The following is a 70,882-nucleotide window of genomic DNA, read 5'->3' on the forward strand; positions in this document are numbered from 1 at the left end:
TGTTGGTCCAGTTTTAGTTCTAGCGATCACCGAACAATCACATTCAGCATCAATATGAAAGAAAGTAAAGTAACCCTAGTAAAGAAAAGGTGCCTGATTATCAGAGAGCGAATTTCGAAGACTCTGATCAATTCTAAATAATTCTGACTGGACTGAAATCACGGCGGAAACAGATATTGATAAATCTTGGGGGGCCTTCACCACAATATTGAACAATGCCATAAGCATATGCGTACCCTATCGTAACAGACGTTCAGCTTCTAAGAAGAAACCCAAATGGTGGAATAACGAAATTCAAAATAGCCTATCTCTAAAAAACGCGTATACAGTAGGCATATCATCTCAGAGCGAGGCTGACAAACTAGAGTTGGACAGAATTCGCCGTGAAACCAAGAAATTAATAAAACGAAGCAAGAAAAATCTTGAAGAATATATAGCGGAAACAAGTAAATCTAATCCTAAAGAATTTTTCAGCTATGTAAATAATAAAAAGTCACTCACTTGTGGTATCGGACCGCTTGCTAATGAAAATGGTAACCACACGAACGATGAAAATGAAATGGCTACAATCCTAAATAACTTTTTCGCATCCGTATTTACCGACGAAGATTGTTTATCACCTCAACCGCCGGAGGTTAGAAGGACCGAAAGATATTAAGTGGCGTGCTCATCGTAGAAAGTGACATTTTACGCACAATTGAAAAGATTAAAGTAAGCAAAGCTCCTGGTCCAGACAAAATTACCCTAGGGTCTTAAAGAAATCAAACATCAAATTTGTAAACCGCTCTCCATCATATTCAATAAATCTTTAACAGCTGGAAAAGTTCCGTCGGATTGAAACTTGCAAATGTCACACCAATTTTCAAAAGGGGACAAGTCTCATCCAGGAAACTATCGACCAATTAGCCTGACATCTATTGTTTGTAAGTTAATGGAGACTATCATTCGCGACAATATGGTGAAATTCTTCGAAGAAAATAATATAATAAATAATTCGCAACATGGCTTCCGTAGTAAACGTTCGTGTTTGACTAACTTACTTGATTTTTATCACTATATTTTTGAGGTGTTCGATGAAAGCAGATCAGTATATATCATATATCTGGATTTTCAAAAGGCATTTGATAAGGTCACCCACCAACGATTGCTCAGCAAACTACTGGCGCACGGTATCTCGGGTAACATTCACAATTGGCTTGCGGACTGGCTCTCTGAGCGGAAACAGAGAGTAGTTCTAAACGGTGTTACATCTAACTGGCTCGATGTCAAAAGCGGCGTACCTCAAGGATCAGTGCTTGGCCCCATGCTCTTCTTAATTTATGTTAATGATATCGATGATGGGCTCATTTGCAAAGTATCAAAATTTGCTGATGACACAAAATTGCTAGTAAAGTAACTGCGATACTCGACGAAGAAGCCTTACAATCAGATATATCTCGACTGGCACGGTGGGCCAACACATGGCAAATGAAATTTAACGTTGAGAAATGTAAAGTGTTGCACATCGGAAAAATAACAATTGCGTTCGGTACGTAATGAATGGCCAACAACTTTCTGCAGTAAGTAAAGAAAAGGATCTTGGAATCACTATATCAAGCGATTTAAAGCCCGGTCAGCATTGTTCAGAGGTAGTTAAAACTGCAAACAAATTGGTTGGCTTCATCGGACGAGTCTTTAATAATAAATCGGAAAAGTAACATTAAAACTGTATAATTCGCTGGTTCGACCCGTCTAGAGTACTGTGTACAGTTTTGGTCTCCCTACTACAGAAAAGACATAGAAAAGTTGGAACGGGTCCAACGAAGAGTAACAAAGATGATTCCTAGGTTGAGAAATTTGTCATATGAACAAAGGCTTAAAGAAGTAAATTTATTCAGCCTATCAAAACGAAGAATGCGAGGCGATCTAATAGAAGTGTTTAAAATGTTCAAAGGATTCAGTGATATTAATGCGGAAGATTACTTTACAATTGATCGATCAAATAGAACAAGAAGAAATCACAATTTGAAGATAAGTGGTACAAGATTCTCGTCGCACGAAGCTAAACACTTCTTCTTCAATCGAGTTGTTAATGTTTGGAACTCTCTACCTTGTGATGTCGTTGATAGTACAACAGTTACGGCCTTCAAGAATAGATTAGACAAGTGTTTTGAATCCAACCAGCAACTAAGATATTACTCATTGTCGTAATAACGTTAAGTTCTTTCGAATACTGGTGTCCTTGTCCGCTTTTATTGCCCGGTTAGTGGTAGCAGTAATGGTAGTTCTTTCCTCTTTCCTACATAAATTCCATGCAGTTTTTCCATGCTGCATGGTTCTTTTTCCTTTCCTGCCAGCTTTGGCTGGAGGGATGGGGGGGTGGGGAGGAGCCTTCGCCTTTGCTGTCCTTCATCTTCCACCTTTGATTAGATAGTTAGTGTAGCTTGTCACAAACAACCTCGAAAGGACCAGCAGGTCTGCTGTTGTTTGTTCTTCCTTTGTGTTCCTTTGTGTTCTCCTCCTCGCCTTTATCCTCTCCCTTCCCCTCTTTACTCTCCTCTTTTTCGGCGCTGTTTCGGAAAGTTTAGAAGTTCAGTAAATGGAATGCGTGATGAAATTTTACTTGGTCAAATGTGTGTTCTAGGAAGTGTTTTCGAGAGAGAGAGAGAGAGAGAGAGAGAGAGAGAGAGAGAGAGGGAGAGGGAGAGAGAGAAATCAACTGTGAACGATGTCTAACGAAGTGAATTGTGTGGCGGACCGAAAAGGGAGTCTGATAAATATGTTTGGGTGGGTCCGTCATCATTAGAAAGGTATAGATGTGTGCGTGTGTGTTTATAATTGCCAGCCACACGTGACCAGTTCAAGAGGAAAAAAGAAGGGTGGACAATAGTAAGAAAAAGATCGAAACACTAGTAGGTTCAGATGAAGGGACACGAAGAAGCATTTTTGATGAGGGGAAACTGAAGAAAAGGATCGACGGATTGTACAAAAGGTTGTTTGCTTTGTTAGTTGATGTACAAGTATCAACCTTTCCGCATTTCCACACCAATTGGTCGCAGTAGTAAGGTAACCAAAGCATAGTACCTTCAATACTACCTTAAACTGAGGTCTTGGTTGAGCGAGTACACGGGTGACTTAAATGGTCAACTGCCGGGCTCCCTCCTCGCGCTGGTTTGCCGGGTCCTGATGGGCTTCCCTTTGATCACGGGACTGAGACATTGCCGCCGCCGCCCCGCTCCCCACGGATGGTCAGGCCCGGGTGGAGGGAACGGAGGCGGCGGCGTCTGTGCTGAGTAAGCTGTCGTGAGCTAGGTTTGAGACGCGAACACTCAAGTTAAGTTACTGAGCATACACACAGACCGTCTCTAAGGGGAGGAGGAGGGCTTTACTGTTCATTTCTGATTCCTGTCCGGACGAGCCGCGGGTGAAGCTTGTACGGGCGTCTTTGCGTGTAACGGACAGTAAGAGAGTCATATCATCTATACGAAATGTAGTCTCCCAATTAGTTCAAAGTAAACCTTAACCCAATTTTACTTGCCTTCATATGTATATAAGAAATATAGTTTTCCAATTAGTTCAAAGTAAACCTTAACCCAATTTTACTTGCCTTCATATGTAAGAAATATAGTCTTCCAATTAGTTCAAAGTAAACCTTGACCCTGTTTTACTTTTATTCATCTCACGCCGCACACAGTTATTCAGACCAGCGAACGAATAGGACGACTGCTCTGATAGTTTCGAATCCGTCACCAATGAACATAAATGCGATACCTGGTTACTACTAATATCGCGATGCACCAGTATACACGACGAGACGGGTGAACCATGCGATATATGTAAACATGTGAACAGTGATTAAGTTAGTGTAAGTTAGTGTGTGCTGGGAGTGGACGGATGGCGAGGTGCGACTGTGTCTGGTGTGGCAGGTGGGCGAGTGTTTGGCGTGAGCAGGCGGACCAGTGTTTGGTGTGGACAGGTGAACGTGGAGTTGTGTGTCCGTCGACTGGCTGGGCACGTGAGGGAGGGTCCGTGTGTCGTGTCAACAGTGAGGACGAGGAAGAGAGGGAGGGATTGAGACTCTGATCCGCCGCGGCCCCTAAGGAAAGGACTCTGAGTGGGCTATCCTCGGGGAACATCCATCAAAGGCATTAGTTGACCAGCGAGGTCACTTTTCCACCCTACACATACACCGGCGAGCTCTGAACCAGCCTCCCCCTCCTTTTTGTTCCCTACCTCTCCCTCTTTGTCTCCGCCTTCCTGCGACTGTCAAAGGAGAAGTTTCAGGAGCCTCGAGAACCCATATTGACAGTTAACTAGCACATCTTCATTCTTCCACCCCATACTCACACCGACGACCTCTGCACCAAACTCCACCTCCTCCTCCTCCTCCTTTTATCCTCTCCCTCTCCACCTTCCTGCGACTGTCAAAGGAGAAGTTCCATGAGCCTCGAGAACCCAAATTGACTTGTCTCTCCGGCTCTCCACTTGTGTCGTGCGTGGAGTGCTGTTAAAGGCCCTCTCCCCCCCCCTCCCCCCCCCCCTCGCGTTCCCTCCCAATGGTCTGGTTTGCCTCCTTTGTGTTCGAAAGCAGCCGAACCCGAAGTGCCCTGCTTTGTTGCTGCCGAAAGGAAATTAGACTTGAGAGACAAATCGCCGTATTATTAGTTTTCTTTCTATCATTGTGTTTTGTTTCGTTGATGTGTGCCGGGGTGGAGTGCTGGAAGTGGTGAATATGATGAAAGAGAGGACAGAAGTGGAGTGGGAGCATGAAAGTAAGTGCAGAAAAGATGGACCAGACAGAGGAAATGAGTTTGAGGAGAAAAACGAGAGGTAGAAGAGGATGATGGAAGCGGGGAAGGAGTAGGCTAATGGGTTCTGCTGTTGTTTGTTTGTTTGTTTATTTGTGTGTGTGTGTGTGTGTGTGTGTGTGTGTGTGTGTGTGTGTGTGTGTGTGTGTGTGTGTGTGTGTGTGTGTGTGTAGTTATCTGACTCTCTTCCTGGTTGTCTGTTTGGCTGTCTGTCTATCCCTCATTTTTCCTCCATCAGCCAAAGCAAAATACCTCAGACATCCACGAATCTGACTTCCTCTGACCTTCGTATATAACCAAGGTCGCGTGCTGACCCCTGATGGCAAACCTGTGCTTCCGCGGCGCTGCAACGGTAATGTGTTTTCTGTTGTGATATTATTGCGCTGTTGACGGGCGCGTAATGGTGGTGCCAGCAGCAGGAGGGGCTTCTGGCCGGGCCGCGGGGCGGAGAGACGAGGAGGAAGAGGAAGGAAACGGAGTGATGTGAGGAATGAAGAAGCGGGAGGGACACTTAGGGAACGAAGGAAGTATATGGTGAATTACGCAAGAGAGAGAGAGAGAGAGAGAGAGAGAGAGAGAGAGAGAGAGAGAGAGAGAGAGAGAGAGAGAGAGAGAGAGAGAGAGAGAGAGAGAGAGAGAGAGAGAGAGAGAGAGAGAGTATGGGATGGATACAGACCCTAAAGATTAAAATGAGCGCGTCTTAACCAAAAATAGAAATGAATGTCTCAGAACCGGGAAGAAAGGAATGTGTGTGTATGTGTGTGTGTGTGGGGGGGGGGGGGGGATTGTGTGCGTGTGTGTGTGTGTGTGTGTGTGTGTGTGTGTGTGTGTGTGTGTGTGTGTGTGTGTGTGTGTGTGTGTGTGTGTTCCCTTGAGATTGTGTCGGGGGGAGATGAAGCAATACCCCTTGGTAAATACGTAGAGGACGAAGAAAACGAGATGAGGCTGGCACTGACACTACGCCCGTAAAGACTGTGATAGGACCTGTTACATGGCACTGAGGACCTGGGAGGGAGTAGTAATAGTAGTGGTGGTGGTGGTGGTGGTGGTGGTGACGGGGTGGAGTTTTAAGGTGGGGGATGAGGGGTTGGGGAAACGGTGGTGAGAAGGGAATGGGATGCAGGGGTGTGATAGGGAGGTGGTGGTGGTGGACGTGGTAGTGGAGCCTAAGATGAAGGGAAACGAGAGTGTGGTATGATTCATGGGTTGGCGGTGGCTGAGTGGTTAGCGTGCGGCCTGAAGAAAGCCTACCGGCGCTATAGGCGAACGCGTAAAAAAAAATGGAATAACCCTGTGAAAACCTACCTGGGCCTCTGTGATGGGAGTTGCGGAATTTAAGGAGGAGGACGAAAGGTGGAAGGGTTTAGGGAATGGAGGGTGATAAAGATGCAAGAGAAGATATAAGTGAATAAGGGAAATGGATGGAAGTAAGTGCAGAAAGGATGGACCAGAGGAGGAGAGTTTAAGGAGAAGAACGAGAGTAAGAAGAGGATGGTAGAAGCGGGAGGTGGTTGATTGAAAGGAGGCAAAAAAGATGGAAGGGAAGAAAGAAGTACGTAGAATGTAGAAGCAGAAATGGAAGCAAGTGCAGAAACGAAGGACCAGAAAAAGGGATATTGATGAAAAAATCGATGATAAGAAGAAGTGGAGCTTACATAGATGAATGATAAAAGAAAAACGCAGCAGATATTGATAAGAGGAAAAGAAAGGTAAAAATAAAGGAGGGAAGGAGAAGGGAATTAAGGAGATGCAGGAAGATGAATAAAAGGATTAATGTTGACGAGGGGAAAGAAAAAGTACACAAATGAAAAAGATGATATGAAGAGGGATGGAATGAGCGAGAGGAGGAGGAGAAAGAGGAAGGAGGTTTTAAGAAGAATAAGGAAGAAGAAGCAGAAGAAACGAACAAGAGGAAGAAGGAAGAAGGGAAATGCTGAAGAGTAGATGATAGGAAAAGGAAGTAGTATGAAGAAAGAGGAGCAGGAGGAAAGAGGTTTGAAAGGGAGAATAAGGAAGAAGCAGAAGAAATGAACAAGAGGAAGAGGGAAGAAGGAAAATGCTGAAGAGTAGATGATAGGAAAATGAAATAGAAAGAAAGAGGATGGAAGTACTAGAGTTAAAAGATGACCGGAGACGAAGAAGCATTTTTAAGGGGAAACTGAAGCAGAGGATTGACATATTGCCCAAGAAGGAGCTTTAAGGTAGGGAATGAAGGTTGTTGAAACTAGGTGGGAGGGGGGAGGGGAGATGGGGAAGGGGAATAGCAGGTGGGGAATGAGGGGAAACAAGGGAGATGAAAGGACGTGAGGGAGAGAACGAGGAGAGGATAAAGAGCCATTGGGGAGCTGTGGTGTCTGTCTTGTAAGTAATTTGCATACGAACTCCGGACTGTGTGTGTGTGTGTGTGTGTGTGTGTGTGTGTGTGTGTGTGTGTGTTTGCTCTCTCCCCTCCTCTTCCTCTCCCATATCCTTCTTCCTTCCCCTACCTTCTCTTTCCTTCTTCCTTTCACCTTCTTCCCCTCCTCTTCCTTCTCCTCCATCTCTATCCATTTTCCTTCCACATCCTGTCCTTCAAGCTTGCCTCCTCTTCCTCGTTCATCTTCTGTTCTTCGTGTGTGTGTGTGTTTGTGTGTGTGTGTGTGTGTGTGTGTGTGTGTGAGAGAGAGAGAGAGAGAGAGAGAGAATATCAAGTGAGAAAAAATGAGCCTTCGATACTTTGAAAATCGAGAAACTTTGACGCTTAGTTCGGAGTTGGAGAGGCGGAAGAGAAGGAGTTGGATGAAGAGGAAGTGGAGGCGGAGGTGGAGGCGGCGGTGGAAGTGGAGGTGAAATTGAAGGTGAGGAAAGTAAAGGTATGCCGGTGGTGACGGAGGAGGAGGAGGAGGAGGAAAATAAGGAAGTGCAGCGGAGAATTCTCAAACACGTTGGTTCTTCCGTGTTGTTTTTTTACATCGTTTTTTTACCTTTTTTTTTTTTTTTTCTTTTTCGATTTGTTTCTCGTTTGTGGTTTGTCAGTTGACGGTTGTTTTTTTTTCGTCTTTTACGTAGCCAAATTTGCCTTTTTTTAATATACGGGGTCGTGACTGCTGGAGGAGGAGGAGGAGGAGGAGGAGAGCAAGCAAGCGGGCAAAATAAGTTGGAAGAAAGAAAAGAAAGAATGAAGAGAAGGAAGGAAGGAAGGAAGGGAGGAAGGAAAGAGAAGAAAAGGAAAGTAAGGCAGGAAGGAATATAGGTAAAAAGGCAGGAAAAGAGGAGGAGAAACAAAAAGTGTGTGTGTGTGTGTGTGTGTGTGTGTGTGTGTGTGTGTGTGTGTGTGTGTGTGTGTGTGTGTGTGCGCGCGTGCTTGCGTGTGTGCTTTACATACCACAACCTTCATCATCATTATATCCTCCTCCTCCTCCTCTTCTTCTTCCTCTTCTTCCTCTTCTTCTTCTTCACCTCATCTTCAGCAGACAGGAAAGTCACCTGAGGGAAATGTAAAGTTAAATATGTAGTGATGAAGAGAAATATCACTGTAATAAATTCTCTCTCTCTCTCTCTCTCTCTCTCTCTCTCTCTCTCTCCTGTGTAATATTTCGCTTTTACCACGACGGTCTTGGGAGCAAAATACGTCTTCTCTCATCTTAACGGGATAACATTAAGGTCTTTTTCACCGCCAAGCCTTAGGGAGGGACGGCAGAAGGGGTAGGAGGGGGTGAGGAAGGGTGTATTTGGTGGGGTCATCTGAGAATCGTCCTTTTCTAAGCGCTGAAGAGGGTCGTTTTTCGCATGCCGGGTCGCTCTCCCTCTCTCCCTCTCTAGCTCTCTAGCTCTTTGGGGCTGCTCGTTGTGGCGTATGATAGACCAGTAATTAACTCCGAGGAGGTTGGGAAATATTAATTGATGGGGATGATGATGGTGATAGTGGTGTGGTGGTGGTGGTGCTATGGATGGGTTGTTGTGCGCATGTGTGTTGGGTGGAGGGGGAATAGGTGGAATGGGGAATTGATTCGTGTGTGAGTGTGTGAGTGAGTCGGTATCGGACGAGCTGTAGTGATGGACAGACTGTTGACCGACTTGGCGAAACTCTGCAAGTTGTGGAGACTCGCTCAGGAGGCAGGAGGGAGGAAGAGGGAGACTTGAATGGCAATGCGGAGTTGGAGGAGGAGGATTCCGAGGACGGGAATAGGAGTATGGATTAAGTAAGACGAGGAGGAGGAGGGGGAGGAGGAGGAGGAGGAGGAAGAGGAAGGGGAAGAGGATGAAGACATTAGTGAGGACAGAGGAGTGTTTGGATAATGTGCAGGGGAAGTTAAATGAAGTTAGGATGAAGTAGCGGAGTGAGGGAGCAGTTTGAGAGGGTCGAGGTGTGTGTGTGTGTGTGTGTGTGTGTGTGTGTGTGTGTGTGTGTGTGTGTGTGTGTGTGTGTGTGTGTGTGTGTGTGTGTGTGTGTGTGTGTGTGTGTGTGTGTGTGTGAGAGAGAGAGAGAGAGAGAGAGAGAGAGAGAGAGAGAGAGAGAGAGAGAGAGAGAGAGAGAGAGAGAGAGAGAGAGAGAGAGAGAGAGAGAGAGAGAGAGAGAGAGAGAGAGAGAGAGAGAGAGAGAGAGAGAGAGAGAGAGAGATCCTTTGACAACCAGAGCCAGGAAGATCGTAACCTCGGCTAAGCCCTTGATGCCGAAGAGCGACTGTTTTCTGAGTTCCTTGATCGTTCCATCGGTAACTTGAAGCCATGCCATCCAAGACACTCCTTTCCTCCTAAAGTCCCGATAAAAAGAGAACATTGGCCTGACTAAGAGATATATTCGAACGTGGTACATCTACAGGAAATATTTTGCCTCCACTGATTATGTATATTGCGAAAAGATAATGGTTTTGTTTTAGGTAAATCATAACACCATAGGCTCAAGGAAAAAATCGGTCTGGTTTAGAGGTGGATTCGAACGACATACATCTACAGGAAGCGTTATATCTCATTTACTGACTGCATGACGTAAGAAGATCATAACAGTCATAACACCTCAGGCTCTAGGGCTAATGGTACGGAGATGAGCTCTGAGGCCACGCGCTGCTATACCGTACGCACCCAACCTTTAAAATATAACGTGGCTCGATAGATTTACATTTTTCATCAAAGGTCTGGAAGGTAGAACACGAATTACCTTTGAAGTCGAGTGACGTGAAGTAATTTTAAGGAATCAAGGAAAGACTAAAAGAGACTAATTCCCAGAGCTTAAAATTAGTCGGTACATAATTCTGGTTAAGCAGCAACCTAACGCGATAACGAAGCTGCAGAAAGGTTCTTTGAGAGCGTCATGAGAGCTGCAAAAAAATGCGGAACCTAATTTACATTCGCACTGAGAGATTTCGCATTAAAGTGGACGCGAGAGCAAGCGAGAGGCATCATTTTAGGCGGGCGCGTGGCGGGTAAGTTAATAACGTCGCGAGTTTTGAGAGATTAAGCGATGTTTTGGTACTCATGGAAAAAAATGTGCGGGAGGGAAGGACAGGGAGAGAGACAGGGGAGGAAGAGGAGAGAGAGAGAGAGAGAGAGAGATGAAAAAATTATAATCATACGGACCGGCTTAGGAAGTTTAGCAGCCATTGACGTACACAAAGAAAGGGATGACCACGATATATTGTCCTGGAGAAGCCCATGAGGCTGCACTTTATGAAGATTTATTTACCCACCAGTCAGAGCGAGAAAATAATGCCGTTTCTACAATTTAGTAAGTTGCAATACATTACAGACATCTATTACTGAACTTGTATTACCGCATTGCATTTCTCAGTTTTACCTCATTATTTTTTTATCGTATTATTATTCATATTGCATTTATATCGCTACATATTTATTTCTAGGATGTTTTAGGGTACTGCATTTCACAAACCTCAAGGGAAAATAACCACAAAAGCAGAAATTCGTCCTCAATCTAATCAATAACCGCCGTTCCCTCAAAAGATAAAAATATACATCGTATCTTGGCGATCTGCACCTTAGTACCTGTGGGAGAGAGAGATTTACATAGATAGAAAATCAGACCACACAGACCCCATGGTCCAAACTAGGTGGTCTGTCCTTAAACCTAAGTGATTTTTACATTAATCAGAAGGCTGAGGATGAGGATGAGAGAGAGAGAGAGAGAGAGAGAGAGAGAGAGAGAGAGAGAGAGAGAGAGAGAGAGAGAGAGAGAGAGTGAGAGAGTTAGAGAGAGAGAGAGAGAGAGAGAGAGAGAGAGAGAGAGAGAGAGAGAGAGAGAAAAGCGGGGGGCAGGACACAAGAGAAGGACCCTAAGATGAAGGATGCGATAAGGGGAGGAGGAGGAGGAAGAGGAGGACGGAAGGGAAGAGTAATGACGGTGAAGGATGGAGGAAGAGGATTCGCCAGGTGAAGGATGGAGAAAAAAGAGACTCCCCGCTAAGACCAATGGAGGAGGAGGAGGAGGAGGAGGAGGAGGAGGAGGAGGATGGAGTAGGAGGAGGAGGAGGAGGAGGAGGAGGAGGAGCAGGTGGTGGTGGGATAGGACCTTCTAAAACCATCCCTCAATTTCTGACCATACCGCCTGACGGGGGAGAGAGAGAGAGAGAGAGAGAGAGAGAGAGAGAGAGAGAGAGAGAGAGAGAATCAGCCCTCTCCCTTATTGTAGTAGTGTCCTTTTAATAGGTATTTGCTTTGTTATTGGTTTTGTCTGTGCTCTCTCTCTCTCTCCTCCTCCTTTTCCTCCTCCCCCTTCTCTATCCTTCTTTCTTTCAACTTTTACAGACCACCTAGTCTGGACCATGGAGTCTGTGTGGTCTGATTTTCTATGTAAATTTTCCCCTCAAGCCTTCCCTCTTCGCCTCCTCCTCCTCCTCCTCCTCCTCCTCCTCCTCCTCCTCCTCCTCCTCCTCCTCCTCCTCCTCCTCCTCCTCCTCCTCCTCCTTCTCCTTCTCCTCCTCCTCCTTCTCCACTTTTTCTATCGTTCTTCCTTCCACATCCTTCTTCCCCTCAGTCCTTTCCTCAACTCCTCCTTCCCCTCAGTCCTTTCCTCAACTCCTCCTTCCCCTCTTCCTCCTCCTCCTCCTCCTCCTCCTCCATTCTCCCCTCCGCTCGTCCGTTACTCCGTCATCTTTTCTTTCCTCCAGAAGATGAGGCGCAGGTGTTGCCTCCATTTGTTTCTCCCTTTTTTCCCCTCCTCTTACATACCTGGATAAATTAAGCGAGGAGGAAAGAAATTAAGGTAAAAAAAATAATACCTCCCCCCCCCCCCCACACACACGCATATTATATAAAGGCTTGGCTGAACTCTTATGCGGCAACCAGTAAAAGTGGTGTCAAAAAAACTCTTACCCATCGTAAATAAATAAAGTATAATGTTGGTTCACTCTCCCTGTTTTCTTTTGTGTGGCTTTGTGAGAGAAAACGTTAAGCGGACCGGTTTTTGAAGGGGCGACTTTGGTGTTTGCCTTGCCATTGCCCGGCACGTGAGCACAGTGGGATGGGGACAGGGCGGGAAAGGAGGGATGGTAGGGGGGACTATATGCTATTATGGGACGCTTGATGGGACTGGAGGGAAGGGGGAACGAAACGGAGGAGGAGGAGGAGGAGGAGGAGGAGGAGGAGGAGGAGGTAATGAGAGAGGGGGTCTGGTATTGTCGTTGTAATGGCGCTGGGAAATTCTCGACAAATACTGCGTGTGTTTGCTCATTAGTTCGAGTTATATTGTCAGGTTTTAGTCCCATAACATTAGTGTGTGAGTGTGTGTGTGTGTGTGTGTGTTTACACTAAGGGAAGCAGCTCAAGGGCAAAAAATAAATAATGACGAAAAAAAGGCTGCTAATCACTGCCCCTATATTAACAAAAAAGAGTTTAGAAGAGTGGCCAAAAGAGAGGTCAATTTCAGGTGTGTGTGTGTGTGTGTGTGTGTGTGTGTGTGTGTGTGTGTGTGCCAGTGTCAGTATGTATTCACTCCTCATAATTGTTTGTTTTCTCTCTTTCTCAGGTGTGGTAGTGATCGTGTGGCCGGCAGTGTGTGGTGAAGATGTGGTCACTATAGCCAAGCCTGTGACTCCCCTCTCTTCCACATTACCCTGCTCACCCTTCTTCTCCTCCACCTCTTCCCACCCTCACCCTCATCGCCTCATCCACCTCTCGTCCTCATCCTCTCCCGCTTAATCCTCCTCCTCCCCTGACACTCACACCTCCTCATCCCCTTCCCCTCCCAATCCTGCCCTCACTACACTGAATGCACGCAAACACGCACACGCAAAACACCCACAAAAGGAAGTAAGGCAGTCGCGCGTACACACACACACACACACACACACACACACACACACAACACAGACACACACAGGTCCATGACGTACGGGGCGTTGCGGAGCCCCATGAGCTTAGCGGCACTTCGGCCCCTCCTTCAAAGTCTTCCTTTTAATAGGTGATACGCGTTGGTGAGGGATCTCCCCCCCCTAACCCACCCACTAATCCACCCCTACTATTTACAACCCCCTCTTCTTCCCTCTCACCTCTACTAGTCCTCCCCTTACACACATCACAACGTATTCCATAAGCCACAAACTTAACTAACATTCCAAAAACCACCCACCGACATTCCATCCAACCCGTAAACTAATTGTAACGGAACCAACTTGAACACAAACACACACAACAGCACCAAAAAGAGTAAGTGTGTGTGTCGTTTTACATTCCACTAAACAAACGCAAAAACAAATAAAAACTAATCCACGGACATAAACAGTCAAACGTTAGTATATTGAAAACCATCACATGTAAAAGCTTCCATTTACTCTCCTATTACCAACACATTCCTACCTTTACCTTACCTTACCTTACCTTATCTAACATACCCTTACCTCATTACCTTACCTTACAAAACCTAACACACCTTGCCTTCATTACCTAACCTTACCTTACCTTACCTTACCTCATTACCTTACCTTACAATACCTAACCTACCCTACCTTTAATTACCTTATCTGTCCCCACCACCACCACCACCATGTTCCGCTCATCCCGTCTTCGAGTCCACACGTGCAAGATCGTGCTGGTGACGTCCCTGGTGTGGTTCGTGCTGGACGTGGGGGTCATCATGTACTACAGCGACTGCCCGACGGGCAACGGCTGGGGCTGCAGCAGGAGCGAGGCCGGCGGCGGCTCGGCGCGGGAAGGCCGGGCCGACCACCACAAGGGCCGCGCCATCAGGAACCACCAGAGTGAACACGAGGACCTGGATCTATCGGTAAGGCGCTGCTTGTTGTTGTTTTCGTTTTTACTTTTCTTTTTTTTTTCTTCCTCTTCTTTTTCTTCTGCTTCTTCTTCTTCTTCTTCTACTTCTTCGTCTTCTTTTTTTTCTGTCCGTTAGTCTGTCTATCTCTCCACCTATCTTCTTTTTATCTATCTATATCTATCTATCTATCTATCTATCTATCTATCTATCTATCTATCTATCTCATTTTCTAATGTAGTAGTAATATATTTATGTATTTTGTCTATGATCACTTTTATTCTTTTATTTTCAGGGTTAAGATTCTGTATAGTTTGTCCTCATCTATGTTGTGTTGTATATTATCAGCGTCGTTATGTTGTATATGCCCATTTCTTTGTATATATTCCCACGTTTTGTACCCCATGCTTTTTTTTTTTTTTAGTGTACGTGTCTTGTTTGTATGTGGCTCGCTGTATTTCTCAATGTTGCTTCCTACGTCACAGTTATTTTGGAGGATGTTGTTAGCTATATATGGACCTCTCTTTGGCCTCTCATTTTCTTTTTTTTCTTTTGCCGGAGTTGCTTTTAGTGGACTTTTTTGTTGCTGTTTTTATTTTATTTTTTCCCTTGAGCTGTCTCCTTTGATGTAAAAAAAATCACACACACACACACACACACACACACACACACACACACACACACACACACACACACAGGTGGATGAACTTACTTGCCTCTTGCCTTACCTGCTTCAGCCTTTAATTAAACTTCGACACATGCTTCACTCTCACCTTTTTGTAGCTCGTAAGTTTTCTTGACCCAACTTACGTACCTAACCTAACCTTCCCTGAGCAATGTCTTTATGTAGTTCCCAGGTCGTGTTAGGCAGAATAAAACAAAATTAGAGAAGGAAGGGGAAATACTCACACATGCATACTCTCTCTCTCTCTCATCCCCCACACTGCGCCACACTACCTCCTCCTCTCACATTCACCTCCTCCCTCCTCCCCCTCTTATCTCCCCTCTCTCTGGAAACTTAGGCCATATTTTATTCCTCTACCTTAATCAAGTCAGACATGGCCTCGGGAGAAAAAAAGATTCGCTGCTCTAAAGAAAGATTATGAATTTTAAGAGAATTCTGGTTAATTGAAGGGGATGGGGACGTGGCGCGGACGGGAGTGGTATGTGCCGGCCGTGTGTAGAATGGACCAACGTGCTAGGAATGGAAGGATAAGTCGGAAAAATAGGTATAGGGAGGGGTGCGTAGGAGGGGGAGGGCGTGCTGGGGCTACAGATGAAGTCTACAAGGAATGGGAGAGATGCCAGGAATGAGAATAATAGGTAAATGTCGAGAGGGTAGGGTGATGCTACTTGTCTTTGATGTTTAGCTCTGCCCTTTCGTGTCCTTTGAGTCTGTATGGATGAGTTCTTTAGAGCACAGGTGGCGAGAGACAACTACTACTACTACTACTACTACTACTACTACTACTAACTATTACTACTACTACTGGGTCGTCAATTCTGTACAACTACTATTACTAGCTAAATAGTCTCAAAATAACAAACAGAGAGAGATGGATGAGACGATGATGATGATGATGATGATGATGATGATGGTGTTGGTGGGCTGAACACTATATGGCAGGATACATTTACCATTTAGTACTGTCAATAGACGTAAAATCGAGTCGTGATGATAACTATATTATGGATAAAATAAAACTAGATCGTAGAAAGGAAAGGTTAATGCGTGCCATTGTAGCGGAAGAGGATCCATTAATCCCGGACACGGTTAACGACTGCGATGTCCACGTTATGGCAATTTACCGTAAAACCAGAAAGAATGGACCACGCTAACTCTAAATGGCATATGTTTTAGTTTGCTCTCATATCATTTCATGGACGAAGGTAATATTTACTTTCTTGGCTCACTGCACGCTGACTAGCTTGGCCTAACTCAAAGCGAGGGATACGAAATCATAAAAAAAGGGCTTGTTCAAAATACAAAAAAGTAAAACAAGTAGTTCCAGCACTTCAAACCCTCGCAGATCAAGTGACGTCAGCAAATATCGGAAGGGAAGGGAAGAGAGAGAAAATTTATCCCACCACATAAAAAAAGAAGTGCAAGAGATTAGAGAGAGAGCAGTTTAGGGCAAGTATAGGTGGCAAGTTCTCAAGCGACGGACCTCACTTTCCTAATCAGACCCTTTCTCCATCTTTTTAATGTCGGCATACTTAAGTAGAGGGACATCTTAACCCAGCATCCCACCCACGTAAAGCTACCTCGTCCCCTGTCTGTATCTTGAGCATCGTAGCAGCTCTTGCGAAGGGAAAAGAAGAGCCGAAAGTGGAAAGAGTGAAAAGTGTCAGGAATAGGGCGACGCAGCAGGAAAAAGAAAGGAAGTGAGGAGCAAAAACAAGTGGGTCCCGCTAGGAATGGAAATCGTGCCGGAGAGAGAGAGAGAGAGAGAGAGAGAGAGAGAGAGAGAGAGAGAGAGAGAGAGAGAGAGAGAGAGAGAGAGAGAGAGAGAGAGAGAGAGAGAGAGAGAGAGAGAGAGAGAGAGAGAGAGAGAGAGAGAGAGAGAGAGAGAGAGAGAGAGAGAGAGAGAGAGAGAGAGAGAGAGAGAGAGAGAGAGAGAGAGAGAGAGAGAGAGAGAGAGAGAGAGAGAGAGAGAGAGAGAGAGAGAGAGAGAGAGAGAGAGAGAGAGAGAGAGAGAGAGAGAGAGAGAGAGAGAGAGAGAGAGAGAGAGAGAGAGAGAGAGAGAGAGAGAGAGATATATATACCAAGAATAGAATAGAAGAGATCCCGATGTGAAAGAGACGTGCCGGGACTCTGAAAGGAACGGGGCTTGTTTCGCGCTATTGATATTTTAGAAGTGCAATAGCGAAGACAATGGAAAATTCTCTCTCTCTCTCTCATTTTCGATTAGTTTCTTGATTGATGAAAGGATTTAAAGATTAAGACCATGAAGCAAAAGTTTGAGAAGAGTGAAGCCCAAAATAGAAAATGGAGCGAGGAATATTGAAAGAAAACGGAGAGCTGCCAGAAGAGTTAAAAGAAAGTGGGAAGAGAGTGAAAAGGAAAAGCTGCAGAATTGAAGCCCTGGTTGCTTTCTGATGTTACTTATCTTACGTGTGGTGTAATGAAGTAAACAAAGAAAAAGAGAAGTTTGAGGAGGCAAAATTAGAAAAAAATAAGCAGTAAAGTAGAAAAAATTGAGAAAAAATCGTGTAATGTAACTAAAAAAAGGAGAATGCAAACTTTTTTTATGATATAGTACGAGAAAAAAAAAAGATGATGTTAAAAGTATATACGAGAGAGAGAGAGAGAGAGAGAGAGAGAGAGAGAGAGAGAGAGAGAGAGAGAGAGAGAGAGAGAGAGAGAGAGAGAGAGAGAGAGAGAGAGAGAGAGAGAGAGACGAGGCAGTCAGTAACTCTTTCTCTCTATCTTTCTCTATCTCTCCATCTCTCTCAGAATTACCCAAAAGTACCCGAATATCTCGTGTTCGGAGAAGAAGCAGCCTCGCCAAGTTTCCCTCGTCCTGTCGTGTACAAAGACAAGCTACACGTGTCAGGGGCTCTAAACTAGGGTGGAGGATAATGAATCTCTCTCTCTCTCTCTCTCTCTCTCATTTCCTCCTCTCCTTCCCTGCGTCTCTCGTCCGTTCTGAGAGGATAAGGAATTGGCAATTAAGAAAGTGGAGGAAGATTGGAGGGGAAACTTGGTGTGTGTGCGTGTGTATGTGTGTGGAGGAGAGACGAGGCGGAGGAAGGAAGGAAGGGAGAAAGAGGCGGAGGGAGAATTTCACATGGAAGAGAGAGAGAGAGAGAGAGAGAGAGAGAGAGAGAGAGAGAGAGAGAGAGAGAGAGAGAGAGAGAGAGAGAGAGAGAGAGAGAGAGAAACTCCCCAACTTTGACCAACATCGAGAAATTGACGTCAAGCGGAGGCATTTAGCTAGGCGGGAAGGGGGAGGCAGAGAGAGAGGGCGGGGAGGAAATAGGAGAGCTGCATAGATAACAAGACGGGATGAGAGAACCACACTTCGACATATATCTCACCAAAAAGAAGAAATGAGGACTGGTGTTTCCAAGGGTATGAGAGGAAGCAGGTGTGGTACAGGTGTGTTCCGGGTGGCAGGTGTATTAGGGTGAGTGACAAGCATTACAAGGAGTGCGGCTCACCTCGTCCAGGGAATCGTAACATCTCCAGCGTCGTTGTAACGTTAATCAAGAGGAGAGTGTCTAGACGCCTCTATCCCAAATTGACCATCTGTCTTGGACCTCCTCCCGTCTCCCTTGTGGAGCAGCAGTGTTTTCGGGTCTTTCTCTGTTTTGTTTTGCCTCTAAGCTGCCTCATTTATTGGAAAAAGTATCGCAGGAGACCTAGAGCAAGACTGTGCAGCGAGGACAAAGGGACTGATGTATTTGCTGGCTCTATTGCAGGTGGACTTGGAATCGTGTGCCACGGAGCAGGTATGTTAACGGTTTGGTGTGAAGCACGGAAACACTGAAAAACTTGACATTGAGACTTTATTTCCGTAATATTATAAAAGGACAACAAATGAGCGAAGGGAAAGACGCAGGCCCCTTGAGTGACGAGATGACTGACAGATCGTGCTGTCGGCGCCACCAGTGACCTTCCGACCAGAATGACTGACTGACAGGCCGCTCCATTCTGGTGACCCCACCCCCCCCTGCATGGTGTTGTGTGTGTTTGTGTGCGCGTGGACACGGCACGAGACAATGACAAGTGAGCCCCAAAGCAGCGGCGCGTCCAGCGAGGGGAGGCTCGCCGCCGCGCCCCGCAAGCCGCTGGGTGGAACGCAACGCTGCACATTAATGACTATTTTCCAATTTGACATCACATTACGGAGATGCGTGTGAACTACATCATAAATTGTCCCCGTCAGCGTACGAGATTAATCATCCTATCAGCAAAGGTGTCACTCCACCTATGTCGAATTTTAATGCGTTTTTGCCTGCGCCTGACGTTCGGAGTCACCGCTCGGATATCGTTTCATGAGCCGGCCAGAAAATTATAATTATGAATAATTTGTTGCTTAATCATGTCACCTGAAATGTTGATTGCGTATGACACCCTTCCGGCAGCTGGAGGCAAGTGGTGGAATATGTTAAGTGCCGGTAAGAGAGAGAGAGAGAGAGAGAGAGAGAGAGAGAGAGAGAGAGAGAGAGAGAGAGAGAGAGAGAGAGAGAGAGAGAGAGAGAGAGAGAGAGAGAGAGAGAGAGAGAGAGAGAGAGAGAGAGAGAGAGAGAGAGAGAGAGAGAGAGAGAAACAATGCCCCTCATTCGGGGAAAGTGGCACTTATCGTTTGAAAGATGGCACGGTTTCACGGATTTCTGGTGCGCACACACACACGCACACGCACACACACACGCACACGCACACACACACACACACACACACACTCCATGTCATCACTGGTGTGTAGTTTGTGTGTTATCTTCACTACACTGCCGCCATCCCTCCCCACCACCACCACCATCACCACCATCATCACAATCACCACCACAACCACGTCCCGCCGCCGCTTCCCCCACAACAGCGAGGAGAGTTATGGCCGGGCCTTGAGCTCTGCCCGACACAATATTGAAAGGCAGGAATTTATAGTCTCACTGAAAACGCGAAATGATATCGTCTTCTGTAACGTTAACGCCTATTTCGACGGCGAAGGGAGAGAGTATAATAACAAGCAGAACCTACAACGACATCAGCTATGGTCATTAATGTACGCATGTTTCTCGTTATTTGTGTAATGTCATGGTGTTAGTTATCTCTAGTATACGCAGATGACCCGTGTGCCAAAGATTCGGAAAGGCACAAGTTATCAGTAAGGAAGGAGGGACGGAATGGGGAGTGTCCGTGCATGTTTATTTATGCCCCAGTACACCACTTTATCCCCCAACACACCAGCACCACCACTGTTATCTTCTAGCACCAGCAGCAGCACCAGTAGCAGAACCACCACCATCACCAACGCCAACACCACAGTCACACCTATCACCTGCACTCCTAACACCTCCTTCCCTTTCCCCTCTACAGGGCTGGCATCTGGACTACCCGCCTGGGCAGTTGAAGCGCTGGGAGCCGCGCCCCACCGTGCAGGAACACCCAGGGCAGCCGGGTGAGATGGGCAAGCCGGTGAGGACCGCGCCGGGGCAGGAGGCGCTCATGAAGGAGAAGTTTAAGCTCAACCAGTTCAACCTCCTCGCGTCCGACTCGATCAGTCTCAACCGCTCCCTTCCCGACGTGCGCCTCGAGGGGTGAGTCTGGCCTTGGTCTGGGTCTTGTCAGAGCTGGGATGGGAGGAGGGACGAAGAGGCGGAGAGTAAAGTGTTTTCTTCAAGGGAGCGCAGAGTTGAGACGGGCGTGGAGAAGTGAGGTGCCTTCTTCAGTGGAGGGGAGCGAGGGCGTGCGTTGCATCGTGATGAGGCGAGAGCTGAGGCTAGTCGAGTTTTAATTGTTCTTGAGTGATATTGAGGTAAGGTCAGGTTTAGGGGATACGTGAGGTAGTAATCTGTGAGGCGAGACTATATAGATCTGTTGAGGCTTGGGGCTTCATTTTAAGGAGGTGTTATATTGAGGTAAGGTTTCAATATATGGGATGCATGAAGTGCACTGAGAAGTGAGAGGTGAGAGGGTGAGTGTGTAATTTGAAGTTGAGGCTATAGTGCGCGCCAGCTAATTTGGCCCGTGAGAGGGAGGGCCGTGAAAAATGCTCATATGTCAAGTGAACGTATTTGGCTTTAATTAATGTGCGTCATTTAAAAAAAAAAACTTTTCAAAAGATATAAACACACACTAATATTATTTTAATTCAAACTGCAATGAGCTACACAGTGTACTGTTACTTATATATTTAGGTTATTATAAAACGGTGGAGAAAACGTGACAACAGTGTTCAACAGTGTTGTCGGGTCACGACCTCACTGAGTAGTCAGGCAAAGGACATTGTTTTCAACGTCCACGAGTATTTCCAGAAAGAGAAGGACTACGGAGGACCTACAGAGAACGTTTCCAAAGTTAATTACAGGACAGCTTTGGCAACAAAAGTTAGCGAACGAACAGTAAAAAGTAAATTATGAGGGAGATAAATCTTTATCATGAAGTACAAAATCTGTTAAAATTCGGGACAGAGAGAGAGAGAGAGAGAGAGAGAGAGATTTGTGGGAGCTAGACCCTGTTGTAGGCGGAGCGACAGATATGTGGCAACGCTATAAGAGATTAATGAAATAGCTGGCGCGCACTATAGTCAGGTATTAGTCACTGTACGTCATATTCATGTAAGGCCAAGTTTAGAGGATGCATGAGCTATTAATTTGTGAGGTGAGGTATGTAATTTGACTTGCAAGGTTGTTCTGGTTCTAGTTCTGGTCAGTTCTGGTTGTTATAATTGTATGGTTGGTGTGAGACGTAAGTAAAAGTGAGAGACGCTGTGAGGCAGGACAAAGGGCATGACCATTGGAGCCGTGCAGGGAACATCAGGGCATCTTAAAGGGTTAAATGTATGCAGGGCTGGAACATCACGTATCGAAGGACCTCTGAAGGGAAATAAAGGGCGAGTCTTGGAGGAGGACGAGTCGAGAGAGCACTAACACTTCACATAATGGAACGATCTCATTAACTAAAAGGTGTCAGTTAGTGAGTCAGTACGAGCAGATAGTAATGGCTCGCTTGCTCACCTGTGCTCGCTCCGGGTGTGAGAGGGAGACAGCGAGTGAATGGAGTGTAGTAAAAGCAATTACCGCTGGTGTCTTTTACCTTTACGGGCCGCTCCTCTTTGCCTCACCTCCCCCTCTACCATCACCCCCATGCCAGGGCGGGCCGCCGGTGTTTGCTGTGCGCCCCGCTCTGTGTACACTTCATTAGGACGTGTATGTGTGGCTACCTGCAATTAAGAAACCACTTGGGAAGGATTCTCTCTCTCTCTTGGTGTAGTCCGTGCGTGTGCGTGTGTGTGTGTGTGTGTGTGTGTGTGTGTCCATTGTCGTAGGGAGGAAGCTCGAGGTTGTTTGTCTAGGAGGAAGATCTTGAAGGTGGGAAGGAGACAGATGTGGGTGACAGAGAGAGAGAGAGAGAGAGAGAGAGAGAGAGAGAGAGAGAGAGAGAGACGAGAGAGACGAGACGAGACGAGACGAGAGGAAAGGAGAACAAAACAATACAAATAGCAATGAAAATAAATAAGAAACATGACAATAATGAGCTCGTTTGTCTCATATTTGGGCAAACGACTTTGAACAAATGAGAGAGAGAGAGAGAGAGAGAGAGAGAGAGAGAGAGAGAGAGAGAGAGAGAGAGAGAGAGAGAGAGAGAGAGAGAGAGAGAGAGAGAGAGAGAGAGAGAGAACAGAGACATCAAGTATTCTGTCAGACGTGAACCGGCCTCTTAGAGAGAGAGAGAGAGAGAGAGAGAGAGAGAGAGAGAGAGAGAGAGAGAGAGAGAGAGAGAGAGAGAGAGAGAGAGAGAGAGAGAGAGAGAGAGAGAGAGAGAGAGAGAGAGAGAGAGAGAGAGAGAGAGAGAGAGAGAGAGAGAGAGCAACACAGACAGAGAGAAGGAGGTGTTAAGCAGTTAGGGAGTCGTCCTCCCTAGCACCACATAACAGCCACACAGTATTTCTGTGTCAGTCGAACCGGCCTCCTGCCTTCCTTTAAAATCCCACCCACTCTCCTGGCGACCTGAAACAGATTTACGGCTACTGCTGCTGCCGGGACTGCCTAGCCTGCTGCGTCGGGAGTGCTGAGCGGCCGCTGCTGAGTTAGTTGTGGCGGAAAGTTAGGCAGGCAGGCTTGTAGTGGGGTTGCTGAGACCCTCAGGTGGAGTGCTGCAGTGGTGTTGAGGTTAAAAAGTCATGTCCGAAAGTCTCTCTGCTTGACGGAGTTGTGGTGGGCAGGCAGGCAAGCTTGTAGTGGTTCTTGAGACCTCTGGATTGAATATTGCAAAGGTGTTGAGGTGTTGAGGTCATGGCTGAAAGTCTCTTCTTGATTCAGGGTTGTTAATGAGGTTTACTGAGCGCCATGAGTAGAGGTGAAGAGGTTGGTGGGTCTTGAAGTAGAGAAGATTTTGGGAAGTTTTTTTTTTGTTAGTAAAGGAAGGTTGGAAAAGGGCCGCAGTTGGTAGGAGTGGCGAGGACTTGTTGCAAAGGGTGCCTACATGGGTGGGAGAGGTGTCGGCGCCAGAGCTGCAGACGAGGAGATGGTTGAACACTTTAATTGAAATGGAGCTGATGTGTGCAGTAATTTTCCTCCAACGCTCTGTGGAAATTGCGTTCATATATGCGTGTTTGCGCGTGCATGTCTGTGTGTGTATGTCTGTGTGTGTATGTGTGTGTGTGTGTGTGTGTGTGTGTTTACCGGTCTATATGAAGCGAGTAGTGACGAGGTTCAGCTTTCGTTATACTTATTTATAATGTTGCAAGGTTCCCCCGCGCGTGGGTTCCTACGACTCAACCGGGGGACGTTTTAGTCTGAAAATCCATTTCCTTTATCGTTCCCAAAGCAAGGATGTATAAAACCGGGTCTCTCGTATACCTTAGCAGCAGTTACTTAAGCACATATATATTTCAGTAGCAGTGGTGGTAGTAGTAGTAGTAGTAGTAGTAGGTAGAAGTAGTAGTAGTAGCAGTAGTAGTAGTAGTAGTAGGTAGAAGTAGTAGTAGTATCAGTAGTAGTAGTAGTAGTAGTAGTAGTAGTTGTAGTAGTAGCAGTAGCAGGTGGAAGTAGTAGTAGTAGTAGTAATAATGATAACAATGACCCCATCTTCTCTGTCAGGTGCAAGACCAAGAGGTACCCGCCCCTCATGCCCACCACCTCCATCGTGATCGTCTTCCACAACGAGGCGTGGTCCACCCTCCTGCGTACCGTCTGGTCCATCATCCAGCGATCCCCGCGGGCCCTGCTGCAGGAGATCTTGCTCGTCGACGACGCTTCTGAACGAGGTAGGTGGGCGGGCGGGTGGTCGTGCGGATGGGGATATGCACATCTGTTCTCTGCTCAATTTTCTTTTCTTTACTCAGCGACTTTTATGTTTTGTTTTGTTTTTACCCTTGAACTACCTCCTTTACTGTAAAATAACATATCGAAAGTGTAACATGTGGAGAAGGTCACCATGGAACCTTGGACGCTTCACTAATAGACAGGAAATCGGATTAGGTCCAGTTGTTTGATCTTGGCCAACCCTCTTACGCTCTTCTTGGTTCCGAGCTGGAGATGGCCCGTGCGTCCCATCCTCTAAATTCTTTATCCAGTATATACTGTATCCAATGTATATTTTATCCAATGTATACTGTATCCAATGTATACTCCAGACGTCTTGACCAGATGTAGTATGGACTCGTGCACTTGTTTCCTTCTTATTCTTTGTCATGTTGGTTTTAGCACTAGAGGAGGAAGGGAGGAAAGTGACAAAGGGAGAAAGAAGGAAACTACGTATTCTGCACAAGAGCTGCTTCAAGGGGAGTAGCGGGAGGGTGGAGAGCGAGGAAGGTGGAGGTGCAGAATAGGGCGCTCACAAAGGAAGAGTTTTGTTTCTTTTTACAATCGCGTCCTCCACGAATTCAGACGAGTCGTAAAAGGAGGCATTCTCATTTCAGAACACGGCGTCATTTCCGTATCTGCTTTCATTCTCGCTGCAGTGCATGCCACCTGGGCGTTCCGAGCGTCTCCCCCACGCGTGCACGGCGGACTCGCACATATTTAGCGTTCCCAGTGCTGTTGGTCGTTGGATTTCAGCGAGAAGGAAGGAAGAATGTGTGACTGCAAATGGGAGGCGACCTGTTTAGCCAGACGTGTAGGAGAGGCGGAAAAGGAGGAGAGTCGAGGAGTTCTTATCACCGTCCTCAAGCTTCCCTCCTCCTCCTCCTCCTCCTCCTCCTCTTCTTCCTCCTCCTCTTCCTCTTCCTCCTCCTCTTCCTTCCTTCCCTCCCACGAGCCCCAGGCGAAATGTGTTGTGTGTTAATCAGACTTAATTATCACAGAACGTAAAATAAGCATTATCGCACTCGCTCCACGGAAACCGGACCCTGAAGATAACACAAACGAATTATTTTGTTTCCCATTCGCCCCGCCGCCGCACGCAATTATCCCTTAAAAAAATCACATTATGCCCTTTTATACGTAGGTGAATTTACCTATTTACATTCAGGTACATTTATTTACGATCACTTCCACTGTGTGTGTGTGTGTGTGTGTGTGTGTGTGTGTGTGTGTGTGTGTGTGTGCCCAAACGCTGGTATCAAAAGCACTATTTTTCCTATACAAACGCACGCACCCCCCCTACACACACGCACGCACAACCCCTTACCCCTCACCCCCCAACACACACCATCGGAGGCTGCAAGGTTTGTTCCGACGATCAAAATTAATGGTCGTAATTTGCATGCTCCGCCGCTGGTCTTGTCGTTTATAAATGCCGCTGTGAAGGAGCTGAATTTACCCGTTGTCCTGAAAGATGCGATCAGAGGACGGACGGGGCCGAGGGCGGAGCAAGGTTGAAAAGAAAAGGGCCGGCCGAGGCACTGTGTGGGAGGAGAGGAATGATACGGCTCCCGGCTGTATTAGGAAGAGGGGAAGAGCGAGAAAGGACTCCCTAGAACCAGAATCCAGTGAGCGGGAATGAGAAAGGGCCGGGCAGGATGGAGTGAAGGGAAGGACGTTTGGATGTAAGAAGAAATGGACCTGGAAAAAGTGGAGGGTTGAAAAGAAAAGGGCTGAGCGGGTGGAGTGAAAAAAAATGGTGTGGTTTCCCTGGTGATAGAGCGGGGCGAAGCAGGACATAGTAAGAGGGGTGAAGAAATGTGGTGTGAAAAGGCAAAGGAGAGAACCAAGTGAAGCGAAAAAGGACTTGAGTGTGTGGAGTGAAAACGAATGGAGTGGTTTCCGTGACGATAAGGCCGAGGCAGAGCAGAACATTGCGAGGGGGGCGCAAAGAGATGGGGTGTGAAAAGCAAAAAGGAAGTGTTGAAGGGAGGCGAAGACGGACTGGATGAGTGGAGCTGAAAAGGTTGGATAGGGCGGGGCGGAGCAGAACACAGAGATGAGGTGTGAAAAGGCAAAGGAGAAGATGAGAGAAAGGATTGACTGGGTGGAGTGAAAAAGGATGGGTAGGGCGGTAGGGCTTGGCAGAGCAGGACACGCAGAGACAGGGTGTGAAAAGGAAAAGGAAGTGTTGGAGAAGGCGAGAAAAGGGACTGGGTGGGACGAGGAAGGATGGAGCGGTGCCAGAGGAGACGGGGCAGGGCGGGGCGGGGCGGGACTGGAAGCGCTCCGCTAATGAACCAATTTGTCTCGGGGTTCTGCGGAGGACAAGCCAAGGAGAGAGCGAGCGTAACTCTTTTCTTCTCTCTCCGTCACGCCGCCTGCAGACCTCCCGTGAAGCCCTGCACGGTGCCTCAGTGGGTCCGCCAAGAGGGTCGATCTTTTCCGGCTCGTCACGAATTTTGGCCCCGTCACCGATGTTTGAGGGGCTAGGGGTTGCTTGGGCGGCGGCTGTCTGTCCTTAAGTCCGCATTCTTAAACGTAACGGCCCCTCAGTTCGCCTATTTGAAAAGCCTCTCGTGGTAGATGTTGGGATTATCATGGACTGTTTTTTTATCCCAGTGATAGTTTTACACGGCCTCTGCACCTTGAACGGAAAAAAAATCAACCATGAAACCCGGTTAGTCTTCTCTGTGGCCTTGGGAAATAGTTGTAAAGAGAGCTCGGTACGCGTAATAATGTGAACTTTAGTCCGATTAGTTAGCCACTCAGTATATTGTTGCACGCCTCGCCGCCCTGGCAGGGATACTCCTCGTCTCCCACTTACACCCTGATACCCAAATTTAAGGGTATTATTATTTTTTGAGGGCCTACCTTAGTACCTGAAGTCAGACCAACATTTTTCATGGACCTGAGGCAATGATAAGTTAATAGAGTATGTTTTACTTACCGAATATCGGCGTTCTTTTTTATATAAGCACCGGACCTCTACAATTTTCACCAGTCATAGCATTTTGTTTTATTTAGTGCATGTATTAATGATGTTACAGCGGGTTTCTGAGTTGTCTATTCGTGAAAGATAACAAAATTCTGATAACCTTTAAAGGCACCGGAATCCTATGAGTGCATTGAAGACCTGACCGACTATTCTCCCGCATGCAGATTACCTCGGCGAGGAGCTGGAGCAGCACGTGAAGACCCTGCCGGTGCCCGTTCGCGTGCTCAGGACGGGCGAGCGCTCAGGGCTGATCCGCGCCCGCCTGCTGGGGGCGCGGGAGGTGACTGGGCAAGTGATCACCTTCCTGGACGCCCACGTGGAGTGCACGGAGGGTTGGCTGGAGCCCCTGCTGGCACGCATCGCCGAGGACAGGTGAGAGAGAGAGAGAGAGAGAGAGAGAGAGAGAGAGAGAGAGAGAGAGAGAGAGAGAGAGAGAGAATTTATAAAGCCTTCTTGGAATGAAGAGCATGCAGTGTGACGCAAGTAAGTTAATGAAGAAGAAAGATATTTTAGGAGGCACAACTACGAAGAACTGCTGAGCGGGCGACCAACTAACGAACACACACACACACACACACACATACACACGTCCTCGTTCACCTTAGCTAATTACCACAGGGCTTTCTATCACCTGGGAACATTGCATCAATCGTGTCTTTCATCCCTCCCTCCTTCCCTCCCTCCTTTTCTCCCTCCCTCCTTTCCTCCCTCTATCCTTCCCTCCCTCACTCACTCATCATCCCTTCGACAACTTCCAGTTACAGCCTGCCCCGTGTGTGTGTGTGTGTGTGTGTGTGTGTGTGTGTGTGTGTGTGTGTGTGTGTGTGTGTGTGTGTACTGTTGTTGTCGCCATTGAAATATTTTACTTTTTGAGTTGCACAAAATTGTTTAGACTGGGAGTTGGTTTGAGCGCCCGTACGGGTCTGCTGGCTTTTCTCTTTTTCCTCAACATTCTCTCTCTCTCTCTCTCTCTCTCTCTCTCTCTCTCTCTCTCTCTCTGTGTGTGTGTGTGTGTTACGGTTCCCTACTGTTGTGATTGCTAAGGTGTTGTTGTTCTTGATATTTTTCTTCTTCTTCTTCCTCTTTTTCTTCTTCTTCTGTGGTCCGCGATGACGTGGCTTCTAATCTCTCCATTAGTAGACTCTGGATGAGACGCGTCTTGTCTTGTTGCACCGGACTGTATCTCTCTCTGTATATTTTGTTTTTAATTCCGTAATCTGTTTATTCGTTACTCCGGTTATTTCAAATGTTTCAATCTGTATCAATTAGCGCGTAATCTCCCGTGTTCATCACATGGCCGGGGGTGAACTTGTTAACAGTTTTGCTTTATGTGTTTTATTTTCCATTTCGCACTTTCCTATATTTTACTTTTCGCTATATATGTTAATTTCTTTTCATTTTACACTTCCCTCTTTTATTTTTTGCTTTATACGCTTATTATTTTTTTGCTTCACATATTCATTTTTCAATTTAAACTAATCTTTATTTTATTTTCGCTCCACGCTACGAATTATTAGAGTTCTTGATAAACCTGATTTCCCAAAATTATTTATCTATCTGTTGGTTGGCTATACATCGGAAGCGGAGGTGCCTCAAGCGTATAAGTGAGACTGCACACATTCACATAGTAGGTCTTCCCGCTAAGGCTCGGTAGTGTAATTAAAAAGGGATAATCCGATTCGAGTTCCAGTTAGTATACAACGATTGAGTGTAGTATATGGCAGACGGTAGCTAGTCCAGCACGTGATCAGAGAGAGGGTAAATTACACACACACACACACACACACACACACACACACACACACACACACACACACACACACTCTCTCTCTCTCTCTCTCTCTCTCTCTCTCTCTCTCTCTCTCTCTCTCTCTCTCTCTCTCTCTCAAAAACTAACACATCAGGAGTAAATTCACGGCAAGCACACTCCGTCCTCATACGTTGGGAGGAAATGTTGCTAAGTTGACAGGCGGCTGGAGTTACTATGTCCTCCCTATTTTGAAAAGGATATACCCCGTGCAAGGAAGAGGAGGAGGAGGAGGAGGAGGAGGTGAGGCAAAGTGGAGTTTCTAATTCTTTGGGCCAGGAAAGTAGTATACAAGGAAAACGGTGTATGTCAGAGAGAGAGAGAGAGAGAGAGAGAGAGAGAGAGAGAGAGAGAGAGAGAGAGAGAGAGAGAGAGAGAGAGAGAGAGAGAGAGAGAGAGAGAGAGAGAGAGAGAGAGAGAGAGAGAGAGAGAGAGAGAGAGAGAGAGAGAGAGAGAGAGAGAGAGAGAGAAAAAATAAAGAATGAAAGTAAGAAAGAAAAAGAAAGCAAAAAGGAAAGGGAATATGGAAAGAAAGAATAAAAAATGAAGGAGAGAGAGAGAGAGAGAGAGAGAGAGAGAGAGAGAGAGAGAGAGAGAGAGAGAGAGAGAGAGAGAGAGAGAGAGAGAGAGAGAGAGAGAGAGAGAGAGAGAGAGAGAGGAGAGAGCATTACTACAAGGCTTAACAATTCTCGCGGATGGAAGTCACTATTATTATTTTTATTATTATTATTATTACTAGTAACATGGCTTTAGAAATTCAAGAGGCTTAATATTTGATGCCGGAATTGGATAAAATGCTACAAAAAAAACAAAAAAGATATATACGCATAATGTAGTAGTCTTATATTTTTAGTCCGTGTTTAAAATGCATGAAAAGTTTCGTTTTTTATGACCCTTAATAACTGTTGTTTATGCACGTAAAGGCCACAATTCCAGTCTTTTTCCCTTGTTTATTTCTTCCCTAAAGTTAACCTGAGCTGGACGGTTCATTAGCGGTAGAAAGAGTGGTGGTGGTGGTGAAAGTAATAGTAGTAGTAGTAGTAGTAGTATAAGTAGTAGTAGCAACCTTAGTAACTGTTGTCTTTGTCGTTTTGTGGAGAGAGAGAGAGAGAGAGAGAGAGAGAGAGAGAGAGAGAGAGAGAGAGAGAGAGAGAGAGAGAGAGAGAGAGAGAGAGAGAGAGAGAGCACGTGATTGATTCCCTCTTAATCATTCTACTCATCAACTTCAACAACAACCCACCAATCCAGAACACTCAAAATTCATACCGGAGTGTTTTTTTTGTTTTACTTCACATCCTTCCACCCATACGCATCTGAGGTCGACGGTTTAGGAACTTCACACACTGGGCCTGAGTGCTGGGAACGGTTACTTGCATTACCTACGAAGTCTCGCGGCTGATGGGCATTTTATTCCTCCCAGCCTCCTTGCTACAAGCTGATTCGTATACTTATTGATCATTCGACACTGCCTGATTCGGACCATTTCGTGACCGATTCGAAGCTTAAGTGTTTCAGCCTCAGTAACTTTGTGGGGCTAGATCTTTACATTAGTAAGTCTAGATATACTCGTGTTTAGTAGGGCTAAGTTGGTAGTGCGGCTGCATTGTTAGTATGAAGTTTAGGTTAGTATTATATGAACGAGGTTGGTTAGTTCAAAACAAGGATCCGAACCAACCAAGACTCAGGCGAATGATCTTGTATGCAGGCCCCTCCTCCTCCTCCTCCCCCTCGCAGCGCCTTTCCTCCACCGCTACTTATAACGCCAAAACCTAGAAACTTTAATGTAAAAAGATGATCATTCAAGATAATTCAAATAACTTTATCCCCCATTGGGTCGGTATCTTACTCATAATTTCTGCCATGCCTTCCTCTTCCCCCTCTACTGAAGTATTATTTGTGTGACAAGCGATATACTACTTGATCCACTTTACTCTTTTTTTTTTACCATCGTTAGCTCGCAAACTGTTATAGTTTATTTTTATTTATTTATTTATTTATTTTGCATTAGAAATAAAACTGGAATCTAGGGTCAACCTCCATATTGCCTAATTTCGACGTTTTTTTTTTATTTTTTATCCCAACTCCACTCAACGGACGGCAGACACTCCATTACTACTGATAATTCACCCTCTAGAAATACCGTCTCCATTATCTGTAAATCGACATCGTTACTCTAATGTGTGTATAGTTCTTTTTTTCCTTTATTTTGCTCGTTCGGCCAATGAGCGCGATGATTACCACCAATTCTCGTTATTATCGCTAGTTATCAGTTGGCACCTCATTTTTATTTCAACCTTAAGAAACATCACTCCATTGTCGGTAAATCATCATCGTTACTCCAGTGATATTTTTTTCCCTTTTATTTGCTCATGTGTGGTGAGGACGGCTCTTCTTGTCATTGTTATTACATTTATCACTTTTATCCCATTATTATTTCGTCTCTCAGAAACATCATTATCGGGGAATCAGCATCGTTATTCAAGTTTTTATTTCATTTTTTTTATTTTCCTCGTGCGGTCAGTTAGTAAGGACAGCTACTCCCCTGATTAATATCACTCTAGTTAGCAGTCGGCATCTTCCTATTATTTCACTCTTTAGAAACTAACATCATCATTGGTAAACCATCATTCGCTTATTATTATTTCCCTTTATTTTCCTCGTACGGTCAAGTATAACTTTGCGAGGGAGACTTTTCCTTTCCTCCGAGGCGCAGCAGGCCCCCGCGGAGAGTCAAATGCGCGTTATTTCACGGCCAACGAGCCTCATGTGTTTTTGATCCGAGGCAGAAGGAAGGAAACGGAGGAGGGCATAAATCAGGCGGGACAGGAATGCGAGAGTTAAGGACGGCGCGCGGCTCCCCTCCTCCAGAGTTAGCCAAAGTGGACTTGAATTTATGACACTTTGGGAACCCCCCAATTTCAAGGAGAGACTTTCCAGCATGACCGTAAAGCAGAGTGAATGGATCTAAACACACACACACACACACACACAGCAGCAGCAGCAGCACCAGTATTCTTATCCTATTCTTTTCGCAATTAATTCTTCTCAGGGCCCGCGTCGTGTGCCCCATCATCGACGTCATCTCTGACGAGACCTTCGAGTACGTCACGGCCTCCGACATGACCTGGGGCGGCTTCAACTGGAAACTCAACTTCAGATGGTGAGGCGGACATTTTTTCTTCTGTTTTCTTCTGCTTCTTCTTCGTCATCTTTTTTTTGTTTGTCTTCTACTTCGTCTTCGTGTTCTTCTTCTTGTTTATTTTTCTTCCGATTCTTTTGCTTCTTCTTCGTTTTTCTTCATCTTTGTCTCCTTCTGTTCATTTTATTTCTGATTCTTTTGCTTCTTCGTTTTCTTCTCATATTATTATTATTATTATTATTATTATTATTATTATTATTATTATTATTATTATTGTTTGTCTTCTACTTCTTCGTCTTCGTGTTCTTCTTGTTTATTTTTCTTCCGATTCTTTTGCTTCTTCTTCGTTTTCTTCATCTTCTTTGTCTTCTTCTTCTGCTGATCATTTTTCTTCTGATTCTTTTGCTTCTTCGTTTTCTTCTCATCTTATTATTATTATTATTATTCCTCAATTATCCTCAGTTTTTTGCATTTTTAATCTTTCCATAAATTTCTGCACCTCCCTCTCTGGATTTATTAGTATCACTTTCCCAACTTCTCTATTTTTAACCTTTTATTTATGTTTGTTGTTCGAAAGTATTTTTGGCACTGCTGACGGCACTTTGCACTTGGTGTGCCATCACTGCAACATAGAAAAGATCAAGCAATGGAAGGTTTTCTCTTAGTTCACTTACATTTTTTATACTTTGATGAATGCTGATAAAGGCAATGGATGTTTTTGTTGCCCTCTTATACCAAGAAGCATAGTAGTAATTAAACACATACCCATGAGTTCAAGCAGTTTCTTTTCAGTGCAATCAATTCCACATATATATTATAGATGATCCCATATAGTACTGTTTTTTTGAGATCATGATTTAAACAAGAACATGATTAAAGCTGTCTGTTTGTCTGGCAGGTACCGGGTTCCTCAGCGTGAGATGGAGAGGCGCGGGGGAGACAGGACCCAGCCTCTCAGGACGCCCACCATGGCAGGCGGCCTCTTCGCCATTGACAAGGAGTATTTTGAGAAGATTGGTCGCTATGATGAAGGGATGGACATATGGGGAGGAGAGAACCTAGAAATGTCCTTCAGGGTGAGTGCTCCTGGGGTGTTAAGTGTTTGTTATATTTATATCTATCATGCTTAAACTTAGTATATGTATTATGTGAGTGAGGAGAACAAGTTTTGTGCCTCCTCTTTATGAATGTGACTCCCATCAACTGGTATATAATGATGGTTTGTGTAACTTCTTTCAACTATTTTTTGCTCAAGATTTGTTAAACATACCAACCAATGCCTCTAAAACTAAACTTATCTACTTCCCTTCTTAACCCCAAGAGTGGGTTCAGGGAAGTGTCAAGGTTAAGTAATATAAGCATATCAGAGTTAACACTTTAAGATATATGAAATTAGTGATTACAGGCAGATTGAGATGCCTTAACTGGTGGGGTCAAGTGGCAGATTTTGTGATGAAAGGTTACTAATTTGGCAGGGCTAGGTTAGTAACTTGGAGGGGCTGAGATATTAATGTAGTGGGGTTATACTGTAATCTAGTAATGGTCACAGTATGTGATAAGAATTGTTTAGTTTTTTGAATAGTGGTTGTAACATAACAATTCTTATTTACAAACCAAATGAAGGACAGATTTGGAAAAAAGAAAAAAACTTAAAACTGTGCCAAATGTTTCCAAAATTATCTTGGTACATTTTCCAAATCATCACTTTTTTCTTATAATAAATCATATAATTATCACTCACATTAGTACTTGATCATAAACTCTACAGTTCCATCACCATTCGTACAACACTTAAGGATGATTAAGATAAGTCAGTAACATGATAGTTTCATGAGAACCCTCTACCTAGCACCATGACTTGCATATGGCAGGATGCTGAGCAATCAAAACAGGTAATTGTTCATAATAACAAGGTTAGTGTGTTAGGAGAACTGTGGGTCAGAATAACATCACACCGGTGCTCAGATCTGGCAGTGTGGAGGCACGCTAGAGATCATCCCCTGCTCCCACGTGGGCCATGTGTTCCGTGACAAGTCCCCGTACTCATTCCCGGGGGGCGTGGTCAACGTGGTCATGAAGAACTCTGCCCGTGTGGCTGAGGTCTGGATGGACGAGTGGAGAGACTTTTTCTTTGAAATGAACCCAGGTATCTGCTCTTCTGCCCCCATCTTCTTTGCCCTAGACCCTGACGGCCCAGCCACCTTCCCTCTGACTTTACAAGCAGTTTGGAGGTGACCCTGAGAGAGATCTCTCTCACCAGACATGCAGACCTAGTGTGGCATTCACCACTAACACTCTCTTTCAGGACATACTTAGAAGACATCCTCTAGATAGTGTTTGCAGTAGCAGATATTCTCTTTCACCTTGCTCTACTAACTCTGTTTATAAGTTTTACTAACCACTAGAACATTTAGCTTCATAAAGCAGTCTTATGTCTGTTTCGGAGATTGCACTTAAAGAATGGTTCAGTGGCACTACCTAATCTACTTAAGAGTGTATTATTTGTTATTAGAATTCTTAGATTCGTGTGCCAAAGAAACAGACATGAAACTGATGAACTTTGCAGGGTTGCGGGCCAGCGGCATAAAGCATCCCGTCATACAAACAGTGTTCTGGATATCAGCAACCTAAAACGTCAAATAACTGAACAATTGAAGCTTTTATCCAAAATACTATGACAGCTGAGTGTGTACTAACAATGAAAATTTCCCATTTTTGTATATAAACACTCTCTACTAATATGCATTTAAAACCTTTTCAGAGACTATACAAACTGAAAAGGTTGCTATAAATGTATTGGCTGTTGCTGGCAGAGCTTAGTTAAATTCTCTCTCTCTCTCTCTCTCTCTCTCTCTGTCTCTCTCTCTCTCTCTCTCTCTCTCTCTCTCTCTCTCTCTCTCTCTCTCTCTCTCTCTCTCTCTCTCTCTCTCTCTCTCTCTCTCTCTCTCAGATATTCCTCCAAAACAAATAACCGAGTTTTGTGTGACATGTTTACTTCAGTATGTGAGTGCATAATTACATCTGCTAGTGTGATTTGAACTTTTCTTGAGGAGTAAGTAATGCAAATTGAGTTTTTGGCATTCCATCAGCACCCCATTCCACATCACATGAGCTCTGAAGGCAATGGCCAGAAATAGTTAGCCATGTACATTTTGAAGAAGCAGGGTTTTAAAGCAGCTTTGGGAGGTGGTGGACGAGCAGCATCAGGTTGGTTTGGGGCCTCGGGTGCAGGGAGATGTACGGTAGATTAGCGCTTGCTCCTGCAGTGCACAGGCCCGAGCTCCAGCATGGCCGCTTGGCTCACACCAGACTGAACCATCATCCTACAGGTGTGGATGTGTGGGGGTACCCTAGAGATCTCCACTTGCTCCCATGTGGGTCACGTGTTCCGCAAGTCCACTCCGTATACCTTCCCAGGGGGCACATCCAAAATTGTAAACAAAAACAACGCACGTCTCGCCGAGGTGTGGCTGGACGACTGGAAAGAATTCTATTACAGCATTAATCCAGGTCAGCCACACACAGCCTTCACCCCTGCCGCACCCTCATGCTCACTACCCGTAGATGCCCCACCCTCACTCACCACCTGTGTTTGTCAATTCAGATTGCTTTTTTTTTATCCATTACACTATAGCACTTATGTTGCATAAAAGGTACGTACATAGATTCAGTTCCTTATATGTAAATAATTGTTTTCCTATTTGTTAAAGCAAATATTTTTTAAATGATGTAGAGAAAAATTTAGTATACTGCATCCACTAAATTTAGTATACTAATTCAGCCTTTTTATAATGAATAAGAGGAGCAACACATCGTAACAATCAAAGTTAGCCACGGTTGAGGGTTTGCCCAGACATGGCTATACAGGCAGCACATGGAAGCAGTAACTTTCATTCCACCAAGAGTTAGAATGACTTTTACAATCTAAGCAGTAGACTTTTATAATTAACTACTGCTAGGAAATTGTCCATTCATAATGAGATGAACAATTAGTTCATAGCAGTAGTACATGATGCTGCATTATACAACCAGTGCCCCTCAATAAAATTAGCCTCAGTAAAATTAGGATGCTACGATGAATAAAGTGCTACAACACGTCCAAAGAAGCTGCAGAACACCTTCAACCCATGATGTGTCGGTGTCCTGTTTTCAAATGTTTGTGAGGCTCAACAATGAAGCGATGTCTATCTGCATATTTTCATCTTCAACAATGAAAATATTAGTTTCATGCAATTTATTGTGCAATATAACTCTGGCTGTGAACTGGCATAGTAGTGAGAATGATGATTATATTCAAATTAAAATAAAAGTAATAATTTCCATGCATGAAAGTGGAAATGTGCAGTTGGTCTAGGTATGACACGGCTAAATCCTGTGAGATGGGGGTGTCAGTTTTGCTTTGCTTTTTATTGTCAATTGCTCACCACAAGCTTCAACTTGCAGACACAAAGGTTTAAACATGTAAAAAAAGCTTGCATATTAGGTGATTCGCACACTGTGATCACACATTTTAGGCGACTTGTCATGTTGTCACTTCATGAACTAAACTTCCTTCATTATGTAAAGCTTCAACTTCCTGTAGGTTGTAGTATGTCACGTGTGTGGGTGTATTACTGATGCAGGTATGTTTTCACTAATAACAAGAATATGAACTTACAAAACTAATACTAAAAGGAGTTCAGTATGCATGATATAAGGGGTTATTAATTAAGACTTTATCATTAATGCTGCACAGATATACATTAGAATTTTTACATATGCATAATATGATAACATACTTCTTAGAGTGAATGCTAGATAAACTAGTTTCATTAACTGATCAAAGATTTAACAATGAATGCAAAAGCTTCCTGCATAACTGCCCTTTATTTAGATAGCTTGGCACTTGAGTGTTTGCCTGCACCTTGGGCTTCCACTGATAGTTATTTTAGTGTTGCCTTTGCCTATTAAAGCATAAGTAGCAATAACAGTGGGAGTAGCACACCATCAAATCACTTTACAGCTGCCTTCTTAAACCACACACTCACTCAGAACAACCACAAACTGTTGACATTTAGAGTTTCCTTAATATTCCCCTCAAAACAACTAGACAGCTCTGACAAAAATGTAAATCTTTCCATGATTATTTGACTAATGTGATTTTTCATGAACAATTTTGTGACGTCTATTAACAGTAGATTTATTAACAGTAGATCTGACATTTTTCAATTTACATAAGAATAGACTATAGTAAATTAAGCATCCCTTGTGGTCATTTTAATTCTTAGGCTTTGACTAAATAATTCATCTGTTAGATTATGTATTCTGGCCACAGTAACTTTTTAGCCCTTGCATTCAGTTTTTCTCTTGATGTTTTAAAGTCTGCAAGACCACAAGATAGATTTAAAGGAAACAGGGAGCATTAACCCCATGAGTCTGGTGTGCTGAGTGTTGCTGTGTGGCTCAGGTGCGCGGAGTGTTGACTATGGAGACGTGAGTGGCCGAAGGAAACTCAGGAAGGACCTAAATTGCAAGAGTTTCCGATGGTTCCTGGAGAACATCTACCCAGAGTCCCAGATGCCTCTTGATTACTTCTATTTGGGAGAGGTGAGTCACTCTTGTAGATGCCTAACTTCTTCTTTCTGATGTTGAAATGCATGTTTCAACTTTTAATACAACTAGAATAATTTACTGGCATTACATAATTGTTTTAAAATTTGACTATATATTAAATGTTAGCAGTTATTAAAGCTGTAGAGTATGTATATTGCTGTACAGCCTTGTAGATTTTTTTCTACATAATGAAGGTTTCTGTCTAACAAAGGAGGGCCTTTCTTTATCAATATTTACTCAGTCTTTCAACTAAGGTGTTTTAGCAACCAAATTGTATCAAACAAAAAGAGATTTTGATATGTTGAGGAATTATTTTAACAGATCCTTATAAAAGGTCCCTGACATTAATTTTCGTACAGATCCGCAACGCAGAGACACAGAGCTGCCTCGACACACTCGGCCGCAAGAGTGGGGAGAACCTGGGCACTAGCTACTGCCATGGTCTGGGAGGCAATCAGGTATGAACACTCAGAATACAATTTGCGTGTTGCATTTGAGGAAGAGATTTACTTCCGGTGCCTTTGTTTAAGAAGGAGCTATAAATATGCATGCTTGATGTCACCTGGACTGGTAGGCATAAAGTGCTCCACAATGGAATATATCCAAATATATTTGGTGTAAAAAAATAATTATTAGAGTAGGAGCTAAATTTTTTTCATTTAATAATAATCTTAAGTAAGTAAAATTAATTTGTAAAGCAAGAAAGTGAAATATGAAGGGCAGGAAGGGAGCAGAGGATAACATATTTATTCCTGTTGCTTGGTACAGAGCACAGCTTTTAGGTCTTTTATTTACCCCTAAGTTGGTCTATACTTATGTCACCAGCTAAAAGATGCTGAAAACCATTGTTCATTTAATAATTTTTCCTCAGAATGAGTTGATATTATGAGCTACAGCACACTCAGTATAAACTGGCCAAATGCATGAATCATCTTTTTTCTCTATGCAACAGTGTATACATCAGTTACATGGGTCACATAACAATACTTCTTCAAATTTACAATTTCATGATTTTTATTTATAAATGTATTTTCAGGTATTTGCTTACACTAAAAGGCAGCAGATCATGTCTGATGATAATTGCCTGGATGCGTCCAATCCCAGTGGACCAGTGAAGCTTGTGCGGTGCCACGGGATGGGCGGCAACCAAATGTGGACTTACAATCAACAGGTATGCAACAAAGGCTTCAGGTGCAGGTGTCCGGTTTTAGGAAATACTTCAATCTAAGAGAATGGCTGATTTATTGTGCAGCTTTCATTGTCATGTGAATAAGTAGAAGATGAAGTATGAAGGTACTAGTGAGAGGTAACATATTATGGATATTTGGAATCTTGAGGTAAGTCTTAGGTTAGGTTAGGTTAGGTTGCAGACTCCTTACGTTCTTATGTTCTTAAGTCCAGTCTTTTTCCTAATAGAAAGAAACTAATAATTACACAATAGAACCTCCCTATGTAAGCATAGTGGGGGCATCTGAAGCTTACTGGAATGCCTTTCAGCAGACTCCTGCAAGAAATTCTCACTTATTTTAAAGTTAACACTTACATTGTGCTTGGTGTTGCAGGATGGGTCAGTAAAGCACGTCAACTCTGGGCGGTGTCTACAGAAGCCAGATGCCCGGGATGTGACCCTCCCGGTGCTCAAGCCCTGCGACGGCACCGCAGCACAGCAGTGGGTCATGAATGGCTCCTTCAAGTGGCAGGCGAATTAACACCTTGTCTGCCCATATGTTACCTTGGAAGCTGCACCATAGCAAGCTGAAATGAACATCAGAGAAGTATGGTGCTGATATATATATATATATATATATATATATATATATATATATATATATATATATATATATATATATATATATATATATATATATATATATATATATATATATATATATATATATATATATATATATATATATATATATATATATATATATATATATATATATATATATATATATATATATATATATATATATATATATATATATTAACATAGACTCTGTGATAAGTCAGAAAATCTTCATCTCATGCAGTGACCTAGTGTTGTTGGTTTGTGAATACCAATGTGATAAAGCCCTATTTCTTGTAGAGCTAGACTACTTTTATCATGGTTGTGATGATAAGCAGTGCAACATAATACCAGTTGGAGTGGACTAAGTGACTATTGCACAGCTTTTGAAAGGAACTTACAGGGTTTCTTCAATGGTACTTAACACAGAGAGATAAGAGTGACTAGTTTAATAGTTCAGAACGGGGCCTGGAAAGTGAGACTCTGATGGAAATCCTTACACTGGAAAAAACACTTTGTTACAATTGTGTGGTGTGGTGACTGGCTGAATCATCACAGCAGAAAAAACAGCTGTGAGGATTGTGCTCTTGAGTAATGATATGAATTGTGGTCAAATAATTTCCTTTGTGATGTAGAATGAAAAATCAAGAGCCATTCAACAATGATCATTATTACAACACACCAGCAGATTGTTTCCCTCTTACATCTGCGAGAAGCTCAACATCTCAAGGCAAACACCATGGGAGTCAGTAACGATGATGGAGCTCCATATTTAGAATGATGTCTTTCCATGCTCGTAATTCTTCCAGACAGAATGAACTTTCCACAAGCATCATATATATGTAATGTAAATATGCTGTCCCATTACTTCCAGAGATTTAACTTCCTTTGCCATCTGTCCAGGTGAGAGTGTGAATTAGTGCCTTCTAAGAAAGCCAGAGAAGGTTTGTTTGACGTTACCTTGATATTCACACCTGGACCACAGAGGAACCATGTGTTGGTTGCTGTGTTATGCCAGCTGATGCAGGGAGAAGCACAAGTAGTGGCAAGCTGTAGTGCTGTTACACTAAGTTACTGAATTGTTTTTTATTTCAAGGGTTACCATGGCTACTTCTGCTGTGATGAAAGTTTGCCATAGGAAATACTTTCCATATCTGTTATTGTCTTTCATTTTGACTCTGAATGACAATAGATACTAAATATTCCTTACTACATTTTTGTAGTTATTAGGGATAAACTTTCCATTTGACTTAAGGGTTACTAATCAACTGCTAGTGCTTTGAAAAATGCACAGAGATAAGTGCTTCTAAGTTGCCACACTTATGGTTCTTCCTTTTGTCAGCACTTCTGTACAGTAGGTAATGCTTCGTGTTGTACCATATGACCCCCAGCTGTTATTGCCAAATGTACAAGACATTTATGCCTTTCAAAATGACTGACTGAAGAACTACAGACAACATAAATGACTCACAAGGGAGAAATGAACGCCTCCAGTCCATGAGATTCTTACTGTGGTGGCCTTGCCTCAGGCGGCCAAACCAGGTGTTCAGAAAATCTTGAAAATGATGTAACATATGCTTTGTTACCTAATTCTGTAATTTTAAAAGATCCTTATTTTATTATAGTATTTGATCTAAAAATGCAGCAGCATAAATGTGAGGGGAGTTGCTGCACTGTGATACCTGCACAAGATTTTTCAAAAGCACATCTCATATTATGTAAGGTGACTGCAGATAACTAATGATCAGTGAAGCCAAATCTAAAAGGGATAGGTAGAACAGAAGTGTGGTATTTTTGTATTGTGAGCATGGTGGAGCAGCTGCACCACCACCACGCCTGGCCGGTGAGTGCCAGCTCTCACAGACTTGAAAACCATGAGCCTAATCCAGTGTGTGCTGTTAAAAGAAGGTTGATTTCCATGATGTGTAGTGTCACAGCAAAACCCATTGTGTGTGGTGTGGAGTCTGTGAAAGCATTCCTGGTGATGAAGGACAAGACTCCCTGAGCTGGTGGCACTCTGAGCCATGAGTGTGGATCAGTTTCACTTGTGTCAAATGGTGACTTGGTTTATACCTCAGGTGTTATAGAATGCTCCTTGAACCCTTCCTGTCTGTTGGTTGTTGAGGAAAGACGCTTCAGATGATGTTGCTTACCATAAAAATTTGATTGAACTTCTTGGAGTGTCATCTGATTAACATTAACTGTGTCCTCTCTAGGCATAAAAAAAATTATATAATTTCAGTTTTAGGAGGGTTAGCATTAATTTGATTATGATATTTTCCTGTGTACATTTCCAAATCCTACGGAGCCGTGAAATATGTAATTATATATGTATTTAGCTTTTACAATGGTGATGGTGTTTGGGGCTGATTGAGTACTTCCAGTTACATTATGGTGATGGTGATGACTTTCTAATTGACAAATTACACTAATTTCATCCTTTGCACTATCATTTTCATAATTATATATATATATATATATATATATATATATATATATATATATATATATATATATATATATATATATATATATATATATATATATATATATATATATAGTCATAATCATTAATGGTGAAGGACTATTGAGACAACTGAGAAAGATTCAGCAAATGGCTGTGAATCAATTTTTCATGTTATTTGTGTTGTAAATGCCATTCCAGGTAACAGCGAGGGAATCAGACTATGAAACAAGATGATGCAATGTTGTAACCATGTGGCAAAGAATGGCTGCAGGGCAAGCTTCATCACATTGCCACACCAACAGAACAAAAAATTACTCTTTAGACAAAATCTCGGATGCAACCTAATGTTTGAACAACATGCATGCATCCTCATGGAAAGATTATAGGTTACTCACTTAATTAATGCATTTATGTAATTGGAAGTCTTTGTGTGTTTTCTTTTCTCATTTGATTGTATCTTTTTGTATTTTAAATGTTATGGGCCATCAATTTATTTTCCTTCATATATGAAAATAAGATTATGTTCATCATGTCAGTGAGCCTGACGGTCTGACAGTTGTGTGCTGGCCACCACCACCGAGGCACTTGAGGAGGATGTATTGGTCCATCTTTCCATTTTCAAAGTTGAACCCCTGGTAGTTGAGAAGGTTAATTACTTACATTACTGCAATTAAGTTTTTGGATTTGTTTGATTAGGATTAATTACAAACAAATCTTCATGTAAAAAAAAAAGAACTGCATGTGAAATATGGAATCATTGATGAATATAGAGTTATTATCTTAAAGCTCACATGATCACTCTTCTTTACCATCTGGAAGGGTATGTTATGAATATTTGTAACTATGTAACAGGGATCTTTGCATTGCTATATAAAAAAGTTGGTTCATAACAATCATAATCTTGTGTATTACATAAAAGTATTACAAATTACATAAAAAATGTTCAGTAGATAATATTATATAAACAAAGCATTGCAATACCTGTTGGAGTACTGGCGTCTTCTTTTTTTGTAGTCTTCCTTAATTTTGTTTGAAACAGATGCAACTTTGGTGTCTGTGATTTTAATGATTTTAGTAAATTTAACCTGCTCCATATATTATTAACTTGATAACATTATAAAAAAGAAAATAGTAAGAAATACATTGCAGTCTTTGTCCTAAGACCACTTTTGAAGCCTGCCCATTATGAAACTGAAAAAAATATATAAGAACATTAAATCAAAGCTAGCCTGTCTCATGACAAAGGGAGTTTCTTGTTATTAAAGAAAATATGGAACGGAAAAAAGAATTAAAAGCATACTTTTCCTAGTAATCGCTTGATTATTTTTATGAATATAAATTTTCTGCGATATAACAAAAGAATATATATTTGCCAACCTTTTCAACAATTTAAGGTGTTATTGTTAACCTTAACCTTCAGTAGAAATAATTTGGTGAAGGTACTTTCAAATTTCCTATTAAAATTATAGCTTGCCTGAAGCTTACATGAATTTTTGACTTAATACTATTTATTTCAAAAGTTATTTTCTGCAAATTATGTGAATATGCTACTTCTGCATCACAAGTTAACCTGCAGTGAATATCGCATGCTGACTACCATCATATGACCACAAATGTATAAACAAACAAAAGAAGAAAAGCATTTGATAAGAATCATATGCTGTCAGACCTGCAATAACTTGTCATTGTCACTTTCATTTAGTAAACTTTTTTTGATCAAATTATATGCCTTAGACTAAAAGCTTTTCATTCCTTAATTGGGTCACATTCCTGATGAGATATGACAAGGCTGCAGGTGAGGTGTGGCTGCCCAAGACGAAGGACAAAACTCACATGCTAAATAACGGTTGTTTTGGCCAGCAAGTTTTCTTCTCATTTATCATTTTTGAAAATGGCTTCTTGTTCAATTTGTTTTTATTAATTCCAAGCCTTGCATTGATTTCCATGCACTATATCTATAAAACCATGAAACTGTAATTAGTTGCTGCAGCATAAAGCAGTTTATCAAACTGAATAAGCAAAGTACTAGGTGTTGCCATCCCTCCTTGGGCCGGTGGTGGGCCAAGCCAGCTAGGCGTCATGTGGGGGAGCTGGAGAAAATTATTATGATTACCATTACCATAAATGGCAGTGAAAGTCTGAGCATTGCATCTAATTAGTATTGACAGATGTAACAAAAGACAGGATTGTTGAATCATCTTCCTTTATTCCTAAATAAGGTGCTTTAATATCAATATCAATAAGCTCAAGTGGATTTGTTGACTTCATTTAACATTTTTTTATCATCTACATCAACACTAATTCATCTCAGATGATTTCATTGTAGTTTAAGATGTAAAGTCTAGAAAAGATGTATATTTTCATGTGTTTGGGATGACTTGAAATATGCTACATGTCAGGAAATGTTATTATTACTTAAGCAGGAATAGCCTGTCTTCTGAATATATATAGTACATATATTTTATTTTGATAAATTATTCGGTTCCATCTTCTCGTCACTTGATCATGAAAATGGTTTCTGTAAATGTAACGTTCATCTTTGCATTTATTAGTATGGCTTGATAACATTCAACCAGTTTATATTATCAGTGAATAAGAAAACATCATTCCAAATGTGAAGCATTGAAACATACCATAATTGTGAATGCTTGTGTTTGTACATACTCTGTAAGTATGTGCACGTGCATGGTGAAGGGAACATTTCAAAGTTTTTAATAAATAGTTTCTTCACAAATTGAGATTTTTAATAAAATGCCACTCAAACAGCACAGCTTGGCATTGTGCTGCTTGCTCATTGCAGTGTGTGTTTGTTGGTTAGGAAGGTGGTGCTTCATTATCAAAGAGGAGCTCCATGCCCTTCATCCCTCTTGGCTTTTCTTCCATTATTTTTCAGTACTAAATCTTTCAGTCAATAGTGCCATGTTTTTCTTGATAGTATAAGTCTTCACCTTGCATGCATGAGTCAGTGGGGACAGGCACTAAGGAGGCTTTGTCTTGTATCTGTATGACACTTTTTTTTTTTCCATGCAGTCACCCTTTCTGTGCCAAATACATCAGTGTAGGAGCCATTGGCTTGCAATTTCCATGAGCTTTGTTGGTGCCCCTTGGACTCCTCCACCAGATTGTTTCTAACAGATTTTTCAGTGGTGTGCCACATGCCTATATTGGTGGAGTTGACATACATGGACTATGCAGGTAATATACTGTAGCTCAATTCTATCTCGCAGAGTAATTAGTAAATTGACACGCAAATTTTAAGATGCTGTATGATTTCATGAAAGGCATGTGATATTTTTTTCACTGCCTTTGGGCTGCTTCATACAGGGCATCAGAGAAGAGCCTCTGTGCATTCTGGAGTTCATTGTTATGAGTTGTGTAATTATAAAATGAACTTTGAACTAGATAAATGTAAAAAAAAACATCAATTAGCCTTTTTGAAACAGGGGGAGGGACGTTTGGAGCTTGCGATTTTATTAAACAGGTACACCCAGTTGAAAAAATCTATAAAACTTTACAAATAACAATGACATTTATCTTATTGTTACACCACCGGCCCGCGCATCACACTCCAAGCACGGGCAAGTGGCGTGCCGCAACCCAAAAACCACCACACCCGGATCGTGAACCCAGAACAGCCACAAGACACACCACGCCAACACTCTCAAAGGCCGCCAACCACGAGGGAACAAGGCAGGGCAAAGACACGCTCACAGTGCAGGTTTTCCACTTTACTTAACAGCTCCAGTCAAATAACGCAAAAATGTGTTGTTTTGTTTGAGATATGGAGACGGGTAACGAATGTTTTTTTTCTTCCCATAAACGATTGACCGATGATTGATTGATAGTTTATTGTTGCAAATAAACAACAAAAGAGAAGGGAGGAGCATGCCATCCCAACCCCCAGGCAGTACAGAGCATAGCTGGGCACGATAACAGAAAACGTTATTGATTGATTGACTGATTGATAGTTTATTGTTGCAGGTAAACAACAAGGGAGAAGGGAGGAACATGCCATCCCAACCCCCAGGCAGGACAGAGTGTGATTATACAACTCGATACCAGATAACTGTTGATGGAAAACCCTATCGGTGATAACCGATATTCGTTAACTGGAGACACAAATATAGGCGATAACCGATACCCGATATAAATCCACAATTTCTATACTAGCTAGCGATAAGTCCGATACGCGAAAACGATACTATATTGATATTTCAAATAAAAAATAAAAAAAACAGATGAATTCAAATTTTCATTATCTGTATTTTAGAAAACTTACAAAACCTGAAAACCACACGTTGACACGTACCTATGGACGGTAATACTAGAAGCTCAACCGGTGTTGTGTTATTTGGCGTCCCCACCGTCAAAAGCTGGCGCTTTTGTTTACAAACACTGGTCTCTCGTGAACTGGCCCATCACTATTTATTCAGTTATTCTTACTTATCACCATTAACACTTCAGCAGTCACTTCAGTAAAGAAGCACTGAAGCACTGGGAACAGGAACACTGGCACTCACTCCGTCACTCGAGACGCAGCTGAGAGGCCACGCGCCACGCTGCCACGTGATAACACAACCCGCTGGATTAACACAGTGAAAATCATCCCTAATGACTTCTAGTCAGTAGGCCCGGGTTCGATTCCTGGCACTCAGTGGTGTTCATTTGACAAACCGCTGGTCTCTGATAGCGCTCTTTACAACGGGATCACAAATTACAGGCAGTGAATAATCATTTTGGGGGCAAAGTTAAATGATTTTTCTCTTTGATACTGATTTTTGAGTAATATAAAAAAAATAACCTAGTGTTTTAATGTTGATGATCTAAGTATGAAATCTCTTCACCGAAGATATTTCATACCCCAAAAGTTTTTCTTAGAACACCTGGCGTCCGGACCACGCATGCATAGTAGGGAGGAGACGTTTTTTCTTTTTTTTCTGAGGCGGAAAAAAGTAGCGATTATCGCTAGTTTGGTTACAAAAGTAACGAAGATACCGATAGATAGATAAATAAGTAGCGGATGGCCGATTACCCGATTTTGTTATCAGCGATAAAGTATCGCGATAACTTGTCGCGATAACGCCCAGCTAAGACTGTATGTCTGATTCAGCCTTCCAGCAACTCTTAATTACGGTTAAAAAGCTTTGTGAGACTGTACAGGTCTACGCTTGCTGGTCTGAGCATGCGCAGTTCACGAGAGACCAGTGTTTGTTAGGAAAAGCGCCAGCTTTTGATGGTGGGGACGCCAAAATACACAACACCGGTTCAGGCGTTTCTAGTATTACCGTCCATTGGTACGTGTCAACGTGTGGTTTTCAGGTTTTGTAAGTTTTCTAAACTACAGATAATGAAAATTTGAATTCATCGATGTTTTTTTTATTTGAAATATCAATATGGTATCGTTTTCGCCTACCGGACTTATCGCTAGCTAGTATCGGAATTGTGGATTTATATCGGGTATCGGTTATCGCCTATATTTCTGTCTCCAGTTAACGAATATCGGTTATCACCGATAAGGTTTTCCATTATCAGTTATCGGTTATCGGGAATAAGGTTTTCTGTTATCGTGCCCAGCTATGCATACAGTACCGCTACCACCATCCCCGCTGTTTCTAGAACGACACTGTACGAGTTGTATTTATATGTACAGAGTGTCGTTCTAGAAACAGCGAGGATGGTGGTACTGTATGTCTGATTCAGCCTTCCAGCAACTCTTAATGTGTTGAAAAACTTTGTGAGACTGTACAGGGCTACGCTTACTGGTCTGAACATGCGTAGTTCACGAGGTGTTTGTAAACAAAAGCGCCAGCTTTTGACGATGGTACACCAAATAACACAACACCGGATGCCTTCAATACCACGGCATGCTCACAAACGAATATGGAATATCAAATTTGAAGCATTGAATAATCATTTTTTGGGCAAAGTTAAGTGATTTTTCTCTTTGATATATTGATTTTTGAGTAACATAGAAAATAACCTATTGTTTTAATGTTGATGATCTAAGTATGAAATCTCTTCACCGAAGATATTTCATACCCCGAAGTTTTTTCATACAACACCGGGCGCCCAGGCCACGCATGCGCGGTAGGGAGGAGACAACGTTTTTTTTTTTTTTTCAGAGGCGGAAAAAAGTAGCGATTATCGCTAGTTTGGTTACAAAAGAAACGAAGATACCAATATATATTTAAATAAGTAGCGGATGGCCGATAACCCGATTTTGTTATCAGCGATAAAGTATCGCGATAACTTATCGCGATAACGCCCAGCTATGCTTATTGCCTATATCACAGTCAGAAGGGGAGGAAGACAGAACTGCATACAAGGCACACTGACTATCAACAAACAGCTTTCCCGAGAGCTACAGTGATATGGAGGGCTTCATATATGGCATAGCGTTCTGCCCTTGTGGAAGACAGATGATCAAGAAGCCTCTTAGAAACCTCAGTGTCAGTGTATTCAGAGGGGGTGACATAGTCCCTAATAAATAATCCACAACCAGTCTTGGTGCCATTGACAGATCCATCACAAAACACATGGACAGCCTGGATGCGGGGATATACTGACAATTTAGTCAGAAAATGGTCCTGCAGGACTTGAGAAGGCCAAGAATCTTTAGGTTTATCCAATTTTTCTATATCAACACTGACTCTATGAGGTTTCCAAGAAGTATAACAAGGGCTGCTAATGAGGGCAAGACACGGTTCAAGGACACCAAGGTCAGATAAGAGCTTGTGAAGCTTTCTAAGGTACGCTTTGGCTGGAATGTTAGGGGTGGGCTGAAAGTTACCAAGAGCCTGCCTAAGCTGAGTGTCCCTATGACAAATCATGCGGCAGACTGTGCGGCAAGTAATTTCCTGGATTCTGCAAACAACACTGGACCGTTCCAACTCAGCTCGGAGGACTTCAAGCTTTGCCGTCCTGGGACATAAACGAATGAAAAGCTAGTAGTTAGAGCATTGAAAAATTCAATAAATTAATAACTTCGTAATGAAGTGTTTTGCCACGTGCTACTGGCACTCAGCGAGCATTGATGCCGATTTTTTTTACATCTATGCCTCGGCCCGAGGGAATCTTAAGATGGCGGCTGCGAGCTTCAGGATTCTAACCAGGCTAGTACAGAGAAAGCCAATCCAGTTATAACAGAGATCAGTGGATGCACCCCACGCCGCCGGCCATCACACAGCCCTCCGCGCCCCAAACTTTATCGGCAGCAGTTGGGGAAGTCTTTCTATTACCTATATAAATATCCCTTCCTCGCCTGACTCTTGCCTGCAGGGAGGGGCGCTGCCTCCTGAACGTCATGAGCCTGATATACTTGTCATAGGCCACGTGGACCACTCGGACCATCAGCTCGATTCTTTTGAAATAAGTCATGCTCACATTCCTGAAAAGTTCCTGCGGTATGAAATTTCTGTTGGTGGCCGACGGGATCTAATATTTGCTACAGAGGAACAACTATCCCTGTTAAGAAAGGCAAACCATTGGTACGTAGATGCAACTTTTAAAATAGTCCGCTGCCCCATTAAACAACTTTGTAGTATTCATGCATTCACACAAAGTGACAAGAACTTAAAACAAGTGCCACTGCTGTTTGAACTAATGTCTGGGAAAAGACGTAGAGATTACAAAAAGATGTATGCAAAAACTAAAGATCTTTTAGGTGGGGAATTGAAAATAAATGAAATTACTATTGATTTTGAGGCAAGCATTTGGAATGCGATTCCCGAAATCCTGCCAGATGTTATAAACGCGGATGCAGCTTTCATTGGGGGCAGGCAGTGTGGCGTAAAATTCAAGAAATAGGCCTACGAGTACCTTACACAAATGATGTTGGAACGCATAAATATCTCGGGAAAGTCCTGACATTGCCTTATGTTCCTGCAGAGCATGTTGCAGAACTCTTCATGAGATTTTATATGAAAGCAAACGACTCTCACGCCCTCATAAGTCTTCTAGACTATATAAAAAAATCCACCTGGATCCATTCTGACATTTGGCCTCCCAGAGCGTGGTGCGTATTTGGTATAAGCATCCGTACAAATAACGATTTGGAAGGTTGGCATAATATGCTAAATAGGAAGGCGCGCAAATAACAACTCAGCTTTTACTTGCTCATAAAATTACTCAGTGACGAGGCCAAACTAGTAACTTTGCAAGTGTGTCTCTTCTCAGATGGGAAGGTGTGGCGTATGCGTTATACATATCTCTTGTATTGACTAGGGGTTGGACAGGCATGATACGTCCTCCTCATATGTTGTAATTTTCAACAATAAACTATTCAATTCTCTTCTATTCTATTGTTATTACTTTTGGTTTTAGCAACTGACTGCAGCTTACTGTACCGTGTAAATAGGCATTGTGCAGTTGAAGAGAATAGATTAAAATTCATTAAATATTGTAAATTCTAGCAGGTGTTTCGTTGTGTTGAATACGCAATGGGCCGAGTTGGTATGCAATGGTCCGAGTTGGCAGTGGGCCGAGTTGACAATGGGCCGAGTTGACCGGCATTCGATTCATCACTTCAACGGCACTTTGCTTCCTTTCCGATACCTGCCCGCAGTAAACTTTAGTATACGGTATGGAGAGAAAATTAGTGTAAACTAATTATCTGGGGGTGGAGGGGGCCCTGATTCCATTAATCGCCGTGCTGCTCCCTTTATTGTTAACACACACACACACACACACACACACACACACACACACACACACACACACACACACACTAGGATGTAGTTGCTGGAATAAATGTTCTGTGCGATTCCAAGGTAGTGTGAAGATAAGTCAGCTATGATTATAGTTCAATAACATTTAAAATACTTATTGTTGATTAAAAAAGATAATACAGTAAAATTCTAAGGCCATGTAAACGAGTTTCATTTTGCCTGAGGGTCAAAATAGTTAGGTTTAGATAATACTGTAGGAAAATGTCAACATATTATAATGACATTGGTACCCATGAAAATGAAGACTGTGCAACCTTATACATTGGGGCTATTAAATAAAGATGGACTATAACCCAACCTAGAGGAGTTTCTAGCTGTAGACCCTTCACATGAGCAAATAGTAATCCAACCTACCACCATTGATAGTAATATTTTCCCGCATTTTAAAATCTCATAAACGAGTAAAAATAATGGAAACGGTTACCAGAGTGATGATTAGCAAATACAATCTAAACAAATAATGTGTTAACTTTAAGCGTGAGTTGGGTGTGATTCTAAAGTTTTACCAAGACAGGTATGGCTCACCAAGGGCTAACTTCTGTTCATCTAAACCAGTTGTTCCCAAACTTTTTTACATGATGCCCCCTATTGATTTCTAAGAAATCCTCACGCCTCCCACCCTTTGTTTAGAGAGAGAGAGAGAGAGAGAGAGAGAGAGAGAGAGAGAGAGAGAGAGAGAGAGAGAGAGAGAGAGAGAGAGAGAGAGAGAGAGAGAGAGAGAGAGAGAGACTCACGTGAGGATGATTCAATCAGTGTTACTCCTTCATGTTTGTGTGTGTGTGTGTGTGTGTGTGTGTGTGTATGTGTGTGTGTGTGTGTGTGTGTGTTTCTTGCAAAACTGCAATTTCTGGCAGACGGAATTACGCCCCCCTTATATCCAGCCCACGCCCCCCCAGTTGGGCGTTCCCCCCAGTTTGGGAACCATTGATCTAAACTCTTGTAACACGTCCAGTCTATTAGAATTAGACTGTGGCCTTGATGAGACTGTGAAATATCCATTGTGAGTCTGTAATAAGAGCTAGAGCCTTGTGGGAGAGATCACATCCAATAATTTTGGCCATAAGGGCCACAGCTTCCCTCATCAGCTTCGATGTCTGGATCTGAGGTGAATGATTGTTTCAGTCCTTGTAGCTGTGCCTCTCTCACAATGATTTCCATTGACAGTACAAAGGGAGGGCGGTTATGAGAGCAAAACACACACTGCCATTGTGTGTGTCTTGCTGTCATAACCGATGGTTTCCTCACAAGACGACTGACTGTCAGCACACCTGTCTTCTCAGCTGCCTTGCAGTTAAATTATATTTACACTTTGTATCCCCTCTGTGGCATGTTGCAACAGCCGAAGGCTAGGCACCACCTTAAAAATAAGAAAAAAATGACCCGCGAGACACCATGCTTTGAAGTCGGCGCGGTGCTCCAAGGGCCAATAATGGCGCCCGGCCGCCTATGTCGGGACTCTCTCTATCGACCCTAGAGACGACCCAGACGACGCATTTCATGTTTACCACCGCATTCCCCGAAGTCTCACTGGCCCCCAAGCCAATTTAGGTTGCGAGGGGTGAGTATGGGCAAACACTAGAATAATACCGAATTCATTACTTAAATTGCACTGGATGTTAAAGATTCACCAAATATGACTAAATGGGTAATTGGCGGCTACTGGTCTAGGCCAATTAAAATACTCGAACGTATGTTACATCTGCGCCACTATGTTTCTGTAACAAGAAAACACCTGCTGTAACCTTTCCAAGCATCTACTACTTCGCCGCTAATGAGACTAGCATTAGTAAAGCAAAACAGGTAAGTACACACCTGATACAGGGAAGCACGCATTACTCCCCACCTGCTGGCTGCTGACTGGCGCTGCGCCGCTGGGCCATAGTGTTAGACTTCCCCATTCCCATCCCATCCCCGTCCCTTACCCGTGGCCATAACCCGTAGTGTAAAGCGTCCCCATGTGGTTGGGGTTGTTTTACGCTACCCCGTGAGGGTGCGGATGGGGTGGGAAAAGTGTTGACTCCGCGGAGTTGAGAGCAGGACATCTTCGGCTTTTCCTTTGTATATTTCATGGGTAAGTAGTGTTCTATTTGTTATTATAGAAGGACATATATTGAAAAGCATCAGAATATTTGTATGACTGATATTATATCGCAAACTTTGCTAAAGTTAATATATATTTTTTAGTTTGTAAAGACTCTGGTGTTTCCATTTGATTGTAAACGTACAGTTATTCCTGAAAATTCCTTTATAATTGTCCCCAAGAATGGCAATAGACGGCGGATTGATGACTAAATATGGCATTATTATGGGAATACTTAACATATACTATAAAAAGGGCATTTCTTGGCGACCACCTTGATTTAAGACAAAAATGCCATAAATGACACGACCTGGCAAACCCGGTGTGGCTGCCCAGGTGTGTGACGAGTCATGGATACCAACCTGTCTCATAAATTAACTTACCCGCGTTACTTGTTATTTACTTGTAGATCAACAGCGCTATTGTTTTGTTTTATGATATATAATGTATATGAATACAATGGTGTATAAAAAATGCATTATTTATTTCGTTTTCTGTAATTATTGGTTTGAAAGTGCTGCCAACATAATATGACGTGAGGCTTGGTCCCTCATATCTGTCCCGTGGATGGGAAGGTAACGGGGCGGCATGTCCATACCCAAGTCCCGCGCATGGGGATGGGGACGGGTAAGGAATGGGGAAGAGTAACACTATGGCCGTGACCAGCCCCGCCCGCTGTCTGCCCCCCTCCCAGCCCCGCCCCGTTCCTCCTGCCCCTGCCTCGTTAACAGGTTGCCGATAATTGTTGATCATCAGCCACTCACCGTAGCCGTCACCTGCTTTTCGCAAAGAACTTGTAGTAACGAGTGTGCGTAGCGTCATGAAGGGATGCTTTCTATAATCCTTTTAGTATATGTGTAATGAATGCAGAACGACATGATAAAGGTTACGTGCACGAAGGATTGAACCTTTGTTCGAGATAGTTCCGGTTGGTGATTTGCTTCTTAGTGCGGCGACTTGCCGTCGTAATATTTTTTTTACTATAACCTCAGATGTAATGGATGTAAAAGAGCTTGGGGGCCCCATTACCAGGTTTTCCCATAACGATTTGCTTAGATTTAATTGAAGAGAAGCCTCGTCCACCCCTCAGCACGGGCGGGATCTGTTCACATACCAGCCAGTCCTGATCAAGATTCCTGACATCCTCTCCTCATCCCTCTTCAGGTGGATGAAAAGTGCTTATAAATTGTAGGTTGTTGGCCCGTAGCTGAGTCTTGTGATGTAGCCTTCAGCAGTAGCAGCATTTTGTGTACACTTTGGGAGGAAACACCGGGCACAGTCGTAAGGCACTAATATATATATATATATATATATATATATATATATATATATATATATATATATATATATATATATATATATATATATATTTTACGTCTTGGCCTATTGCGCCGGTAGGCTTCTTCCCGGTGGATCCTGATGGTCGGCCCAAGGCTTCTTCCCGGTGGGGCCTGATGGTCGGCCCAGCCCGTTCTGGCGCAGGAGAGTGTTTATAGTGGCGCCATCTTGCATTGGCTCATGCTGCCCTCCCGGAGCTCATCTTTAATCCTAGACTCTAGAGTTCGGGTTGATAGGTGGTCTTCTGGACAGCATGTGGGTAGTTTTAAGCCACTCGGCAGCGGCTGAAAAATCCAAGCTTGGTGGCACCGGGCGGGGATTGAGCTCGCGTCCTCCTGAACGCGGGGCCGTGTCGCTATATATATATATATATATATATATATATATATATATATATATATATATATATATATATATATATATATATATATATATATATATATATATATATATATATATATATATATATATATATATATATATATATATGTGTGTGTGTGTGTGTGTGTGTGTGTGTGTGTGTGTGTATCATGTGTGAGTTCCATATATTGTATCTGATTATCTTATATTTGACAAGTGGGGATAACAACTGTCTAAAATACAAATCCCGACGACATCTTAAAGTTCAAACATTTCAGCATTTATAAACTATTTGTAATTATCGTGTTTGCTTCCTCGCAATGCACCCCAGCAGGCCCCGGGGCACCGCTCACTGGGTGCCGAACGCGACCTTCTTGATCCAGGCGAGGTAGGGCGGGTGGCGCAGGTTGGCATACAGGCCGGGGTAGTCCTTGTGGCCACAGCCGTAGCCTCGTGACACTATTCCCGCCAACATGAAGCGTCCGCTGTCGTCCTGAGTCACCAGGGGTCCGCCGGAGTCACCCTGAGGGAAGAGCAACATGAGCAATAAAAATCTTCGCTCGGCGTTTCATCAGCCTTACCCTGAAATGTTTGCTTAGTAAACTAAGCGTTGTTAAATATTTCATCGTGGTAAGAGCAATACCTGGCATGCATCACGACCTCCATCAGGGTCTCCGGCACATAAGGTCTCATGCTGGATTCCCTTGGGCCAGGTGGAGGGGTAGTGGGGCAGGTGGGAGTAGCTGCGATCACACTGCTCTGACTCAAACACTGTCACGTTGGCTTCTTGCAAAATTGTACTGGGAAACCCACCTGAAGAAAAAATAATGATACTAATCGTTCATGAGTAAATCTAATCATTATTGCTGATGTATAGGAATCAAAATTTGTGAAGTACAGAGTGAATGTCTCCTTCGGTTTTTTCTGAGCTCCTCACCGTACTCCGTGTCCCCCCAGCCTGATATCGTGGCAGTCTTGTTCAACATCTCGCTGTCCATCTCCCTCCCCCAGGGCAGGCACACGGGGGCGGTGGTGTTCTGGAAACAAAAACGCTTACATTGTGTTAATTGTTGCAGAAAAGGATTAACACACACACACACACACACACACACACACACACACACACACACACACACACAAAGTAGATATCTCCTGCATATGATGCTACACACTCCTCCCAGAAAAGAATCCTGCATGCGGACAGCCCCCTCAAACCGTTGTGACACCACAGTACGCGCCGCAGATTTACCTCAATGGTGACTGGGGAAGACAGCTTGAGAAGGGCCAGGTCATGGTAGGCCTCTGGACGCTTAAAGTCAGGGTAATACACGATCGTCTCTACGTCGAAGTCTATTTCATATGCTCCTTCATTATCATCACCGTAGTCGTGCTCACTAAGGCGCACCACATTGGCCGCACTGGAAAGGTAACAGTGTGAGTGATGGCGGCTGGACGTGAAGCTTTGGAGAGAGGTTTTGTTACATTCTGTTGGGAAGTGGCAAGGAACTTCTAAAAAAATATATAGTATTATTTCCTTGATATCTAAAGGTGAGTTGTCATCTTTTTTTGCATCGATTATACTATATGTGGAGTCTTTAAAACAGCTGCCACTTGAGCCTCACTGTCTGAAGAAGCAGTGGAGGGCTGAGAGGACCCACTGCTCGTTGATCAGCACTCCCCCGCAGTACCACCGGGTGACATTCTCCTTTCTCTCCCCCAACAACGCCTGTCAGAGAAAGTGATTGATAACAGCCTCTCCGCAACGGAAGGATTCATGTCGTGTGTGTGTGTGTGTGTGTGTGTGTGTGTGTGTGTGTGTGAACAGGCAACAGATACACATAATTTCAAACGCACCATCCACGGCCACGAGTTCTTCTGTGCCACAATACCCGCGGCCACTGCATAGTAGCCTTCGGGAAGAGTAGTGTCATCGATATTGTATTCGTCAAGCGCCTTGAGAGGAATGCCAGGCCGGACGGGAGGTGGATTTTTCGTGACACTGGCGCCCGGGGGAGGTAACGCTGCCTCCGGGCGTAGTATCTGTCCTGGGATGTCAAACTGGCTGAACGCGTAGTAGTTCTTGATGTTAATGCCACACTCTAAAAAGAGATACAAATCCCATTATTTTCATTTTCTGTCACAAATATTGTTTTCTTCTAACCGAAAATAATTGAACAAGTTCAATTGTTTCTCAGGTATAACTAAATGGTCAGTGCATTAAATGGTGCACACTTACGGAACGTGGTAGAGGGAGGAGATGTGTCCAAGGTGCGTTCCGAGGTTTTGCCACCTGGGAAGGAAAAGAAACTGTGGTTACTGTGTATGTTACTTTAGATGTAGGAAGTCTCCAATCCACATAAAACGGAATGAGGCTGAAATCAATAGGTATTCTATTTAACAAAGTTACACCTTTCAACTTCAGTATAAATGTTTTTTTTTTTTTTTGTGCAAGTACCTGTATTCATTGACATCAGATACTCTCACACTCCTAACACAGACGCTCTCTGCCATCCACCCTTGTATCAATCTAATATTTTTTTTCATAAACCTACTTAAGCTACTCTCGTCCTAGAATTTTCACTGAACTGGCTCGCCGCCTCACACTCACTCAGGACTGGTTCACAGCAGTAGAGGAAGGCAGACTCCTTGATGCCGCACTTGCTCAGAATTCCCAGGTCGGCCGCGGCCCCGCAGGAGCTCTCACAGGTGCCCGGCGTCCCCGCGTGGGTGTTGCAGGAGTCGTGCTCAGCGTGGTCAAGGTCGCCGGGAAAGTAAATGCGTCCATGGTCTGCTAGAAAAAAATTCAGTCTGATTATTATTATTATTATTATTATTATTATTATTATTATTATTATTATTATTATTATTATTATTATTATTATCATTATTATTATTATTATTATTATTATTATTATTATTATTATTATTATTATTATTATTATTATTATTATTATTATTACTACTATTATTATTATTATTATTATTATTATTATTATTATTATTATTATTATTATTATTATTATTATTATTATTATTATTATTATTATTATTATTATTATTATTATTATTATTATTATTATTATTATTATTATTATTGGGATGGAGCAACACTGCTGATAAGTAGCCTGAGTAAAGAAGGCAGGAAGGTCACGGAGGCCATAAACATCTCCACAAACCGAAATATTAAAAAGAAAACTCTTGACTTGGTGAGGGCCGCGTCGCTAGCCAGAGAGTGTGCAGCCCCAGGACAAAGTGATTGTTGATCCTGGCGCAGCCCACGGCCACGGAGGAGTGTAAGGGGAAGTGCTTTGTCACCTCGGCCAGGCAGTGTATAGTGGGTGGTGACATGACCTCTAAGGAATAATAATAATAATAATAATAATAATAATAATAATAATAATAACAACAATTATAATGATGATGATGACGATATGTTTGGCTAGGACCTGCGCCTCACCCCCGCTTCCACCTGGCACAGCAGCAGATAACTCCTCTCAGGGCGCTGCGACTGGAGCGGTACAAACCTCCTACGGAACTTTCTATAGTGCGCGATGTCAATGCAGTGTAAAGATGTAGTGTTTGTTTAGTTGCAAGTAGTATAATGAAGCACTTACTCTTTCTTGGGATTATGTATGCTTTTTTTCACCCACAATCACTTGTATATTTTCCACCGACTTCACACACACACACACACACACACACACACACACACACACACACACACACACACACAGCTCGGTAGTGTGTAGCACGGTCGCCTCACAACCGAAGTATCCCAGGTTCGATTCCCGAGAAGAGTAGAGGCGGATGTGCAGTCTCATCTGATCCGTGCGCCATATCCACCCACTACCAAATGGGTCCCACCTCCCTTGTGTGTGTGTGTGTGTGTGGCTCCAGACGTTTCCCTAGCTCATCAGCTCATACAGGGCGGACACTGAATGGCGATCGCGAGTTCAGAGCGTGATCAGACCATGGTGATTTACACACGCACATAAACTCTCACCTTCACCTGCTGCGACGACCACCACCGCCAACAACAAATATACAGGGAGGACATTGGCTGGCGATCGCGAGTTCAGAGCGTGATCAGACTATGGTGATTTACACACGCACATATGGACTCTCACCGGCCCCGTACCTGCACCTGCTGCGACGACCACCACCGCCAACAACAAATATGAGAGGCACATCCTACCTCGATGGCTACGCGAGGCACACTACCCTCGCAGAGTCGTAACTATGCGGCAATTCCAGACATTTCCAGCCGAGGTCCACAGCGCGCCTCAAATAGTCAAGGTTTTCAAGCTATGAAAATTGCCTTTTTACTGTAAAAAGTATTTTGCTTTTCCAAAATGCATTTCATAATTGCCATATCCTACAAGAATATTGTAGTTATTTTCTTCTTGTGAAAATATTGAAGTGAAAATATATTACGAAGTAGCTACAGCTAGGGTTGCCAAATCTTCGGTTACGGGTTTAGGGCTGTAGCTGAGACAAAGCTTCATCACTGAATTTGGTGTATTTCTCTTGAGACAACGATTACCTCTTTTACCCTCGGTGGCCCATAACCCCTTACAATGCATTAAAACAGCTATTATACTTGGCCTAAAGGTATTTTTCCTTCCATGGAAGCACTGCTGAGTACTTGTATTTATCTGTCTTAAACGCGTGTTTCAGCTTCACAACCAGTATTTATATTTTTTCTTTCTCTACATCATTTCATCATAACTTTTGCTATCGAGGATCATCACTTTGTTCATGTATTATTTGTATATTTTTAATTTGTTCATTAATATAATATTTTTCTGTTCAGAGAGAAACACTGGCATGAAGGAAATATCATTTTTCAGAGGCGGATGAATTACTCGGCACACCAAACATCAACCTAGGACTGTACCTCCCTTGACGGGCCCCGTAAGTGGTAGAGGAGGGGGACCCACACAACTAGTCTGGCCTGGACCAAACATGTTATTACAACCCTAACATTAACAGTCGGTAATTAATATGACGTGGGAACAGAACACCATTTCAACCGGCGCCACAAATCACCTGTCCATTTTTTTTTCTTTTTTTTTTTACATACCCGCCGGGCTTTCTACAGGGGCCAGATAGTCGGCCCAAGTCCCGTCATAGCGCAGGCAATTTTTTTATAGTGTCGGCATCTGACCTTGCTCTCTCTCTCTCTCTCTCTCTCTCTCTCTCTCTCTCTCTCTCTCTCTCTCTCTCTCTCTCTCTCTCTCTCTCTCTCTCTCTCTCAGTACAATTATTTTCCTTCAAGTTGTCATCTGTAACTGCCTCTTCTGGAGGACAGGTGGTGTTAGGGTTGATATTGTTATGTCTATATGTTTCACGTACTTTACCCGTCTTGAATTATTACTATTAGCAGTGAGAGTTATTGATGGTGGTGGTGGTGATGTTAGTGATGGTGGAAGTTGTGGTGGTGGTGATATCATTGGTACTGATGGTAGCGCATAGTTGCGGTGGATGCTGGGTATGTGATGGTGGGCTATTATACTAATCATGACAGATTCAAGTAGCTACAATTTAATATTCAAAGCTTACATAATTTCCAGTGATTAAAAGGTGCGGCACCGGGCCCACGATTCCTGAAAAGCTTCACCTCCACCGCTGCCAAGGACACACGTGCCGAATCATTGCCGAATATATTAAAAACCTGACAGCGATGAGTCATCCAAGTAAGCCAGAGTGTGTCCCTCGCTCTCCAACTAAAATGTTATTTTTAGTGTGTTTTAAGCATATTTTTGTGTTAAGTATATTTTTTCTGTGATAAATAAAGGTTTTACAGCATCTATATTTTCTAAACATCATCAAATTAGACCTAAACTAGAGGAGAACAAATAAAATATTGTATAAGGAGAGGGAGAAATATTCACATTTAAAAATTATATAAATACATTGACAGTCGTAACTGGGTAGATTTTGATTTGTCACCGTTTCTAAACATCTCTTTTTGACATTCATAACGCTGTCGTTATAATTACTATAATTCAACAAGCCGATTCTCCATCCCTATACTATTATAGGCAACTCAGTCACCTGCTATCTGGCAACTACAACTTCTTATGTCCTTCTTCTCAACACTTCTATACTTCACACCATGCACTTAGTTACTCACAGTGCGCACTTATACACTTCACCCCGTACCAAGTTGTTTTCAGTTCTTTTCTTCCCCTAACTTTGCGTTTCTATGCCCTTTTGTTAGTTTCCACTATTACTCTTTTCTTTTCACTTCCCGATTACGGTATCTCCTGTGCCAGGTAGATTGTTGTTAAAGATTTACCCCTAGTATCACTAGGAGAACGGGCCCTTGTCAGAAGACGGCCGGTTAAGAGGGAAACGACCGCTCCTCCCTGCACGAGGCGACCCCGTAGCAGGGTGCCGACAGACCGACTCTATCGGCGATCGAAATCTAGCAGACCAAGTCGGTCTGTCGACGAGGACTGGCGTGTCTCTGCCAGATAGGTATACTGTCTTCTTCTTTTGACCTGTAACGCTTTGTATCACTTCTTAGGTCCTCCTCCACACTTTTATACTTCACACCATGCACACCAGGGGTCCAGGGGGGGGGAGGCGCAGCCCCCCCTGGTTAGAAGTGGGGGTCGAGGGGGGCGCAGCCCCCCCGTTAGCAGGTCTTAAAGTTCGGTTGGAGTAGTTTAAATATGCTCCCCCACTCTAAACCCTCTGCAAGCTATTTTGCGGCTGCGGCGGCGGCATCGTCGCCATGGCCAACACCAGAGGAGGCGACGCGCTTTCGTAAACATTATCCCCTATTTTCAAGAGTAAAAAAAAAAGTCCTTGAATTGGATTTTGAAAGCGTTTCCATGACTGTTGAAGGTTTGTAGAAAAGATATATGAAGAGATAGTGATGTTTCATAAAGTAGATAATGAGATACTGGCACGGTACTAAAACGAATCTTTACCGACAGAATTTATCTATAGCCATAAGAAACATCTGCGTGTAGAAAATAAACATTTTATTGTATTGAAAACCATCCATACCTATCATCCTTTCTAAGAAAAAATGCAGTGGCCGGAGCAAGGATTATATACTATAATTATATAATCCTTGGGCCGACCGAACTATCACCGCTCAAAGAGGCTGGTGTGACTCTGAGGGTAGTACAAGGAGAGGAATGGGGGTGTAACTCTGTGGGTACAAGGAGAGGAATGGCTGATGTAACTCTTGAGTGTACAAGGATCGAGAGGAATGAGTGGCGCACGATAGTTTCATGATGGTGCCTTTAGGTTTATTTTCTTTATTGTGATCATTTTCTATATAAACTATAATCCTTTGTCTAGACATTAGTAAACTTGTAGAATATTTGTGGGAATCTAATTTAATCGTGTGAGAATTTGTGGGTAAAGTGGCGGCGCTAGGTGGCGCTGCAGCCGTGGTTGTTCAGCACAGTTCAAGCGGAAGTGCTGGGTTCGGGTTCTTTGGTAGTGTTGACTCTTGCGAAGTGGAATTTTCGTCTAGCTTGGCGTAACAGACTGCCACCAAGGAACGATTCGTATCAACATTCAAGGGTCGGGTTATTCTCGTGACGGCGGGACTACCAGTGTTGAGCGAGGCTTTAGGAGGTGCGAGTCATGGCTGCACACTGATACTAACAGATTTTGACACAAACACACACACACACACACACGCGAGCTATTAGTGTTTCATAATGGGAGGGAGTGTACATTACCTGAGGTCACTGCGGGGTTTCCTAGTGCATGGTAGTGGAAGTGGGCGGGTGCATCGGGTGGTGGCGAGAACACTACCACTGGTGCTTCGGATCGAGGCAAGTGAGATTTAACGAAGCCGCGCCGTCTGCCTCTTCTGCTTCATTGTGAGTACGAAGTAGAATATAGTCACTAATCGTTTATATATTTTTTTCTGGTGATTGTGGAGATTGACTCCGCGCCTCCAAAATACGATATTACGCCTCCATATTATAGTTAAGTGACGAAATACATGTCTCTCAACCATAATATGATGGCGCAAGTAAAATTAAAGAAAAAGGCCTAATCCCCTTCCCCTAATGATCTTGGGGACCCGTGGGAAATCGGGTTTTTTGGTGGGGGAGAATATTATTTAATCATGGAGGCAATATTGGAGGCGCTTAGTGAATCTTCATATTTATCTTTTTTCTTTGTGTGTCTTTCGAGCCCCATAAACATCTGTAGCAACCGGACGTGTTGATCTTCGCTTTCAGAAACTTCCCGGCCTTCTTTCTCGTATAGCCAAGTACAGGAAATATTGACCCCCATAGTATTTTCCCTCTTCTTTGTGTGTTTTTCGCATGTTTTAGTGCAGGTAAATGAACAAGCTGCAATAAAGTTTCACCATGGAAGGCAATCATATGACTTTTGATGCTAATAGAACTGTAATTGATGTGGTTCTGTGAGCCCTGCCACGGATGGGTTGAATCATGCATGAACAAGGGTACGTATGGTTAGGTAAAGCCTGAGCCCGGCCCCCAAGCTAGACTCATGGAACAGGCTAGGCATCCAAAGGGGGGAGAAAACAAACAACAACCTAATTCCAAACATGTGCCTGCCATAATCTTGAAGGTAGTGTTGCTGTATATTGAGTTTTGTTAGTTAAAAAAAAAAAAAAAAAAAATGTGGCATGGCAGTGTTCTTTATTTATTTCAAGGGTTACTGATGTGTGTTGATTCAAATTCCACTCAAAATCATGGAAAATTACCCCTTAAGTGAGTTTAGAGGAACCAAAACTACTTTTTACCAACTAATGTACTGATACAAAATAGTGTTAATTAAGGTCATGTGTAATTACATCTCAATGTAAGTGATCAAACATTTGTTTATTATAAATTTTGATGTATTTTTGTACTTTTTGATTAATCTGACATCAGTTTTTATCTCCCAGGGTAGTATGTTATGCAGGATTTTTACTAAAGTGGGTAAACTTGTTATTAAAATTTAGTTTATCAGTATGGTAAAATGGAATATAATGTGTCTTGTATTCCATCTAAAAACTGTTTTAAGATGTTTTTTCCTCATACTGCCCCAAACATGGAGGTATCCCAAAAGTAAACTTTACAAAACCCTGCCAATATTTCACTCTCATTCTTGGCAAGGTTATTAATTTAGTGGAACTAATTCACTAGATCTTAGGATCTAAGGGCAAGAAACCTGGCCCTGGTTAATAAATACACTGTAAAATTATTTGCCAAGGTTTTATTTCTGTTCAAGTGAAGAAATGTTAGCTAGTTGAGGAGGAGCCCTGGTGCGAGGGTACTGTGGATTGGTTCTACTATTTTACCCTGATACAGTTTTGGAATGTAAGATTTCATAACATATTTATTGTTTTGATTTTATTTACCTAGCCTAAGTTAGTAGCCTCACAGCTATGCTCTCTCTCAACTACAGAAGATTTCTTTGCTTGAATAGAAACAAGATCTTTGCAAATAATTTTAGTGTGTAGGTATTACCTCATTGAGGTCACCAACATAGGAAACATAGCCTTGGAGCAAAATTTGGATCAAGACAAGTGACACCATCCAGGAACAACTTTAAGTACGGTAGTGCAAGAAAATCAAGGTGTGCTGGGCAGCAGGGGTAATTTGTTTATTTCAAGGTATATATGCACCCATTTCAGCATGCCATATAGGACTTTTAATTGAATAATATTTCCTTCCAGGAAATTTAATGTAATGAAAAAACAATGAAGTAATCCTTCATCAGAAGTTCACAAATGGAAAATATTACATTATATTTTTATGAGCAATTTATCGGAAAGTGTAAAAGATAAAGGTAAAGTTGGGAGCATTCCGTATACATTAGCTGTGTGTGGCCCCAGTGCTCATCTCCATTATCTATGCTGGCCTTTGAGCCTGTAGGGCATGAGAACCCATTACCCTGGGACACAGGGCAAGTACAACATGGATTACCATAGCTCACCTTCCCTGGGTTTCCTCCGGCTACCATTTATCTTCCAGACCAAACGGAGGATGAACCCATGGGATGGCTGCGTGGCAACTGCCCAGCTGGGATTCAAACTCAGGCCTGTAGATTCATATGTAGGCGTGCAAACCACTACACCATAGAGGAATGTGCAGCTATCAGACACGGGGTCTAGTACATGGTTTCTATTAGTTTGAATAATTTTTTATCTATTATATTATTACTTTATTTGACTATTACTATTGTTTATTACTGAAACCTGTAAAGTGTGGGGGGGCATATATGACCTTTTTCCTGACACAAAAGTGAGGAAAGCCTGCATTCTTGCCCCATTATCTGTCAGTGGTTGTATGGGCTGGGTAGGGGACAAAATTATTAACCAGTCACTGTGGAACATCTAATGACAATAACAGAATCAGCAATCATGTCTTTGCTGATAATGCAGTAATCCATGCCAAGTTGCGGAGGTTCTGGTGCTTGAGTATATGGTATAGTACATAACTTGAGTACACAGTGAGGTAACGGTATTGGGATTTTAGGTGTTCTGGGCGAAGAGCAAGATACATATGTTTGGAGGCTTACTGGATGAGTTTGTAGATTCTGTTTAAGCTTGTGGTGAGAAAACCAAGATGTTGGAAATTTTTACATTCCCAGATACCTTACTGCAAAATGAATGGGAGTCACACTAAGTCTGGGGGATTGATATAGCATATTGTGTTATGGGCTCTCTCAGCACATATAGGTGTCTATGCAGAATCATGGGATATCACTGGAGTGACTTGTGTCAAACTGGTAATTATACTCCATGAGTTTGATTTAAGGCTTATTACCTGCATCTTTTTTAGGTGCTTCCTATAGTGCTAGTCTACTCTCTTGAGGGGTCTCTTGGATGACCCCAACCTATTAGTGGGGCAGGTGAATTTAATTTATAGTGACTACTGTGATGTATAACATACTTGGCCCATGCTGCCCCCCAGTGCTCCTCATTACTAAAGTCACTGAAGTAAGGGCTAATTGAAGTTCTGGGTAGCATGTGAGTAATCTTTCACCACTTGGAGATGGTAAAAAATTGTCAGCGTCCTTTAGCGGGACTTGAACCTAGTAGGTCCACGGGCTCACCACTCCTGCACGCTGACCTCTCGGCCACCGCCCCCCCCAAATAATCTGTGCACACCTACTATATATGGGTATGTGGGATGCTACCCAGAGGTCAACCCTCCTCACCAGGTTGTTTCTGTAATCTTGAATGGGGTCAGGAATGGGATGTATGGTTCTGCCTGCTTTGCAATAGTTGCAAAAGTAAGGATGAAAGAAAATGGCATTTTAGAGGGAATTAAAGGAATGAAAGTGAAAGAAAGGAATTGGCAAGTGAGAGTGCATGAAAGTGATTACATTTATCTATCTCTGTCTATTTATATCCAAGGGATTAATATAATAATAAGTATCTTGAACTAAAGTCATTGTTGAGCATCTGTTGACAATACACACCAGGGTCCTGACCTTGTTTTTGCCAATGATGCAGTAATCCTTGCATAGTCACTGGAGGTTCTGGTGATGGGTTTGAGGCACTGCATGAGGAGGTGAAGCCCTTGAGGCTATTCATGCATGTGAAGAGGACATCGATATCTTGGAAAACTTGTCATACTTTGGTAGCATTGTTCATAACAGTGATGGGTCTCGCCAGGAAGTCTTCGGGCATGTGGCATGTTACCCAGAAGCTGATCCTGCTCATTGGGTTTCTGTAAGAGACAGCCCTTACTGTAGGAGACCAAGGGGATGCCCACAGTGTTCATGACTTGAGCAAGGCGATAAATCCTACTAAGAGTTACTCAGGATGAGAAGGGGGCTTGCATGGGACAGGCCTGGAGTAATTCCCAGGTTTGGTGTTGTAGGGTGGGCAGGGGGACGCGCCCCCCACCGTATGCCCCTATTGATTGACTGATTGGTATTGGTCAGTAAGCTCTTCATCTTCAGAAACTAAACTGCCAATCGGGAAGCACAGAAACATAAAACTTTGATCAGGTAGAGACTAAAATTAAAAAGAGTGATAAATACAACAGATAAATTTGATAAATACATTCAAGAAAAGGTTAAATAAATTCATGGATAGTGCAGTTTGGTGGGATAAGGTTCACAGGAGCTGCCTGGCATAGGCCTACCATCCTCTTGCAGATTCCTTGTTGTTATGAAAGGCATAGGCTTACCATCCTCTTGCAGATTCCTTATGTTCTTATGATGACACACACCTGGCAGTACCCAGAGATCGACGATAATGAGCATGCACTTGCTCGTGTCGGGAGGGTACCTGCTGGTGTGAGCGAGTTCAACTCATGATCAGGCCTGGTGAATTACAGTTTTTCACACACACAAAACCAAAGAAGGGAATGTTTGATAGAGTATACCCAGGCCGTCTTTGCCTAAGGTGTTAAGAGAAAATGGCTTTCGGTGGCAAACTAATATATTGTTTCCAAATCAAAACAGGAAAGTGAGATAAGATACGGTAAAGTTAGGGGCATACGCTATAGCTGCGCGTGGCCTCGGTGCTCATCTCTGTGGTGTTGGTTCTTGAGCCTGTGGTGGGAAGAACCCATTACCCCGGAACACAGGGCCAGTGTGACATCCGGGTTACCACAGTTTACCTTCCGCAGGTTTCCCCAGGTAGGCTACCCATTTATCGACCAGCCCGAAAAGGAGGATGAACAGCTGGATTCGAACTCGGACCCACGGATTCGTAGCTAGGCACGCTAACCACTGCAACACGGAGGCGAAGAGGAGGAAGATAGCAGAAGGGTAAAAAAAGGGAAGGAGAAAGTTGAGAAGAGGGTAAATAAATGGTATGTAGGAAGAAGAGACCACGGCGTTGTACCTCTCTGATATTTATAGATAAGAAATTCTTCAGAAAGATATAAAGGGACTTGGGATGGATATATATAGTATGTAGTAAGTTGGACGTAGCTGTTTATCAGATTTACTATTCATAATATCAGCAACTTTGTCACATGTCACACAGAACCTTAGCAAGTTGGGGGCTTATAGTATAGCTGCGCGTGGCGTCGGAGCTCATCTCTGTCGCATTATAACCGGGAAAAGAAAAACGGGAGAATAGTCATTGGAAGACGTGGCAAGAAGTTTTCATCGCTTGACCAAAAATATTAATGACTATAGCTGCGCGTGCCCTTAGTGCTCATATCCGTCGCATTATAACAAGGAAAGAAAGTGAGAAATAGTAGACAGTAGGTAGTGGATAGTAGATAGATAAATAGTGAGAATAGTACTGGAAGACGTGGCAAGGAGGTCTCATCGCGTGGATCTAAATAATATTAACCTTTTTCATTAGTACTTCAAACCCAAGGAGACCAGAGTGCCCATCCAGCCTGGGAGCGGCATTTCAGGCTTATCAGTAGTTATCTGCGGACTATTTCGCGTCCATTAACAGGGTGAGTGAGTCTGAGGGAGATCCTTCATAGCATAAACACTTTCTGGCCCTGGAGAAATGGGAAATGAGAAAGGGGGGTGGGGGTGAGATGAGCACACACACACACACACACACACACACACACACACACACACACACACACATACCTCGCCTGCGACTATACAAACAATCCTCCAGCATCTTTTTCTTCATCATCATCATCGTCATCTTCTTATTCTTCTTCTCCTTCGTTTTCTTGTTCTGCTTCTACATCTTCTTTTTCTTCTTCTTCATCTTTTTCCTCTCCTTCGTTTTCTTGTTCTAGTTCTTGTTCCTTTTGTTCCTGTTCTTGTTCATTTTTTTCTCTTCCCCTTTCGTACCCCATCGCTTTCACGCATCGCCAATAGAGTCTAATCCTCCATCTGAATCTACCCATCCTCATCGTAAAAAAAGAGAGTAGTGTGGGTGGGGTACACGATTGAGCACCGCGCTGGGGGGGACGCGAGGCTGCAGGAGGGAGCTGGGGAGAGGAGGAGAGGGGTGGGGGGGGCGGATGATGAGATGGGATGAAAGATGAGGATGAGGCCTTCCCCGAATACGTCCAATACAATCCCCATTCTAGTAGTTATCGTAGTAGTTATTGTTGTTGGTGGTGGTGTTGGTGTTGGTGGTGATACTGGTGGTTATTGATGGAGTTGTTTCATGATGGAAGGGATGGATAAACAGTGATCTTTTTTTTGTGACCATTACCACTACCACTATCACCACCACCATCGCTACCACAACCACCACCACCACCTCTACCACCACCATCACCACCACCGTCGGCGCCGCCACCATCATAAATTTTAGTCCGTGAAATTGATTTCTCGGCACTGCCTTTATTTTTTGTTTTATTTTTTTTGTCGTCATTTGTTTTCTTTTTATGTATTCTCTCTCTCTCTCTCTCTCTCTCTCTCTCTCTCTCTCTCTCTCTCTCTCTCTCTCTCTCTCTCTCTCTCTCTCTCACACACACACACTAATAGATATATAGGTAGAAGAGAGAGAGAGAGAGAGCATGCGTTGGTTAGTCTTACACGCATACACACCTGTTGATTAATTGGATTTTACCTGGACTTCGCTGTAATTCTTCGCTCCAAAAATGGCAAGATTCGTATAATGGGCTAAGGTCTTATTATATTTCCTGTCCCCCCCCTACCCCCTTCCTCCTGGCCCTCGTGTTATGTATACATTTGCGTTTATAATCTCCTATATACGTGAATTTGATCTATTGGCTCGTAACATGGACGGAGAAATTTTTATGTCTGCTAGGTAAGGTGAGGTAAGATTGAAGGTTCTGCTGTCGTCTGTTGTTGTTGTTGTTGTTGTTGTTGTTCGGTATCAGTTTTACCCTTCTGCGTATCGTTTCCTGCTCAATTTTCCGTCCCGTCTAGTGAGAGAGAGAGAGAGAGAGAATAAGTGTGTGTGTGTGTGTGTGTGTGTGTGTGTGTGTGAGAGAGAGAGAGAGAGAGAGAGAGAGAGAGAGAGAGAGAGAGAGAGAGAGAGAGAGAGAGAGAGAGAGAGAGCTGTGCGGTTTTTCCTGTTTCTGTGTTCTTACATATGCGGGTCGCCCCTGTGGCCTAATGGATAAGGCATTGGCCTCCTAAGCCAGGGATTGGGGGTTCGAGTCCCCCCAGGGGTTATTTTTACAGTTTTAATTGTTAAGTTATATTATTACAGAGTTTATTATCTTTCATCCCCTTTTCGTTTGTGGCCTTCAAATACGGGCGTTGGTGGGTGGGTTGGGGTGGAGGTGGAAGACTGAACACACACACACACACACACTTTCACTTACTCACTCACTCACTTATTCATACACACACACACACACACACCAGCTCTCTTTATAGTACCTAAAAAGCCAAGGCGCAGCGTAATGGTACTGGCGTATGGCAAAGGCTCGTGAGATAGATATTGTTATTATTATTATTATTATTATTATTATTATTATTATTATTAGAGATACTGTTATCATTATTATTTTCTTTTTCATAGTATTAGTACATGTAATGACAGTAGTAGGAATAATAGTAATAGTAGTAGTAGCAGCAGCAGCTATTACATAACACACACTCCACGTTCGTAGAATAGCAGTAGAGATCGTGTGTGTGTGTGTGTGTGTGTGTGTGTGTGTGTGTGTGCTTGCTTGCCTACCTACACGTGCGTGCGTCTCCCCGGGCAGCCTGAGAGAAGGGCGTGGTGGGGAGGGAGGTCCGTGCCATATTTGCCGAGCTTCGCTCCGCTCAAGCATAAAAATGGCGGCCCCGTGCGGTCGTGCCTGCGATGCGATACATACATGGGCATCCTTCGTGTGGGAGGCGTCGTTGTCCTGCCAAGGAGATCGGCGTCGGGGCCTGGGCGGCGTGGCTGGACATGCACGGGGGGCAGGGAGGGGGAGGGGGTGGCACACCTGCACGAAGCCGCCCGCCTGTCCACGCTCCGTCACCGAGCATCCCCGCCGCTGTCACCTGGCCGTGTGTGCCGACGCGTGAGTCCCGGCTGACGGCGGAGTGCGCGGCGTGGGCGGCTCAAGGGGATGCAGAGGAGAGGGATACCAAGCGTCCACTGCCAAGGAATTACGAGCCATAAAACTAACAAAACGGGCCTGTCCGGGAATTGAACCCGGGACCTCTCGCACCCGAAGCGAGAATCATACCTCTAGACCAACAGGCCTGTTGGGGATATAGGAGTGACAGTGCAACATACGCGTGAGGATGTTGCTGGAGCGTTGAGATGTAGCGAGCGTTGAAAAAAAACACCGCACTCTTGGGCCTGTCCGGGATTTGAACCCGGGACCTCTCGCACCCTAAGCGAGAATCATACCCCTAGACCAACAGGCCGGCGTATGTAAAGCATGTAAAGAGAAAGGAAATGCCTCCTCCTCCTCATCTTCGCCTGTTATCACCCATTGTATACTCCTCCCGGCGCCTCCCGTCCTTCAGATGAGTTATTCCTCCCGCCAGTGTTTACTTCCCGTGACGTCAGGAGTCCCCGTGCCTGGGAAAGAAGACGAGACGAGTACCGCCGCTCAACGAAGCCTTTGTTCACCTGCCGGATCCGCCATGCACCTGCCCTCACGTCACGGGATAACAGAATCATTAATAATCCAAATAACCTAATCATTATAACAAAATTTTCCCGCATAAACTGATGATTCGCCTTCCAGATCAGTTTAGTTCGTGTATGTTTAATGGTGCAACTTTACGTATGCCGCGTGCAATACTGTGTTTTCCAGAGCACT

General features: G+C 43.4%; 2 protein-coding genes, 2 long non-coding RNA genes and 3 other non-coding genes across 10 annotated transcripts; 2 read left to right on the top strand and 5 right to left on the bottom strand.

The window, feature by feature from the left end:
- Positions 1-13,333: 13,333 nt before the first annotated feature.
- LOC126995443 (uncharacterized) lies at positions 13,334-13,813 on the bottom strand. The gene is made up of 2 exons (XR_007750328.1): positions 13,682-13,813; positions 13,334-13,610 (listed from the first exon to the last, which is right to left on the bottom strand). It is a non-coding gene; the product is annotated as an uncharacterized LOC126995443 (long non-coding RNA).
- LOC126995442 (polypeptide N-acetylgalactosaminyltransferase 5-like) lies at positions 13,762-39,203 on the top strand. Of its 3 annotated transcripts, none has more exons than XM_050854994.1 (11): positions 13,762-14,001; positions 20,030-20,250; positions 23,755-23,921; positions 27,121-27,328; positions 31,813-31,923; positions 32,801-32,978; positions 33,868-34,048; positions 37,349-37,488; positions 37,854-37,952; positions 38,531-38,665; positions 39,057-39,203. In XM_050854994.1, exons 1-11 carry the CDS (start codon positions 13,762-13,764, stop codon positions 39,201-39,203), a joined length of 1,827 nt encoding a protein of 608 aa, XP_050710951.1. The 3 variants fall into 3 exon arrangements, with proteins under 3 accessions (XP_050710951.1, XP_050710950.1, XP_050710952.1); XM_050854993.1 differs by lacking the exon at positions 33,868-34,048 and adding an exon at positions 35,232-35,412; XM_050854995.1 differs by lacking the exons at positions 13,762-14,001; positions 33,868-34,048 and adding exons at positions 18,373-18,441; positions 35,232-35,412.
- Positions 37,319-52,518, bottom strand: LOC126995444 (uncharacterized). The gene is made up of 3 exons (XR_007750329.1): positions 52,289-52,518; positions 39,038-39,249; positions 37,319-37,523 (listed from the first exon to the last, which is right to left on the bottom strand). It is a non-coding gene; the product is annotated as an uncharacterized LOC126995444 (long non-coding RNA).
- A 1,924-nt stretch (positions 52,519-54,442) lies between these two features.
- On the bottom strand, positions 54,443-58,471 carry LOC126995756 (venom protease-like). 2 transcript variants are annotated; one of them, XM_050855633.1, is made up of 9 exons: positions 58,393-58,471; positions 56,863-57,042; positions 56,491-56,544; positions 56,109-56,353; positions 55,877-55,980; positions 55,504-55,672; positions 55,192-55,291; positions 54,898-55,067; positions 54,443-54,777 (listed from the first exon to the last, which is right to left on the bottom strand). In XM_050855633.1, exons 1-9 carry the CDS (start codon positions 58,442-58,444, stop codon positions 54,604-54,606), a joined length of 1,248 nt encoding a protein of 415 aa, XP_050711590.1. In that variant the 5' UTR covers positions 58,445-58,471; the 3' UTR covers positions 54,443-54,603. The 2 variants fall into 2 exon arrangements, with proteins under 2 accessions (XP_050711590.1, XP_050711589.1); XM_050855632.1 differs by having other exon boundaries at positions 56,863-57,045; positions 58,393-58,467.
- Positions 58,472-69,210: 10,739 nt separating this feature from the next.
- Trnar-ccu (transfer RNA arginine (anticodon CCU)) lies at positions 69,211-69,283 on the top strand. The gene has a single exon. It is a non-coding gene; the product is annotated as a tRNA-Arg (tRNA).
- A 959-nt stretch (positions 69,284-70,242) lies between these two features.
- Trnap-cgg (transfer RNA proline (anticodon CGG)) lies at positions 70,243-70,314 on the bottom strand. The gene has a single exon. It is a non-coding gene; the product is annotated as a tRNA-Pro (tRNA).
- A 95-nt stretch (positions 70,315-70,409) lies between these two features.
- On the bottom strand, positions 70,410-70,481 carry Trnap-agg (transfer RNA proline (anticodon AGG)). Its single transcript has one exon. It is a non-coding gene; the product is annotated as a tRNA-Pro (tRNA).
- Between the last annotated feature and the right edge of the window lie 401 nt (positions 70,482-70,882).

Source organism: Eriocheir sinensis, chromosome 8 (assembly GCF_024679095.1).
Source record: "Eriocheir sinensis breed Jianghai 21 chromosome 8, ASM2467909v1, whole genome shotgun sequence".
NCBI lineage: Eukaryota > Metazoa > Arthropoda > Malacostraca > Decapoda > Varunidae > Eriocheir > Eriocheir sinensis.

What these genes read in the sequence shown, in the direction of transcription:
- LOC126995442 (XM_050854994.1), top strand. Translation starts at nt 13,762, where the DNA reads ATGTTCCGCTCATCCCGTCTTCGAGTCCACACGTGCAAGATCGTGCTG. An exon ending in CCCGACGTGCGCCTCGAGGG is followed by an intron (nt 20,251 to 23,754) that starts GTGAGTCTGGCC and finishes CTTCTCTGTCAG; the next exon opens with GTGCAAGACCAAGAGGTACC. An exon ending in ATTACTTCTATTTGGGAGAG is followed by an intron (nt 37,489 to 37,853) that starts GTGAGTCACTCT and finishes ATTTTCGTACAG; the next exon opens with ATCCGCAACGCAGAGACACA.
- LOC126995756 (XM_050855632.1), bottom strand. Translation starts at nt 58,444, where the DNA reads ATGTGCCTCTCATATTTGTTGTTGGCGGTGGTGGTCGTCGCAGCAGGT. An exon ending in GGTCGTCGCAGCAGGTGCAG is followed by an intron (nt 57,046 to 58,392) that starts GTACGGGGCCGG and finishes ATTTTTTTCTAG; the next exon opens with CAGACCATGGACGCATTTAC. An exon ending in CTTCCCCAGTCACCATTGAG is followed by an intron (nt 55,292 to 55,503) that starts GTAAATCTGCGG and finishes TTTTGTTTCCAG; the next exon opens with AACACCACCGCCCCCGTGTG.